The sequence below is a fragment of the Anolis carolinensis genome, chromosome 2, assembly GCF_035594765.1.
Source record: "Anolis carolinensis isolate JA03-04 chromosome 2, rAnoCar3.1.pri, whole genome shotgun sequence".
NCBI classification, from domain to species: Eukaryota; Metazoa; Chordata; class Lepidosauria; order Squamata; family Dactyloidae; genus Anolis; species Anolis carolinensis.
Genome location: NC_085842.1, coordinates 30,091,296 through 30,161,285, shown reverse-complemented (window position 1 = coordinate 30,161,285; position 69,990 = coordinate 30,091,296). Strand labels below are relative to the sequence as shown.

At 40.4% G+C, this 69,990-nt stretch overlaps 3 protein-coding genes across 3 annotated transcripts; all 3 read right to left on the bottom strand.

Annotated features, from left to right (window-relative positions):
• Positions 1-16,702: 16,702 nt before the first annotated feature.
• LOC134295961 (lymphocyte antigen 6 complex locus protein G5b-like) lies at positions 16,703-24,460 on the bottom strand. The gene is made up of 3 exons (XM_062969568.1): positions 24,048-24,460; positions 21,366-21,485; positions 16,703-17,649 (listed from the first exon to the last, which is right to left on the bottom strand). Exons 1-3 carry the CDS (start codon positions 24,103-24,105, stop codon positions 17,507-17,509), a joined length of 321 nt encoding a protein of 106 aa, XP_062825638.1. The 5' UTR covers positions 24,106-24,460; the 3' UTR covers positions 16,703-17,506.
• A 12,763-nt stretch (positions 24,461-37,223) lies between these two features.
• On the bottom strand, positions 37,224-50,647 carry LOC100563136 (cholinesterase). Its single transcript, XM_003217955.4, has 5 exons — positions 50,500-50,647; positions 43,320-44,805; positions 41,295-41,446; positions 39,059-39,170; positions 37,224-37,357 (listed from the first exon to the last, which is right to left on the bottom strand). The coding sequence occupies exons 2-4, from the start codon at positions 44,795-44,797 to the stop codon at positions 39,103-39,105; spliced, it is 1,698 nt and encodes a 565-aa protein (XP_003218003.3). The 5' UTR covers positions 44,798-44,805; positions 50,500-50,647; the 3' UTR covers positions 37,224-37,357; positions 39,059-39,102.
• Positions 50,648-55,296: 4,649 nt separating this feature from the next.
• Positions 55,297-61,544, bottom strand: LOC100557679 (cholinesterase). Its single transcript, XM_003217928.4, has 3 exons — positions 59,867-61,544; positions 57,661-57,815; positions 55,297-57,324 (listed from the first exon to the last, which is right to left on the bottom strand). Exons 1-3 carry the CDS (start codon positions 61,354-61,356, stop codon positions 57,182-57,184), a joined length of 1,788 nt encoding a protein of 595 aa, XP_003217976.3. The 5' UTR covers positions 61,357-61,544; the 3' UTR covers positions 55,297-57,181.
• Positions 61,545-69,990: the final 8,446 nt, after the last annotated feature.

The window sequence follows — 69,990 nt, the reverse complement described above, 5'->3', positions numbered from 1 at the left end:
CATCAATCAGAGTCCAGTAACTGCTAACTACAGGAGTTTATTTACAAAAGGCAAATACAAAAGGGAAGAAAGGTATTTCCCAAAAGGCAGTCGAAAAGGCACAACTACTACTACTACTACTACTACTACTACTACTTTATTTTTATATCCTGCCTCCATCTCCCCGAAGGGACTCAGGGTGGCTCACATGGGGACAAGCAACATTCTTGTCAGTCAAAAATGCAAGCAACAATAATAGCACCTTTGCAGACATCAGCAAGTGATCTGAGGAAAGACACACCAACTCGCTTCCCCATGGCCAATCATGTCCTTCAGAAAGTTTGATAGAAATGTTTACTCCATTTGTCTTTCAGTTTGTATTGGGGCAAATGTGTCAAACTCAAGGGCTGCGGGCCAAACTCAGCCCTCTATGTCATTCTATGTGTCTCTCCAGCTGCTGGACTCCCAACTCCTATATTCCTCATCATTAGACATCATAACTAGAGCTGATCGGAATTGCAATTTAGGCCTCTTCAACATTGCCATATAAAATCCAGATTATCTGTTTTGAACTGGATTATGTGGCAGTGTAGGTTCATATAATACAGTTCTAAGAAGATAATGTGCATGATCTGCTTTGATAATCTGGATTATAGGACAGTGTAGAAGGGGCCACAGTCACATCTGGAAGGCTGCAGTTTGTTCTGTTTAGTTGAGAGAGTGGGGTTTGAATTTAGATAGAAGGCTTGTGGATAGGATGTCTGATTTTAAATGCCTTTTAACCTTTGCCCAACTTCAGAGCCATAAGTGCTGCTGGGTTTTAATTCCCATTATCATCAGTCTGCATGGCAGATAATAAAAATGGTGAGAGTTGTCATTCAATAACATCTGGGGATCCTAACTGGGTAAAAACTAAAAAGCACCTACCACTATGTAAAAAAATATAGTTGGCCTTGGTAGTATCCACGGATTCTCCATCCATGGGTTCAATAGCCCTTTGAAGGCAACCATAAGGCTGAGGTGGCTCTTGATGAAAGTGAGTTTGACACCTCTGACCTAGAGCAATGATTCCCACATTCTGGTCCTCTGGGTGTTTTGGACTTCAGCTCCCAGAATCTCTGACCATTAGTGAAAGTAGCTGAGGCTGCTGGAAGCTGAGTTCAAAAACACCTGAAGGCCCAGAGTTTGGAAACCACTGATTTAGGCCCCATCTACACAGCCAGATAAAATCCAGATTATCTGCTATGAACTGGATTATATGGCAGTGTAGACTCATACAATCCAATTCAAAGTAAATAATGTGGATTATCTGCTTTGATCATCTGCATTATATGACAGTGAAGAAAGGGCCATAGAGAATCTCTGGAACGAATAAAAGTCCTCTATCAACATGCGTGACATCGCACCCAACAGAATAATCAACTGTACTTATATAACAATGGCTCTCTCTTTTCTCCTTAATCCCAGAGAAACGTTTGGAGAAATTTCTGTTAGGTTGCACGGAAGCAGGTGTGAAGAAATGTGGAACAACATGGAATGACCCAAAAACTAAACTACAATACAAATATGACTGCTGTTCCAATCGAAACAGATGCAATATAAAGCCCTGGATACGCCCATGGTATACCCTCCCCATGTTATAATTGGTTCACTCACTTTTGATGGAGAATGCATTTGCCAACTACGTGATAACATACTAAGATTCTGTGTGTGCTTCTCTTGTGTTGTCATACCTCAGGTGTGGCCATAGACTGCACTTGTTGCCTTGCCAGTAGTTTGGTTTTTTATTTGGGAGTGGGGGGAAGGGGTGCTACTTTATTTTTAAACAAAAACTTCTTGTTTGAAGTTTCTGATTATCTTCCTTCTCTCTTTTCGTTGCAGCAGGGGAAATAATGATGAATTGGTTCTTTCTTCATCTTTTTTTTGTTTTGTTTTGGCCACAGTGCTAAACCTTTCTACATAGTAGTAAGCCACATGAAAATCCATACAGCTCATTTTTGAGAAGGCATTGTGCAGGCTTTTATTATAACAAAATAAATAAAAGGAGATGCAATGTGAAACAGTTAAATACAGTTTGCCAGACAGAAATAAACATGACTAGAAAAAAGCAATTACAGTAGAGTCTCACTTATCCAGCATAAATGGGCCGGCAGAACGTTGGATATGCAATAAAGTTGGGTAATGAGGGATTAAGGAAAAGCCTATTAAACATCAAATTACGTTATGATTGTACAAATTAAGCACCAAAACATCATGTTTATAACAAGTCTGCCACTTGTTTGGGAGTGTGGCTGCACTTATGTTGTTGTTGGACATGTTGGGCCGCTGCACGTTGCTTCCTAGAGAAACAGCTGTGGATCCAGGAAGGAGGCAAACTGCATTGGATAATACAGAACGTTGGATAAGTGAAGGCTGGATAAGTGAGAATGTACTGTAATGATAAACCACCTCTTATAACAGTGGTGTGTGCCAATCTGGATATAAGAGAAGCATTTTTGGTGGTTAATAGATGCATTAAAGAAAATTGCATGCAGAGTCCCTTCAACTGATAAAAGTCAATAATGTATTGAGTTATGTATTTCTGTCCCACAAACACAGGAATAACACCATTCCTTGAATCCTCAGGCTAGTCTTATCTAAGTTCCCAGTATTATTTTAAAATAAATGATGTTTTTCAAAAAATGCCTCTAGTGTTCATATTAGGTAAGAATGTTAGCCTTGTTGTTAGTCTTTACTAACAACCCAGTGGCACAATTAAATCCTTGTGCTGGCAGGACTGCTGCCCGAAAGGTCAGAGGTTTGAATCCTGGGAGTGGGGTGAGTTCCTGTCTGTCAGCTCCAGCTTCCCACAGAGAAGCCCCCCACAGGATGGTAAAACATCTGTGCGTCCACCGGGCAACGTCTTTGCAGACAGCCAATTCTCTCACACCAGAAGCGATTTGTAGTTTCTCAAGTCACTTCTGACATGAAAAAAGTCTTTGTTTTTTTATTTTTTAAAATAGCTTGTTAACATAACATATTTTTTCTTTAAATAGGAAGCAGTTCATAAACCCAGAAGAAAACGATCAGGGAAACAAGAACAGCTCAGATCCATCTGTGGAAAGATCAAATAATCTAATTCAAAATTTGGTTGATAACAATACCAACTGCAGTCTTGAAAGAGAGTTAACAAATGCAACAAAAGTGAACAAATAAGTACAGGCATACATCGATTAACCAAGCCTCCAATAAAGAAGCTTGTTTGTAAAGTTTTCTGGCTGCCCAGTGCTGTTTTTCTCCTCATTCTCTGTCTATTTGGAAGTTTTAGCAGTTTGGGAACTGGGAGAATGGCCAAGGAGGTCTAAAGAAACACAGACTTTCATTGTCAGTCTGCAGCAACGTGTGTGCAAAAAACCATGCAATATGGCTTGAATTGGCAAGGAATGAGATTTTTCCCCAACTGATACTACTGTTATCGGAAAATGGACCTCTCAAATAATAAACTCTAAATAATTATACATGAATGTATATTAAATATCTTCTCTGGACAATCTTGCAATACAAACAGATCATCTCCCTATGTTTCACCATTTTGATAAAGCCAAGTGGGCTGTGTTTCCTTTCTCCCCATGACTGTGTTAATCAAATCACCTTTGGAAAACTTTCTAAGCCCCTGGACACGTGTACTCAGTCTAACCAATCCTTTCACAATGAATCCGGGATAGGGAAAAGCTGGTTAATGTATTCATATAGTCCAAGCGTACTTCGGTCTGATTGTTTCAGTCTCTTCTGTATTCAAGAACTGAAACTTCTCTCCATTGATAAACTCTCATCCCATTGCGAAACTTCCTGCAGTCATTGGGCTTGTCCAGCTCCTATGGATAAAATTGGGATTTTTTCTCTTCTAGACATCAGTACATGGGTTACAGTTAAACCTAGCCCATTGAACTGTTGATTACTTCCAATCACCTTTTATGTTCTCTGGACTATCTCTTTCTGTTCACCTGGACTAGACATTAAGTCAATCATGAATTTATTTGCATTTGACATCAATACATTCCTGACATTTGTGCCTCTCCCAGAGATGGACCTTTAAATGGATCCATGCGTCATACCAGCAAACGACAGCTCCTTGAATTTCCCGCCACCAGGAGGACCAATCCTTGGAGCTACTGCACAGGGCTCCCAGCCAATGGGATCCTAGCCGGGTTTGCTTTCAGCCAATTGGTGTAGATATTCTGAATATCTGCCAAAGTAAATAAAAATGCCCTGTATTTTCCAATGCTTTATGTCAGCACTTTGAGTACTAGTTCTGCTGATTGAGATTAAAAGACTTCTGTTTTTGCCTTCACACCAGTCTGTGTCTCATTTGACCTTCTAGCTGCATGACAAGCAGGGCTCATGAACCCACGGCTTAGTGGTAGATGAAATCACTTAACACTACTATAATTGTCCATGCCTGACTACAACAGGCAAGGTAAACAGTATCTACCTCAAGTGTTCATTACAGATCATATATGAACTATATGAACAGAAAAGGAAGGAGGAAATCAGTTCCATGCCTGGATGGATTTTGAAGTATTCAGGTGGTATCTAGAGGGTTCAAAATGTTTTTGTTTAGTTATCCAAGACTTACCTGTCCCGTTGTTTTTTTTCATTTCAAATATTCAGTTAGTTCCAAATAGAAATAATATCTGGAACATATTGAACTAGTCTTCTTGTGTTGTAGTAACCTAAAACCCATTGCTAATTCAGCTTTTGGTATCATGTTGTTGTTGTTGTTGTTGTTGTTGTTGTTGTTGCTAAAGAAACAACATATTTACTTTAGTACTTGAAATATACCAAAGCAGTATTATTATTGTTCCACTTTTCTCAAAGCAGCTAACAAAGTTAAAAACTATGCAATTTTAAAACCTGCAACATATAAATATTAAAATAGGATTGTGATTATTAAACCAATTCAGTTAAAATCTCTTTAAAAGAAATAAGTAAAAACTGTTACAAACTGTTTAGCAATCTATCTCCAAAAGATGTCCTAGTATAGCTTATTAAATGAATAAACAAAACAGTAAGAGTAAAACTCTGCTGATGCATGGTTGAATTGCATTGGTTTCTGGTTTGCCCATTAAAGCTAATTCTTTCTAATCTACTCTAATTCTGTATGTAGTTGTGCTATACTGAGTTCAGCACCGAACTTGGATTTCAGATACCTTGAGTTAATTTTTGGATATAGCTGTCATTGAGTTATGCTTATCAGTTACTCTGTCTAAAGTTGTAATCTAATCCTAATCTAAAAATAGAGTTTTTCTGATGTTGATAAGAGAGGAAGATTTACATCTGCCCGAGTTTCTTAGAAGAAACGGGAGCAAAGATATAAAATAAACTCTATGTTGCAAGACCAATATTGATATGTGGCACAATAAGCATAAATAAACTCTATGTTGCAAGACCAATATTGATATGTGGCACAATAAGCATAAATAAACTCTATCTTGCAAGACCAATATTGATATGTGGCACAATAAGCTCTGATATATTTTGGGCCTCCATTAAACATCCCAAATAGGATGCCTTGGTAAATCTACACTAAAGTAATAATGCAGTCGACACCACTTTAACTGCAATGGCTGAATGCAATGGAATCTTGGGAGTTGTAATTTTACAAGTTCTTAGCCTCTGCCAAAGAGTACTCTTGTGTCACCAAGATGCAAATCTTATGATTCCATAGCATTGAGCCATGATAGTTAAAGTTTCAAATTGCATTAAATCTACAGTGTAAAAGCAACTGTAGTTCTGTCAGTTCACTAGCTTGATCTCATGCATCTTAGAGGAAAAGGCCATTTTGTCCAAAGAGCACTGTTTTAAAACACTATGTCCCACATTTTGCTGTAAGTGGTAGATAATGATCTTTTTTGCAGAAGAGTTATTTGGAAAAAAATGGGACATTTTTGGTCCTGCAGAACATTTTTGGAAGAACATGTAAAAATAGAGAATGCTGTGTTCTGCATGCTCAGGGGAACATCATTAGTCAAAGACACAAAATAATCACATTACAAGAGAACATATAGGTATATTGTTGTTCTCTTTTCAAGAGTTTGAGCTTATCTAATAGAGGTGACATTGTATTTATGGGAGGGAAAGTGCAACCCTGGAATCTCCTTAAGGCCTTCATCCTCAACAGAAGTCTCCTAGACCACTGCTTCTTAAACTGATGGGAACCAAAGCAACTTGCAGCAATTTAAAACAAAGTTCCTCTATTTTATAAAAGTTTTAAAAATTAAATAAGCTATTTTTTTTTTAAAAAAAGTGTGTATTTTAGACAGAACACAGGACCAAAGTATGTCATTACTAAAGCTCTTCAGGCTGATAAAAGCTCAAACTGATGAGTGATTTTACCGTAAAAAAGTGGATTTGCTTCCAAAAGGCAAATTACTTTCATGACCTGAAAAGATGTTAGATACAGGGTCTGTGCCCTCAAATGATCGAACAAAAAGCATTCAGCAAAGTACAGAACATTGTATTTGCTTTGACAGCCATTCAAAATACCCGCACCTTCCCCCTGATTGGCTGAAAAGCTGGCCCAGCTAAGAACTGGGCATTTGTTGGCTGGGGATTCCTCCTGATGTCACCGGTGGATGGGGTTATTTATGGATTTGAAGTTTAAGTCATTTGGAAGGTCTGTCCTGAGAAAGATGTAGACTGGTAGAACATGGAGGGGCAATATGCAAAACAGTTCATGATGAGATTAATTGCCCAGTTCAGTTTACACAAAGGGTGTGCTCCAGAGAGCACAATGGGGTTTTATGTAAAAACAAACAATTCAATGAAAAGTATGTAGAGTTAATCTATGCACTGATGTCTGGCAGCAACTCATTTCCAGATCCCCTTGAGGAGCTGGAAAACAATTTTACATGATGGCATTACATCCACATGGTGGTATTGTCCTTTCCTGATAGCTCCAACCTCACAGTAGGTGGGAAGTCTGAAAAACACTGCAGCTATACACATAAAGGTAAAAATTTTCCCTTGACATTAAGTCTAGTCGTGTCCGACTCTGGGGGCTGGTGCTCATCTCCATTTCTAAGCCAAAGAGCCGGCGTTGCCCGAAGACACCTCCAAGGCCATGTGGCCGGCATGACTGCATGGAGCGCCGTTACCTTTCTGCCGTTACCTTGTGGGAGTTGAAGTCCAAAACACTTGGAGGATCGACGTTTGCCTGTGCCTGAACCACACTTCGAATTAATACAGTTTAAGACCACTTAGATCGTGGTTTTACAAGGTCTTTGGCCTTCTTTGCCAAAGACTGCTGGTGCCTTACCAAACTACAAACCCCAGGATTCCATAACATGGCAGTTAAAGCATGAACTGCATTTGTTCTACAGTGCATATGCACCCTCTGACAAAACTAAGGATGGATGAGAATTGTTCTTCTGCTTTGTTTTGTTTTATTGTGTTTATTATTTATTTTATTTTATTTTATTATTTGCTGAAATTGACAAATTCCTTCATGCTTCAGAGGGAAATACACTGAAATATTTAAAACTCAAATCAGGAGAACTCAAAACAGAAAGATTAATCTATTCAAGCCTTGGGCTTTGAGAATTTAACCTTGAGATGTCTGAAGCAGGTTTTAGTACCATGGTCTGTGGCATAAAAACGCGCCCAGGACTCAGAGTTTGCTTCAGGACCATGGAGAGCATCCCTGTAGTTTAGGACTCATTCAGAAGGGGGAAAGACCTAGAAGTGTCAAGACCTCAGAATTCTTTTTCTCTCCAAACTTTCTTGGAAGATCTTAGATTCCTCTTTCTCCCTCTTCCACATCTAGCCTTCAACATTTCATAAATTGTTCTTCAGCAATTCTCACTGATAGAAATGGGAAAATATTGGGTTGGTCCCTTGATTTGTCCTCTTCACAAGCATGACCTATATTTTTAAGGCAGAATTTCTGTCCCATTGGATAGCCTTTTAACAATATGAGGTTTGAAATATGGGAACAATTGGGCTGGCAGTTCAAGGAGGCTTAGGCAAAGCTTCTAGGAGAGTTGTAGTATCTTACTCTCCAGTAAGCAACATCAAACAAGAGTTCAGTTGCAATCTACACTTAAAGAAGGACTGGTTGGCCACTTTGTGGAGAGAATGGAGGACTATTTAGGACTTTGATCTAATCCAGCATGACTTTTTTGTTTTTAGGTAGGAGTGTATTGGGTCTTCTGGTATAGCTGGCATAACTTCTGACAATATGCATGGATAGCTCTGAAGAGCCACAGAAAGCTCACTGTCAATTCGTCTCCAGTGATCAGAGAAGTAACATAACAATTAGTTCCAGTGGTCTGAGTGGCCAGCTAAATGTTGTTCAGAAAGTTTCAGGTTGCTCCTTGTTCCTGATATAAACCTGTTTAGAAGGACTTCTTGTTCTGTTTACAAGCTTCTCTTTTTTGAATGTCTTATCTGCTTGACTGGATGCTTGTGTGAACAAAACAGGGATTCCAGAAAAAATCCAATGACACTCTGATTTATGAGTTACCAGCCCAATCAAGCAAACCAAGAAGGTAACTTTCATTGGTCTGTGTAAACATGATCAGATCTCAGATAGAACAGAAGGTTGAACCGGCGCCTGCTTAATCTGCAAAGGCTGCATTTACACCACCATATAATGCAGTTTGAAGTTGCATTATGATCAGTGTAGGCTCATATAATTCAGTTCAATGCATTTAAACTGTATTATATGAGTCTACGCTGCATTATGTGGGCAGTGTATCTGGGGGTCAATGTTTATTTTATTCTAAGGATCTCTGCCTGTCAGATTATCAGAAAATATGTCTTGATTTTTAGTAGCTGTTTGAGGTTCAGATTTGCTCTTGGAATTGATCCCCAATAGGGCATTTGGCCATTCAGAGGGTAAATAATCCATCACAATTTTGGATTGCTGTAAAATCAGACCAGGATTATTCTGCTTCAGGACTTTTTTTCTCTGGACCTCCTGAACTGAGACAAATGACCGGCTTTCTATTTATATTGTCTATAATATATGTTCCTCCTGGAGAAAACAGCAGTGATGTTTCCAGGGCATGTTGGTCAGGAGGCTTCTGTAAGAGACTGAATGCCAACAGGATCATGACCCAAGAAGCCCCAACAGAGCTGATCTCCATTTCCCATTTTGAGCATTCATTGGCCACTGGAAATCAGATGGAATACATGGAGACCTGCCCCTCCAGCTCGCAGAAGATATAAAGGGAACACACTGACTGAGAAGGACTCCCTTTCCGTTTCTTCACACCCAAAGGCTATAAAATGGATCACAGAGTCCTGGGGATTTGGGGGTTACAAACTGTTTCAGTGTGGCTCCTAGTAGTTTGTATTTTCCTCTACCTGAGCCAAGGAGGTAAGTTCCAGTTACCAGTGGTAAGATGTAGGCCACAAATGTCTGTGATCTTTTATGCATTATCCTCCTCTTCCATATTTACTGATTTCATTTGGGGTGGTAGGAAAGGTGATGATTAGGTTTCTATTGATATACAGTAGAGCCTCACTTATCCAACATAAACGGGCCGGCAGAACATTGGATAAGTGAAAATGTTGGATAATAAGGAGGGATTAAGGGAAAGCCTATTAAATGTCAAATTACATGATGATTTTACAAATTAAGCACCAAAACATCATGTTTTACAACAAATTGACAGAAAAAGCAGTTCAATACATAGTAATGTTATGTAGTAATTACAGTATATATGAATTTAGCACCAAATCATTGCAATGTATTGAAAACATTGACTAGAAAAACATTGGCTATTAACAAATAGACTACAAATAAAGATAGGTAAAGGTAAAGGTGTCCCCTGACGTTAAGCCCAGTCGTGACCGACTCTGGGGGTTGGTGCTCATCTCCATTTCTAAGCTGAAGAGCCGGAGTTGTCCATAGACATCTCCAAGGTCATGTGGCCGGCATGACTGCATGGAGCGCCGTTACCTTCCCGCCGGAGCGGTACCTATTGATCTACTCACATTGATATGTTTTCAAACTGCTAGGTTGGCAGGAGCTCCTGGGGTTTGAACCTGGGACCTTTCAGTCTCCAGCTCAGTGCTTTAACGCACTTCGCCACCAGGGCTGCATAAAATGCAGATAGAAGTGCATAAAATGAACTTACAGTAACAACATTGTTGGAAATAAAATGCATTAAAAAATCAGTCCTTGCTGCCTAGAGAAACAGCTGTGGATCCGGGAGGGAGGCAGAGTGCGTTTGATAATTCAGAATGCTGGATAAGCGAATGTTGGATAAGTAAGACTACTCTACTGTATAAGGAACATCAACTTGAAAATATATGCTATTAGGGGAGAAGGGGAGCATAATGATATCCTTTAAAAATAACTCTTGAATTTTGTTGCTGTTGTTGTTGTTATTATTATTATTATTATTATTATTATTATTATTATTATTATTGTTATTAGTTTTATTGCTATTTGCTTGACTCTCCTTACAGTTTTAAACATACGGTGTGCCAAATTTCACTTAAGAAAAATGGTAAACCTTGGATTCTTTTACTGAAGAAGGAAGTATCCCTTTACAAAGGCTTTTAAACAATTGATTGGGAGTGAGTCCAACTGAAAGACTTATGACCGCATCAGATGGGGCTTACTAGATGCTTCCTCTTGTGAGATGGTGAGTTGGGCGAAGTGGGGCATGAGGCAGTGGGTTCCCCACGCCCCCTGACAGACACTGCTGGATTCACCCCGATCCGTGGCAATTCCGGTGACCTTTATGATAAGGTCCATAGATCTGTTTAGACAACTGATGTTTGCAAGGACCTCAAAATATATCATGCCTTCCTTTTCTCAGCAGATGCCATCAAATGCGTGAGGTGCACTGCTAAAGCTACAGAAAAGACGTGTCTCCCTCTTAAAAGCACATGCAAGATTGATAGTAATGAGGCTTTCTGCGTGACCAAGAAAGAAAGTCTATTAGGTATCTTTATTCTGCAACCATATACACTTATATCTGAATATATCCCACTTGGGAAAGGTGGACTTTCCCCTGAATAGACATATGCCTTGTACTGTAGGGCTTCTTGTATGCTCTCTTTGGGTGACTTTCCCTAAACTGGTCTTTGAATCACAGAATTTGAACAAGTACAGTAGAGTCTTGCTTATCCAACATAAACGGGCTGGCAGAATGTTGGATAAGCGAAAATGGTGAATAATTAGGAGGGATTAAGGAAACGCCTATTAAATGTAAAATTGCGTTATGATTTTACAAATTAAGCACCAATATCATGTTTTACAACAAATCAACAGAAAAAGCAGTTCAGTACATGGTAATGTTATGTAGTAATTATTGTATTTATGAATTAAGCACCAAAACATTGCAACGTATTGAAAGCATTGACTATAAAAACATTGACTACTAAAAGGCAGACTGCGTTGGATAATACAGAATGTTGGATAAGCGTAGGTTGGATAAGTGAGACTCTACTGTACAGTTTTCCTTGCCCTTGATGATATACTGCAATGGAGACATTCTGTAGTGTCCAAGACACTGGGGACTAAGGATACAATGTGACTGAAATTAAAATAGATGAAATCTCTTAAATCTACAGACAGGTTTTTAGCATATCCCTTTCTAAGTAAAGGTATAATTAATAAATAAACTATGGTCTTTTATACATATTTCAATGATCAATTTATACATATTTCAATGAGCAATTGCTTCTTTACCACCAAATCCAAAGTATAAGCCCGTAAGGCACAGGTTTAATTTGACTGTCCTTCCACATACCCAAGGGAAGTACTCAATTTCACCATATAATCTTTAATTCACTTCTTTCCAGGAAAACCTCACACTTTCAAACTCACTTTTCTCCAGGGAAAGGCCATGCTTTTAATCTCACTTCTCTCCAGGGAAGCATGTGCAGCCGGCAAATCCAGCTGGGGACATAGGAAAGGGATGGGCAAGGGAGACAGCAACGCCACTATCCACAGAAGGGAGCTCTGCCTCTGACCATTCTGTGCAAGCAAACTCCAGCCAAGCAAACTCCCCCCGAAACAACTAAAGTCACCATTTTTTCATGTCAGGAGCTACTTGAGAAAATGCAAGTAGCTTCTGGTGTGAGAGAATTGGCCATCTGCAAGGACGTTGCCCAGGGACGCCCAGAAGTTTTGATGTTTTACTGTCCTTGTGGGAGGCTTCTCTCATGTCCCTGCATGGAGGTGGAGCTGACAGAGGGAGCTCATCCATGATCTCCCTGTGTTGGATTCAAATTGGCAACCTTCAGGTCAGCAACCCAACCTTCAAGTCAGCAGTCTGCCGGCATAAGGGTTTAACCCATAGCACCACTTATATGTGCACTGTGCATAGGAATTCATTCATGTTTCTTTTTAAAACTATACTTTGGTCCCCCAACAATCTGAGGGACCATGAAATGGCCATCAGCTTAAAAGGTTTGAGGAACCCTGATCTAGAGAGCCCCAGAGATAACATTTTATCATATCCATAAATAATCAAATTCTCAGAAGTCAATCCTGTAAATATGGAGGGCTCGCTGTGCAATGTTTTTGCTATAGAATAAGATTTTCATGCTGTTTTGTGGTGTGTTCATGACATCTTCCTTCTCCTCCATTCCAAGTATGGACTCCAAATCCAATAATCTCCAGCATCCATGTGAAATGGAGGTGAATGGTGTTGTAATCTTGTAGTCAAGTGCAGGCGTAAATTACATTAGGTGTAATTCCTTTTTTGTGTCATAACAGGAAGCATAGCAGACTGCCTACTGAATTCTACCCACACCCACAAAGAAAGAGGGAGAGAGAGCCAAAGCTTGTGATCTAATCTCTTTTTTTGATAGCGTTACAAGCTGAGTAGATGGAGGAAATACCATGGATGTAGCGTATCTGGATTTCAGTAAGGCCTTCAACAAGGTCCTCCAAGACCTTCTGGCAAACAAACTAGTCAAATGTGAGCTAGGCAAAACTATAGTTGGCTGGATCTGTGATTGGCTAAGCGAACGAACCCAAAGGGTGCTCCCCAATGCTTCCTCTTCATCCTGGAAAGAGGTGACGAGTGGAGTGCCTCAAGCAGGGTTCCCTCCTGGGTCCAGTTCTGTTCAACATCTTTATTAATGACTTAGATGAAGGGCTAGAAGGCATGATCATCAAGTTTGCAGATGACACCAAATTGGAAGGGATAGCTAAAACTCTAGAAGACAGGAGCAGAATTCAAAACGATCTTAACAGATTATAGAGATGGGCCAAAACTAACAAAATGAAGTTCAATAGGGACAAATCCAAGATATTCCACTTAGGCAGAAAAAATGAAATGCAAAGATACAGAATGGGGGATGCCTGGCTCGACAGCAGTACGTGTGAAAAAGATCTTGGAGTCCTCGTGGACAACAAGTTAAATATGAGCCAACAATGTCATGTGGCGACAAAAAAGCCAATGGGATTTTAGCCTGCATAAATACCCCGTTTCCCTGAAAATAAGACAGTATCTTATATTAATTTTTGCTCCCAAAGATGTGCTAGGTCTTATTTTCAGGGGATGTCTTATTTTTCCATGAAGAATAATTCACATTCATTGTTGAACAAAAAAAAGAAAAAGAAAATTTATTATATACTGTACAGTAGTCATCACAAACCAGCATAACCAGACAAATTGTGAATCCTATCAAGAATTTCTTGTTACTACCCTTATTTCCATGTACAACAATCTATAGTACGTACATTTACCAATCCTACATGCTCTGGTGTTCTGTTTGGCAGACATGCTTCCAAACAAAAACTTTGCTAGGTCTTACTTTCAGGGGAGGCCTTATATTTAGCAATTCAGCAAAACCTCTACTAGGTCTTATTTTCAGGGGATGTCTTATTTTCAGAGAAATAGGGTAGGAGTCTAGTGTCTAGATCCAGGGAAGTCATGCCACCCCTCTATCTTGCCTTAGTCAGGCCACATCTGGAATCACACTGTGTCCAATTCTGGGCACCACAATTGAAGGTAGATGTTGATAAGCTGGAATGTGTCCAGAGGAGGGCGACTAAAATGATCAATCGTCTGGAGAACAAGCCCTGTGAGGAGTGGCTTCAAGAGCTGGGCATGTTTAGCCTGCAAAGGAGAAGGCCAGGGCTGTAGCCAAGGGGGGGGGGGGGGGGTTAGGGGATCAAACCCCCCTCCCCCAAAAATTTTGAGGTTTTAAAAAAACTGAATTTTAACTGGTTAACCAAATCCCCATGAGTGTCCACTGAAGTTTATCTGTCTTTAGTGTCCACTGAAGTTTATCGATGGAGCCTGATTTCTAATTTATTTTACATTATGGAACTACTCTTCATGATTTGCTAAAAAAAAATAAAATTCAAACTGCCCCTGAAATTTTTTTCTGGCTTTACATGACCCTGATGAGGGCCATGTATAAAGATTGTTTTCTGCTGCCTTGGAGACTAGGAGGCGGTCAATGACTTCAAACTACAGGAAAGGAGATTCCACCTGAACATTAGAAAGAACTTCCTCACTGTGAGAGCTGTTCAGCAGTTGAACTCTCTGCCCCGGGCCGTGGTGGAGGCTAGATGGCCATCTGTCGGGGGTGCTTTGAATGCGATTTTCCTGATTCTTGGCAGGGGTAGGACTGGATGGCCCATGAGGTCTCTTCCAACTCTATGATTCTATGATTAATCAATAAAAGCCAAATGTTGCTTCCTCCAGGACTGATTGATTTAATGAAAAGCAAAAAGGGGAAAAGGACAGCACTTAAAGCTATGCCATTGCCAACAAATTCCATTCTACTCACAGCCTTTCTCATTGTTTCTGAACGAACGCTGGACCCAAGGAAAGAGGGAGAGAGCACCAAAGCTTGCGATCTAATCAATAAAAAAGCCAAGTGTTGCTTCCTACAGGACAAATGCTGGACCCAAGTTGAAAGGAAGGAACAAAATTCCTGCCTCCAGAATATGAAGATGGTCTTGTTAAGCATAACACTAGATATTATGGAGTCTCTGCAAGGAAAAATTTACATTTTTGCATAATGTTCAGGAAAGATACTGCCAAATAATCCAAGTCAGAGTCCTCAGAGCTACAAAAATACATTGAAAAACACTTCCCTTCTGCATCACATACTTCCATAGCAGCAGTTCTTCTGCAGTTTGGGAAAAATATTGATCAAAAGTAACGTAACATTATTGTCTTTCACCATATCAGAGAGCAGATAGGAAGGGATGCAACCCAATGTTGTGTGTGGGGGGTACATTGTCTATTCCAGATATAGATATTTATACTTAGGTTAATGCATACAATTTCTAATTTTCTTTCCAGGAGCCACCTGGGAAGTGTCACTGGATTGTAGTATCAACAAGGACATTTGTGGCCAAAATAAGAAGAAGGACTTAATTAGACAAATAGCATACAGCTGCTGTTCTGATCAAGACTTTTGCAGTCGTAAAATGTAAAATGTAAAATGAAAGTGAGAGTAGCTTGGGTATAACTATTATCATGGGACATGGGCATGACTTCTTTTTCCTGCCTTTGAAACTGGGATGACTGACAAACACATCATCCTGTCAGTAGGATCTAATTTACTTATGTTTTAATTTTTATAATGTATTTTAATGATGTATTTTTTATAGTTTTAATTGATTATATGTACTGTTTTTTGTTTTATTATTATGTTCTTGGCATTAAATGTTGCCAACTGTGTAAGCCGCCCTGAGTCCCCCCGGGTGAGAAGGGCGGGGTATAAATTCTGGAAATAAATAAAATAAATAATAGCTGGAACTGGCATTCCCTCATGGTTCAGGTCCCTATTAAGTGCTGGGCTGAGACAAGGAAGATCAAGCTCCTTTCCCCTAATTAGCCTTGAAACACTTTGAATAATTATGAGTCAATCACTGACATTCCTGAGAGGGTAACAGTCTGAGCATTGGTCATTGGGTGACCAGTTAGAAACAGCAACCTTCTTCAAGCCTCCGCTAGTTATTTGTTATGTATATAATTTGAATTGCTTATTGTACTGTATAGGTGCGTATTGTTATGCAGTTTTCCTTAACTCTATGTTGTGAGAAAGGTTGCAGGCCAGGTGATCATATCTGGGATTGTTCAGGACTCAGACTCCATTTTAGAAACAGTATGCTTTCAGATCACAATTCTCCAAAAACTTCAAGCAAGTAGAAACAGTGCAGTTTAGATGCCTGTAGAAACAGAATGCTTTAGAGTTCGGACTTCATGAAACTCTATTAGACTCTCAGAACAGAGAGATGCTTTGGACTTTGGATTGCTAAGATTCTAAGAAAGATGCTCTGTGTTATCTGCACGGAAAAACTACTTCAAATTCTATCTGTAACCGGACTGATGTGCAAAGTACCTGTATGCAGAATACATGAAGTTTGTGAGTAAACCAACTACGTCACTTTTAAAGACATCTACCTTATTTTTGTCTCTTGAGAGCATGATTTAAATAAAGATGTTTTAAGGGAGAGTAGATTTTTTTGGGCAACTGAAGGAACATTTCTGAAACTCTGCTATATATGTGTGTGTGTGTTTTTGTGCATTGGCATATCTTTGTCCTTAACAGTTCAATGGCTGCGGGACTGAGTATGTGTCTTCCAACAACATTTTCTGGGAATGGTCCTCCAGGAAGGACCAGAGCCACTGCAAAGCAGTGCCCCCAAGCCCCTTTCCCGTGAGGCATCCCAGAAAGATACTGTGGTCTACAGTATCGAAGGCCTCCGAGAGGTCCAAGAGAACCAACAGGGACACACTCCCCCTGCCCAGTTCCCGGCGTAGATCATCTACTAAGGCGACCAAGGCTGTTTCAGTTCTATGCCCAATCTGATTTTCTGTGAGATAAACACCACGTGTATTTATTTATTTATTTATTTACAGTATTTATACTCCTCCCTTCTCACCCCGAAGGGGTGATGTCAATGAAGTTCAACTCTAGTACTCCTTTCCACCTGCTGCCTATTCCAGAGAGTGACAGTCATCTCCCTCTTCCAGAGAGTGACCACAGCATCAGCTGAATCAATTACCGAGGGGGCGGGAGATTCCCCAAGAGCCGTCAGGAATCCTTTTGGAGCCGTAAGCTTCCTGGGGTGGACCATTTTAATTGGTCCTTCACCCCTGCAGAGGTTAGGGGTGCAATGAGTCAAAATTTAACCAAATGATGGTTGGTCCGTGGCAATGGAGCAATGGTCAGCTTCTCCACACCGTCACCTTCTTCCCATTCCTGATAGAAAACCAAGTCCAATATACGTCTCACTCTGTGTACAAACTGGAAAAGGCGTGTTCAAAATGTGTAAAATGCATGTCATTTGAGGGGGTGACTTTTCATAGGACAAACTTTATCATGTTCTCAAACTGATATTAATGTAGACCAAAACAAATGCACTATCGAAGAAATGAGAAATATGGCAAAAAGAAAACTTGTACATTCAATCATTCCTAACACAGAGATGCCCACACTCAGGAGCACATGCAGACCCCCCCACTTCTACTTCACTTCCAATCTTTTGAGCTTGCCACATTGCAGAGAACTGTGAGAGTCCTGATTTGCATCTTATTTTTCTTTTAAGTTAATGATCATTGTCCCAGTGGTTGCACATATCAGTTTGACAGCACATGACAGTCACCCGATAGCCAACCCTGTGTCTCATTTGTATAGTACAGTCAGCGAGGCTGTTGGTACAGCCTTCCATTCTGTACCTGAGCGTTTGTCCTGCAGAGAGAAAGGGAAGTGGGGAAATGAGAGCAAAAGAAAAAGAATGTAATGTAATGAGTGACACTTAGTATATGCCCACAATGGATGCCAATAATGCTTCTTCATCTGTGAACAAATGGCAGCCTCCTTTTTGTCATTCTTTTTTTTAAAACCCATATATACTCATGTATTAGTTGCTACATGTTGAATAAAGATTTGTGGATTTTGATATGACTCATAGATAAGTCGAGGGTCATTCAGCAGTGAGGGTCCTGTCACTCCTGGCCACCACTGTCAATTCCCCACCCAGATACTTTAAAAGGCCAGAAGTGGCACCAACACAGAGAAAGTAGATGGATTCAGTGTCTCTTTTAGATTCTCCTGGGATGAACTTAGCAATGTCCTTTTGTCACTCTACTTAGAGAAGGGGATGGTCCTTGTTTTTATAAGAGTTCAGGTACAGCACTCACATGGACCCATGGATAATTCATCCCAGATTTTTGGGTTCATTTTTCACTTCTACATGAGTACATATTGGGGGCTCCAATAATATATCACAATACTAGTGAATAGAGGAAGCAGGGCATCATCTACACTGCCCTATAATGCCTCATATGGCCACTGTTCAGACTCATACAATGCAGTTCAATACAGTTAAACTGCATTATATGAGCATAAACTGCATTATAGGGCAGTGTATCTCAAAGCCAGCAAAAAACATGGAAAAAATACTCTTGAAATTTGTGCTGTTCTACTACACATTTATTTTAAAAAATCATAGAATCCATTTAGATTGTAGAATCAATGCAGTATGACACAAATGTAATTGCTGTGTCTCAATGCAATGGAATTATGTGATCTGTAGTTTAGTGAGGCAGCAGCACAACTCCCAGGATTCCATAGCATAGCAATTATAGTGGTACCGTAACTGTTTTAAAGTATGTTTACATATTTCTATTTTAAATTGTTTTTATACTTTTTTGTTTTACATACTGTGTTTCCCCAAAAATAAGACAGTGTCTTATATTAATTTTTGCTCCCAAAGATGTGCTAGATCTTATTTTCAAGGGATGACTTATTTTTCTATGAAGAAGAATTCACATTTATTGTTGAACAAAAAAAAAGAGAACATTTATTATATACTGCACAGTAGTTTTTTTCACAAACCAGCATAACCAGACAAACTGAATCCTATCAAGAATTTCTTGTTACTACCATTATTTCCATGTACAACACTCTATGGTACGTACATTTCCTGATCCTGCATGCTCTGGTGTTCTGTTCAGCGGGCATGCTTCCAAATAAAAACTTGTCTAGGTCTTACTTTCGGGGGAGGCCTTATATTTAGCAATTCAGCAAAACCTCTACTAGGTCTTATTTTCTGGGGATGCCTTATTTTAGGGGAAACAGGGTATGTATGTAGTCTTGTATTGTTTTTAAATATTATTGGTGGGAGCCACTTTGGGTTCCGTTTAGGGAGAAAAGCAGAATACAAATAAAGATTTATTATTATTACTATATTATAGAGCAGCATTTCTCAACCTGGGGGTTGGGACTCCTGGGGGGTTCGCAAGGGTGTGTCAGAGGGGTTGCCAAAAAACCATCAGAAAACACTTATTTCTGGTGATCTTAGGAAACCCTTTGGCAGAGAAGGCTGAAGATCTCTGCTTGTCCTTCTCTTCCTTTTTGAAAACAGATGTTGAATCCTCCCACCAAAAGCCCTCCTCCTGCTGTGATTGGCTGGCCAAGGGGGGGGCTGTTTCTGAGACTCCAAGTGGGGAGGGGAGAGCAGGCATGCTCGGCACATGGCAGCATGGTGTGCATGCATGGACGAGGGACAGCATGTGAGGCTGGTGGGATTGGAAGGATTGATTTTGTCATTTGGGAATTGTTGTTTCTGGGATTTATAGTTAACCTACAATCAAAGAGCACTCTGAATCCACAATGGATCTGCACCAAACTGCACCATGAACAACAGCAAATACTGGAAGGCTATTTGTGCCAAATTTGGTCTAGATCCATAGACGTTTAGGTTGACAGTACTCTCCGGAGGTAGGTGAACTACATTTCCCCTAAATCACTGTCAATATCTCCCAAATCCCTCCAGTATTTTCTGTTGGTCATGAGGGTTATGTGTGGGAATTTTGGCCCAATTCTATCATTGGTGAGGTTCAAGGGGCTCTTTGATTGTAGTTTAACTACAAATCCTAGCAACTACAACTCCCAAATGACAAAATCAACCTTCTCCCCAACCCCGCCAATGCTCTAATTTGGGCATATCAGTTTTAGTGCCAAATTTGGTCCAGTGAATGAAAATCCATCCTTCATATCAGATATTTACATTACAATTAATAAAAGTAGCAAAATCACAGTTATGGAGTAGCAATGAAAATAATTTTATGGTTGGGGATCACCACAACATGAGGAACTTTATTAAGGGGTCACGGCATTAGGAAGATTGAGAACCACAGCTATGGAGTGTTGCTAGAAGACCTAGAAATACCTACGACCTCATGAGACAGGCTACTTTGCCCATTGTACACCCCTTCACCACAGAGCCCATTACACGACACACATGTACTTCTGGCCAGGCTCCGTGGCGAAAGGGCAGAGCAAGTGGTGTGCACTGCCACTGCGGCACTGCCTTTAAAACAACAGGGGGAAGCCGGGTGGCAGACACTTCACCCCATAGGATGGGGTCCCAGATAATTTGGGCAATGCGGGGCATGGGGCAACAGGTTCCCCACGTCCCCCGACAAGACCCTATGGATTTGCCATAATACGTGGCGAATCCCAAAGATAACGTGATAAGGTCCCAAGAGAGGTGTTATCTCAGGTAAAAGAAAATGTATTTTTATTTGTGGGCTTTCACTTTCACAGGCTCCCTTGCTCTTAACCTCAGTGAACATAGAGGGCTGAATTCTCCTAACTAATGTAATATTTCTCTAAAATAAGCCTGTTTCTTGTTTCACATAATCATCCTTAAAAACATACACGTGGGAATTTGGAGGTTTCTTATTTCTTTTGAGGAGTTGCCTGCTACACCTTCCCTGGGGATCCTGGGACAGGAAATTATCTCCACAAATACATCTGGAGTCATGGAATCTTTTTACTACAGGTTGAGCATCCAGAAATGTCAAAATCTGATTACTCCAAAATTCAAAATTGTCTACCAGACTGACTGAGATAGTGACACTTTTGTTTTCAGAAAGTTCACTGTATATAAAATTAGTTAAAAGATTGTATAAAATCAACTTCAGATTATGTATAAGGTATGTAGAAAACAAACAAATGTCATATTTAGACTTCATTATATACACACATTATGTGACATAGATACAGATATACACTTATTCCAAAATCTGGAAAAATGAAATAAAAAGTACTTATGGACCCAGCATTTCAAATAAAATGTGCTCAACCTGTGCCACGATCTAAGTTTTGAATGGGATTTAAGGATCAAGCTATGCACTGTCAATTGAGGCCACACACAGACTGGGAGCCAATGTATTGGGTGGCAAATTAGTGTCATATGGTCATAACTCAATCTCAGCAAGCAATTGTCAATATGTGCGCTGAATGCTGAATGATTCAGATCATTTTTAAACACAGAGAGATAAGATCTCTGCTGGATCACAACAGAGTCCTGTTAAATAAAACTGAAGAGAAAAAATATATAAAAAGTAAAGCACAGTAGTAGTTGCCACAATCATTCCACATAAATGTCAGCTCACCATGGAGGACAGTGATTGCAATGCATACTTGGTTCTCTCTTGGGAAACATACATTCACTCTGCATTGACAGCCTTGAGTTGGAGTCTCCCGTAGACAGTAATGGCACTTCAGGGCTTGTGCTGCATTAGGGGAAAAAGAGATCTGAAACCCAAAAGACCATGATCACTGGCAAAGCGCTGCTAATTGGCTTCACAGAATTGACTTGGGACATAGCTACATGGACAGTTTAACCCAAAGCAGGCCAGAATTGTCTCTGTGGCTTTTACAAGACACACGGAGTTACCTAAAACTGTGGAGCAGCCCTATACTTTGGGGTAATGTGAAAAAGCTTGACCGGTTCTGATTCGGAAATGACCCCGCTGTTCACGTTGGCTAGTTCTGCCACCCTGGTTTCCCCACACTTGGTGGTGCAGGAAAACAAGGGTGGCACTAACCTAAATTACATTACAGTACTTTATTTGTGTAAGGAATAATGTTTTCCAGTTACTTTTCCAAGTTGATTCTTAAGGATATTTTAATGCACTTTTAATGGAATTTGTACCAAAAAAAAAAATCTACATTTCACTCTGTTCTCTTTTCAATCTTATGTACAAGGAACACACAACCACCCTGTTACATCAGCTCTACTGGCTGCTAGTCTGCTACCGAGCACAATTCAAAGTGCTGGCTTTAGCTTATAAAGCCTAAATTGTTCTGGCCCAGCTTACCTGTCCGAACGTATCTCCCTCTATGATCCACCTCAGAGGTTAAGATCATAGGCGGAAACCCTGCTCTCGGTCCATCCACCTTCACAAGCGTGATTGGTGGGGATGAGACAGGGCCTTCTCAGTGGTGGCCCCTCGTCTGTGGAACTCCCTCCCCAATGAAATCAGAAGAGTCCCCTCCATCCAGTCTTCCAGGAAAAAACTTAAGACATGGTTGCAGGACCAAGCATTCCAGCAGTAACTGTAGCAGTGCAATAATGAGAATAATTTAACATGTTTGACTAATGGACAGACCTTTGAGTATGATTTTGAACTTGCATGATCATAATTGATATTTCTAGTAACTGATGTTTTAATACTTGTTTTGAATTATAACTGTTATTTTTGTAATTGTATGTTTGGCATCGAATTGCTGTCCGTTGTGAGGCTGCCCTGAGTCCCCTTTGGAGTGAGAAAGGCAGGATATAAGTGTGGGAAATAAATAATAAATAATATTTTAAGAAATTACGTGCAATTAAAACATAATTATCTTATACAGTAAGTAATCAAATTACTTAAAAATTTCATATTGCCTAACAGCACTGGGGTTTTTTTTAAAGAAAGAAACATAAAAAATAGTGGACTCTTGATGTCCCCTGGAATTTAGTTCCAGGACCTCCTGGAAACCCAAATCCATAAGTCCGAATACATACCATGATGTAAAATTTTGTCTCTTGTATAAAATGGTTTTTGTTTTTTTAAATGTAGTACAACCCCTACACGTGCAGAAACAATCTTTGTGGTTTCACTTATTCATGGTTTCATGTTTTCACTTAGGCTTTCCTGTACAAGCTATACTTTGTTGTTTGTCCTATTGAAGTTAAAAGGATTCGCTATTACAGTAGAGTCTCACTTATCCAACATAAACTGGCCAGCAGAATTTTGGATAAGCGAATATGTTGGATAATGAGGGATTAAGGAAAAGCCTATTAAACATCAAATTATTTATGATTTTAAAAATTAAGTACCAAAACATCATGTTATACAACAAATTTGACAGAAAAAGTAGTTCAATATGCAGTAATGCTATGTAGTAATTACTGCATTTATGAATTTAGCACCAAAATATCATGATGTATTGAAAACATTGACTACAAAAATGCATTGGATAATCCAGAATGTTGGATAAACGAGTATTGGATAAGTAAGACTCTATTGTATCTGTCACACGAGAAGCAACTTGCAGTTTCTCAAGTTGCTCCTGACACAAAAAAATCTACACAAAATCTGGGAGCATATCCTACTGTATCTCCAAACTACGGTTTGTGAATATGGAAGGCTGGTTGAATTTTTTAAAAGCAATGATTCAAGTTCTGTTAAGCTCTATAATGGGGAGTGGGAAGAAAGAAGGACAGAGAGGAGACATGAATGAAGGGAAGAGAAATTCCATCCAAATATCTCTTGCTTTTGAAATAAAATTCATCTCATGTGTTGTGTGTGCGTGTGTGTGTGTGTATGGACAGTGATGCCAGTGTGGTTGGTGTCACTCAGCGCAGTAACCACGATGTCACCACTATTATCCCATGCCAAACCATACTACAATATTATAGCTGAAATGCTGGAAAATTTGTCAAAATCAGGAACGATAAAAAAATGAGACGTAATGAAAACAACAGTGTGCGCTTGTAGCACTTGCGGACAAAACCAAGTGGTTTGAAGCATCATTGGAAAGGGGTAGTAATGACAGCTCTGGCTGGAGTACAGGTGGACCAAAAGGTTCAAAAGTAAATTAGTGTCGAATTTTAACCTCATAGGTATATTGATACAGTATATGTAAACTGGGCTTCTGAATAATGTTTGTGTGCTACTGTTTTTTTAACTAAGGGGTAATTTTATACAAAATAATAAATTTCTGCTAAAATACTGCACAAAATAACAATAATATTGACATCACCCAATGTAGTTCACACCCCGCTGTGATCTGAACAGAAGACATACCTGTAAGGACAAAAGAAAAGAAAGCCCAGAATCTGAGGTCGACAACTCTCGTTGGCATGTTGAATTTTTGGTGCAATAGCTGAAGGATGATGGCTCCCAGGGGCCCCGGGGTTTAGGAAAATCCTTCCCGCAAACTGGCTCTGAGCAATGGGCTGTTGGGCGAAATTGATCCCTCTTCTCTTCTCCCAGTAGACTTGGTTGAGGTCCTAGTTGCCTTCTTTGGGAGTTGTGGGTATAATCTGGAAAAAGCAGACGACTGCAATCTAGATGCCCAGGTGTGTAGCTAAACATTAAACAAACACCTTCTTCTGGAACATTGTGCCTACAAGACTTTGTGTGGGCCCCAAGCAGAGATATGTGGGTTGCTTTGTCCTACCTCTGGAGAGATGCACTGCTCAAATCCGACAGTCTTAAAATGTTTTTTCCAAGCAGTAGGTTAGATAGTAGGCACAATCTAATTTTTTTTTGGGGGGGGGGGAGTCATCCAAACTTCTGCTTTTTGTCTTCTTCTGTTGCAATTAAATATTTCAAAAATAAGACTTGACCGGATCTGAGAATCTAAAATTGTCATATCTCAGAAAAAACGACAAAAGGACACATATTTGTTTACTTATTTATTATTTGCGGTATTTATATACCGACCTTCTCAAAACCGAAGGGGACTCAGGGTGGTTCAGTTCTTTTGCCAAAATACTAGGTCTTACCTTGCCCTAGTCAATCTGAAATATCATGTACAAAAATCATAGAATCTTAGAGTTGGAAGAGATGACATGGGACATCTAATCCAACCCCCTGCCATGCAGGAAAAGCACAAAGTACCCCTGGCAGATGGCCATCCAGCCTCTGCTAGAATACCGGCAAGGAAGCAGCGTCTCCACACACCGAGCCAGAGAGTTCCACTGCTGAACAGCTCTTACGGTCATGAGGTTCTTCCTAATGTTCAGGTGGCATCTCCTCTCCTGTAATTTTAACCCATTGCTCTGAGAAGCAGAAATCAGGTTTCCAGAAGAATAGAGAGGAATATTAATAAAATATATTATTTTTGTTATTATTATGAATTCGGTTTTACCGGAGGCGTCGTTTGGACACCTTCGGTAAAATTGAGTCAGCTCCCGGTTTTTGAGCCTGTCTGGATGGGCCCTAAGAAGAGGCAATCAGGCTGTTTGGAATTTATATGCCATTGAAACTGAGCTTCAAACAAAGGCTCCTTCTACACTGCTGTATAATCCAGATTACCAAAGCAGATACTTCACATTGCCATATAATCCAATTCAAAGCAAATAATCTGGGTTTTATATGGCAGTATAGAAGGGGCCAAAGTTATCTGTATTCAAATTGATAGCCATGAACTGCCCACAAAAACATGCTTTCCTCAGAACATAGTCATGGTAGAATTTCTTTGCTGATTAATAACCTGAGCCGGTCCAAATATGAGGCCAATTAAGCGGTCGCTTGGGGAGCAAAACATACGGGGGCACAGTTGAGACTGCTTTTTTGTTGATTTGTTGTAAAACATGATGTTTTGGTGCTTAATTTGTAAAATCTTAATGTAATTTGATGTTTAATAGGCTTTTCCTTAATCCCTCCTTATTATCCAACATTTTCACTTATCCAATGTTTTTATTTTTCAATGATTGGTTTTTTTTGGGGGGGGGCACCAAAATTCTGTTCGCCTACACTTGAAAAATACCTAGGGCCGGCTCTGTTAATAACCATAGCCATAAACAAACCATTTGATGTCCATCTCCTTCAATAAGTGGGTGAAAAGCACATGCTGTGAGAATAGCTTAATAAGAGGTGTAATTTTCTATTCTAGATCTGGCATTTTCAAATAATGCAATATACCTTCAGTAGGACAAAGGGTCTCCCAGACTTTGTAACCTTCCTCAGATGCACCATGGGACAGAGATGGATGAAAATTCTTGTTTTTGTGAGAAGGATGGACTAATTTTTTAACGTAAGAACGACACACTCAGAAATAAAACGTTTGGCCTACTGAAAAGTTGAATAGACTAATTCAAGTAATTTTGTCAGGTCTAATGAACTTGATTCAGCTTTACAAAACAATAATGCCCGCTGTTCAAAACTGTGCCATCCATTTTGCAACTTAAATACTTTATCTCAAAGTACAGGTATTAAAGAGAAATCCAGCTCTTAAATTGTCACAGGAATACGTTATATTCAGGAAATGCTTGCAGAGAGTATACAAACTAGAAAAAGTGTGTGCAACATGTGTAATTGTAAAGACACATAACACACATAACAAAATGCATGTCATTTGAGGGGGTGACATTTCATAAGACAAACTTTATCATGTTCTCAAACTGATATTAATTTAGGCCAAAACCAATGTACCATTGAAGAAAAGACAAATATGACAAAAAGAAAACTTGTACAGTCAATCATTCCTAACACAGAGATGCACACACTCACGAACACGTGCAGACCCGCACACTACTACTTCACTTCCATTCTTTTGAGCTTGCCAAATTGCAAAGAACCATGAGAGTCTTGATTTGCACCTGTTTTTTTCTTTTACGTTAATGGTCGTGGTCCCAGTGGTTGCACATATCCGTTTCACAGCAGATGACAGTCACCCGATAGCCAACCCTGTGTGCACTTTGTCTAGTACAGTCAGCGAGGCTGTTGGTACAGCCTTCCATCCTGTACCTGAGCCTTTGTCCTGCAGAGAGAAAGGGAAGTGGGGAAATGAGAGCAAAAGAGAAAGAATGTAATGTCATGACATTTTGTATAGGTTGTGCATTTGTATGAAAATATTTACCGTTTTTGTTTGTTCCATTTGTATAGCCCCATTTCCGTTTCCGTCCTCCACTGACAGAAATGGGCGCCTATATGAATGGGTTTTTCATCCAAGGTCCAAAAAAACCAAAAAAAAAAATCAGGCCTTGGGCTACAAAGTGGCAGGCCCTGTGAGCCTGGCCTACGAGCATCGAGTGCTCAATGGCTCCTAGGCCTATGAGTATCAAACATTCAGTGCTTGACTGTAGGCCCTGCGAGCCGGGCACAGAAGCCATCAAATGCTCAATGGCTCATAGGCTTGGCTTGCAGGGCCTACAATTGAGCGTTCGGCACTCGACTGTAGGCCCTGCATGCCAGGCCTACAAGACATTAAGTGCTCGATGCTCATCGGCCACGCAGGCAGAGCCTACAAGCATCGAGCGCCCGGTGCTTGGCTGAAGGCCCTGTGAGCCAGGGCCTACAACCAAGCGACGAAAATCAGCCGACCAAATGGCTACATTTTACAAAAGTCGTTTAACTGTTTCTTTTGTTCCTGTGGGGTTGTACCGTTCTGTGCAATCTGAATAGATGAAACGGTACAAAACCACAAATGAAACAGATGAAACAGGATTCGAGCCCAACCCTAATGCTCACAATGGATCCCAAGAATGCTTCTTCATCTGTGAACAAATGGCAGCCTCCTTTTTGCCATTCTTTAAAAACAAAAGAAAACAAAACCATATATACTCATGTATTAGTCGCTACATGTTGAAGAAGGTTTTGTGGATTTTGATATGACCCATGGGTAAGTCAAGGTTCATTCAGCAGAGAGGGTCCACTCACTCCTGGTCACCACTGTCAATTCTCCACCCAAATACTTTAAAAGGCAAGAAGTGGAACCAGCACAGAGAGAGTAGATGGATGCAGTGTTTCTTTTAGATCAGTGGTTCTCAACCTTTTTCTGACCAGGGACCACTTTGACCAGGGACCACTCTCCAACATCAATACCAAAAGGGTTATGAAAAAAAGGAGTTTTGGTCAACTTTAGATTTGGTTTGGTTATTTGGGGTTCTGATTCAGAAAATTGCATTGGATAGACCACATCAGCTATAGTTTCTGATACAGAACATATGCCATCTAGTAGTCGCCATCTTCTCACCCACAAAAAAGCATATTTTCTCATCTAGAGCTGAATGTGGTCTATCTGATGCAATTTTCCAAATCAGTATCCCAAATAACCCCAGGAACAGGCCTAAAAACAAAGAAACCAAGAAAAAAATTTGGTTGGGCTGTGGTATTAACTGTAGATTTTGCTAACGCTTGTGTAAAAAAAGAAGAAGGGGAGGGGGCTGAGGATGAAAAAAAATACAAAAAGCAGAGTACAATACCCAAGAAACTGTCCCTAACGGCTTTAATAATAATAATGTGATGATGATGATGATGAGATAATGATGATGTTACTTTGAGGGACTAAACAGAATTCAGAAAAGGACTGCTTTTCTTTTACAACTGATGTGTGCCAAGGGGAGCTTATTATTATTATTATTATTATTATTATTATTATTATTATTATTATTATTATTAAATTTATTATTAAAATTAAAAGAAAATATTTATGGACTCAGCATTTCAAATAAAATATACTCAACCTGTACCATGATCTAAGTTTTGGATGGGATTTAAGGATCAAGTTATGCACTGTCAATTGGGGCCACACACAGATTGGGAGCCAATGCCTTGGGTGGCAAATCAGTGTCATATGGTCATAACTCAATCTCAGCAAGCAATTGTCAATCTGTGTGCTGAACCATCTGTATGATTCAGATCATTTTAAACACAGAGAGATAGTTCTCTGCTGGGTCACAACAGAGCCCTGTTCAGTAAAATTGAAGAGGCTTCACAGAATTGATTTTGGGCATATCTACACAGCACTTTAACCCAAAGCAGGCCAGAATTGTCTGCATGGCATTTACAAGGCACACAGAGCTATCTGAAGCTGTGGAGCAGCCCTGTACTTTGGGGCAATGAACAGCCGGGCTGGTTCTGATTTGGAAATGACCCGGCTGTTGACATAGACCAGTTCTGCCATCCTGGTTACCCCACACTTGGTGGTGCAGGAAAACAAGGGTAGCACTAACCTAAATTACATTACAGTATTTTATTTGTGTAAGAACAGAGAAGAGAGATGAATGAAGGGAAGGAAAGAGAGAGAAATTCCATCCAAACTTCCCTTGCTTTTGAAATAAAGTACTTCCCAGGTGTTTTTGTGTATATGTATAAGGACAGTGATGCTATTGTGGTTGGTATCACTCAGCGCAGTAACTATGTTGTCACCACTATTATCCAGTGCCAAGCCATGCTACAATATTATAGCTGAAATGTTGGAAAATTTGACAAAATCAACAACTATAAAAATGAGAAGCAATGAAAACAACAGTGTGTGCTTGTAGAACTTGCAGATAAAACCATGTGATTCGAAGCATCATTGGAAAGGGGTAGTAATGACAGCTCTGGCTGAAGAATATGTGCACCAGAATAATAGTAATATAATTACAGTAGAATCTCGCTTATCTAACATTGGCTTATCCAACGTTCTGGATTATCCAATGCATTTTTGTAGTCAATGTTTTCAATGCATCATATTTTGGTGCTAAATTCATAAATACAGTAATTACTACATTGCATTACTGAGTATTGAACTACTTTTTCAGTCAGATTTGTTGTATAACATGATGTTTTGGTGCTTAATTTGTAAAATCATAACCTAATTTGACATTTAATAGCCTTTTCCTTAATCCCTCCTTATTATCCAACATATTTGCTTATTCAACATTCTGCCGGCCCGTTTATGTTGGATAAGTGAGACTCTACTGTATAACTTTATTTTTGTACCCCGCCTCCATCTCCCCAAGGGGACTCAGAACGGCTTACATGGGGACGAGCCCTAGAAACTTCAAAAGTAAATTAGGGTAGAATTTTAGCCTCATAGGTATATTGATACAGTATATGTAAACTAGGTTTCTGAATAATATTTGTGTATTACTGTTTATTTAACTAAGCGATAATTTTATACAAAATAATAAATTTCTGCTAAAATACTGCACAAAAAAATAACAGTAATCTTGACATCACCCAATGTAGTTCACACCCCGCTGTGATCTGAACAGAAGACATACCTGTAAGGACAAAAGAAAAGAAAGCCCAGAATCTGAGGTCGACAACTCTCATTGGCATGTTGAATTTTTGGTGCAATAGCTGAAGGATGATGGCTCCCAGGGGCCCCGGGGTTTAGGAAAATCCTTCCCCCAAACTGGCTCTGAACAGTGGGCTGTGGGGGGAAATTGATCCCTCTTCTCTTCTCCCAGCAGACTTGGCCGAGGTCCTGGTGGCCTTCTTTGGGAGTTGTGGGTATAATCTGGAAGAACCAGACAACTGCAATCTAAATGCTGAGGTATGTAGCTAAACAGTAAACAAACATCTTGTTCTGGAACACTGTGCCTACAAGACTTTGTGTGGGCCCCAAGCAGAGTTTGTGGATTGTTTGACCTACCTCTAGAGAGATGCACTCCTCAAATCCAACAGTCTTAAAATGTTGGGTTTTTTCCCCCAAGCAGTAGGTTAGAAATGTGGCACAATCTAATTTTGGAAGGGGATGAGGCAGTCATCCAACCTTCTGGTTGCTGTCTTCTTCTGTTGCAATTCAATATTTGAAAAATAAGACTTGAACGGATCTGAGAATCCATAATTGTCATATCTCAGGAAAAACCACAACAGAAGGACATTGAATCCAATGCTTGTGCCAAAAGACCAGGTCTTTCTTGCCCTGGTGTATCTGAAATATCATGTACAAGAATCATAGAATCATAGAGTTGGAAGAGATCACATGGGCCATCTAGTCCAACCCCCTGCCACACAGGAAAAGTACCCCTGACAAATGGCCATCCAGCCTCTGTTCAAAAGCCTTCGAGGAAGAGCCTCCTCCACACAACGAGGCAGAGAGTTCCACTGCTGAACAGCTCTTACGGTCATGAGGTTCTTCCTAATGTTCAGGTGGAATGTCCACTCCTTTAATTTGAACCCATTGCTCCGAGACAGAGAAATCCAGTTTCCAGGAGAACCCTGGTTTTAATCCGGTTTTACCGGAGGCATCGTTTGGACACTTTTGGTAAAACTGAGACAGGTCCCAGTTTTTGGGGCAGTCTGGATGGGCCGTAAGAGGCAAACAGGCTGCTTGGAATTTATATGCCATTGAAATTGAGCAAAGGCTCCTTCTACACTGCCATATACACCAGATTACCAAAGCAGATAATCCACATTATCTGCTTTGAACTGGATTATGTGAGTCTACACTGCCATATAATCCAGTTCAAAGCAGCTAATCTGGGTTTTATATGGCAGTGTAGAAGGGGCCAAAGTTATCTGAATACAAATGGATAGCCATAAACTGCCCATAAAAACGTGCCTTCCTCAGAACATAGTCATAGTGGAATTTCTTTGCCGCTTAATAACCATAACCATAAATAAACCATTTGATGTCCACCTCCATCAGTACGTGGGTGAAAAGCACACGCTGTGAAAATAGTTTTATAAGAAGCATCAGCCTCCTCCTAGAAAACTTAAATCAAGGAAAAGTTTCATGAGAACCACCACCCCTTTTAATGTTCCTCCAGCAACAGCAACAATATCCCTGTGGGAAGAAAAATCAGGCAATTCCAACTGTCTGGCCCCCTGCGAGGGTCTTCTCCGAGGGAAAACCAAGACTGGCCAACTTGGAAGTCCCTGGACAGATGCAGAAGTGGAGTTGGCAGATCAAAAGACAACAGTCTAATCCAGCATATTTTAAAATACAGAGTTTGCTCCTGATTTGACTGCAGTGCATGAGTGTCGGTCTCATGGAAAGTAAGATCTGACTGGGACAGATGGTGGGTTTTTGTGGTGCTCTGCTTCTTCCATAGGCATATGGACAATCCTCTAGCTTCCATGTCAAAGGTTTTTTGTGTGTGTGTCAGGAGTGACTTGAGAAACTGCAAGTCACTTCTGGTGTGAGAGAATTGGCCATCTGCAAATGGGCCCCTGGTGGCACAGTGCATTAAAGCGCTGAGCTTCTGAACTTGCGGACCAAAAGGTCCCAGGTTCAAATCCTGGAAGCGGAATGAGCGCCTGCTGTTAGCCCCAGCTCCTGCCAACCTAGCAGTTTGAAAACATGCAAATGTGAGTAGATCAATAGGTACTGCTCTGGCAGGAAGGTAACGGCGCTCCATGCAGTCATGCCGGCCACATGACCTTGGAGGTGTCTATGGACAACACCGGCTCTTCGGCTTAGAAATGGAGATGAGCACCAACCCCCAGATTCAGTCACGACTGGACTTAACGTCAGGGGAAACCTTTACTTTTACCTTTAAGGACGTTGACCAGGGAATGCCTGGATGTTTTGATGGCTTTAACCATCCTTGTGGGAGGCTTCTCTCATGTCATCGCATGGATCTGGAGATGATAGAGGGAGCTCATCCGTGCTCTCCCCGGGTTGGATTGGAACCTGGCAGCCTTCAGGTCAGCAACCCTGCCTTCAAGTCACAAGGCTTTAACCCACTACGCCATCGGGGACTCCTAGTCAAAGGTGTAATGTTGGGAGAGCCAGTATAGCCCCTAATCTCGAACAGTTACCTACTCCTGAGCCCTAACATCCAAAGTCATCAACCGGATACTTTATCACATAAAGGCAATATATTATTTATTTATTTGCAGTATTTATATTCCGCCCTTCTCACCCTGAAGGGGACTCTGGGCAGATCACAATCTATATATATAAAAGAGTGATGGCATCACGGCAATTCACAAAACAACAAAAGTACAGGCCCCCCAACCTTAAAATTTGACAACACAACCCATCATCCACGCCTCAGGGTTGATACAACAAAAAGAAAAGAAAAATAAAGTCCTAATTACAGGGAGAGCAATAATTGTTTTTATCCAATTGCTGCCAGTTTAGAGGGCTAATCTCTGCCCACTTGGTTGCCTAGCAACCAGCCAAGGGACAGCCAGGTTTCAGTTAGGGGACAGGCAGACTTAGGCTTCACTTAGATTTCTTCCACAGATTATCTAATTTGCACTGGATTATATGGCAGTGTAGACTCAAGTCCCTTCCACACAGCTATATAACCCATTTATAATCTTATATTATCTGCTTTGCACTGGATTATCTTGACTCCACACTGCCATATAATCCACTTCAGTGGGCATTTTATACAGCTGTGAAGAAGGGGCCTCATATCATCCAGTTCTAAGCAGAGAATATAAGATTATCAATATAGAGTAGAGTCTCACTTATCCAACGTAAACAGGCCGGCAGGATAAGTGAATATGTTAGATAATAAGAAGGGATTCAGGAAAAGCCAATTAAACATCAAATTAGGTAATGGTTATACAAATTAAGCACCAAAACATCATATTATACAACAAATTTGACAGAAAACGTAGTTCCATGCGCAGTAATGCTATGTAGTATTTACAGTAGAGTCTCACTTATCCAACACTTGCTTATCCAATGTTCTGGATTATCCAACGCATTTTTGTAGTCAATGCTTTCAATATATCGTGATATTTTGGTGCTAAATTCATAAATACAGTAATTTCTACATAGAATTACTGTGTATTGAACTACTTTTTCTTCCAAATTTGTTGTCTAACATGATGTTTTGGTCCTTAATTTTTGAAATCATAACCTAATTTGATGTTTAATAGGCTTATCCTTAATCCCTCCTTATTATCCAACATATTCGCTTATCCAACATTCTGCCGGCCCGTTTATGTTGGATAAGTGAGACTCTACTGTACTGTATTTACAAATTTACCACTAAAATATCACAATGAATTTAAAACACTAAAATATCGCAAACAACACCACTCTGAAAACAAGGGAATTCCAAACAGGAAACAATCAGGGCCAGCTAACACCTCCCAACAAAAAATTCACTCAGGGAGGAAACAGCCAGGCTTTAAAGCTGCACGGCCATTACATCCTAATCATTTTTCCTAATTGCAGCATTCATACTTGCCTCCAACAAACAAAAAAAACCTTTCAGAAATATTGTTTATTCACAACCTTTAGGAAATAATATCCCCTGATGGCGCAGCATGTTAAAGCGCTGAGCTGCTGAACTTCTGGACTGAAAGGCCGCAGGTTTGAATTGGGGGAGCGGAGAGAGCCCCCACTGTTAGCTCCAGCTTCTGCCAACCCAGAAGTTCAAAAACATGCAAATGTGAGTGCATCAATAGGTACTGCTCCGGCGGGAAGGTAACGCCGCTCCATGCAGTCATCCCACATGACCTTGGAGGAGTCTACGGACAACGCCGGCTCTTCGGCTTAGAAATGGAGATGAGCACCAACCCCCAGAGTCAGACATGACTGTACTTAATGTCAGGGGAAAACCTTTACCCTTTACCTTAACGACCACCAATTCCTCAATACTTTATTTCCCACACCACCAGACTTCGCCACAGCAACGCGTGGCCGGGCACAGCTAGTGCACATATACATGGCAAACATTCAATGCCATTAGACATACAACATATATAGACAGACACATATAGACACAGACACAGAGGCAATTTAACATTCCAGTTTCTGGCTTCATGAGGGTATGCATGATTCCGGGGGAGCTGCCGCCACTTGTGACACCGAGTCCTTGATGGAGTACTTCCTCATTCTTCCACACGCTGCTGGAGATTTTATGGTGTCATAAATTAGTGAAATTAGCTTCCCCACATAAAGCAGTACCTACATTTCCTACTCAGCAAATACCACTGTCTTTTGGCTGCATAGGTCAACAGCAAGCTAGACTATTAATGGTAGGGAGCTTACTCCGACCCGGGTTGGCTCGAACTCATAACCTCTCAGTCAGTAGTGATTTCTTGCAGCTGGCTACTAGCCAGCAGTGCCACAGTCCGGTCCTAGCATTGAATATGGATCGTCGCCTTTGTCAAAGGTACCTATAATGGATACTTGAGTCCACTGTTGAAGTGATGATAAGGAAAAACACTGGAGGGAATTCCAGGGTCAAGAGGTGCTGGTGACATGTTACTGGAGTCTTTCTGTATGGCTTTATATCTCCAAAAGTTTATAAGACATAAAATATTATACATACTGCACACAAAAGGGGTCCCGTGGATATCGAGGTACCCAATCGTGGAAGCCGGAGTACCCATGGGGGTGAGAGTTGACTCGGGGTTAGTTTTAGGGTACAGGAAGTTCTGATTTTTGGGGAGGAGAGGAGAGGAATCCCTGCTCTTAGGGCTATGGGGGCTGTGATAGCCAGGCGGTTTCTGGGGCAAGCAGCAAGAGGTAAAAAGGAGAGGAAGAGGCACAGGTGGCAGAAAGGATACAAAGAATCAAATGTAAGGGTAACACACAGAAGTGTACATTTATTATTATTACTTTGTAATAAAGGGGGAAAGGGTTAAATATAGAAAGTATCCAGGGCGCTGATAGCTGCTACATGGCTTCTCCACTCCTTTGAACCTTTGATCAACCGATCAGCTGGACTCTGGGCTCCTGCTCTCCGCGGGTCTTTTCTGCCACAGAGCCAGTCTCACAACAAGGGTGGGGTTGGGGTCAGTGCTCGACATCATTATGATTTCATGGAGGTTTTCTGTGAGTGTTAGGATTTCACATTTTCTTTCAACTAAGGGGGAGGTTATGTACTGAGCTTGGAAAGGTAGCTTTTTTGGACGCCAACAGCCAGAATCCCCCAGTCAGTGACCATGCGGACTAACAGACTCTGAACGCTATGGTGTAAAGAAAGCACTTTCCCCAAATGTTAAGCATGCTCTTGTAGCCATGTGTTTAGCTGTGTTGAAAAATAAATTAGCACACATCTTTGTAACTGTATTTGAATTAAGTTTCTTTACCAGATGCAGGAAGCATGGCTAGCATGCACTCAAACACAGGGGCCCCTGGAACCTTCCAAGATGGCACCTCCACCCATCACCAAGAAACCTGCTGCCTCCATTGAGACCACCAATAATCCTCCCACCTTCCAAGGTTTCTGACATCTTTAAGCAATTCTGATGGGAAATATAATGTAGTGGAAATTTGTGCACCTTGTTTTCTATTAGAAAGACATGCTTAAAAGCCTATGAGCTTATTCTGCTAGAAAACATAACATGCACACTCGCCTCATAGCAGACATGGAATGGGACCCAAGAGGAGAATCTCCATAGGCCAGATGAAGAAACTTCATGGGCTGGTTTAATTCAGAGACTGCCACTCCATAGTGGCAGTCATTGACTGCCACTCCCATCCTTAATTTATAATGGCCAGTGTTAGATGGTTACCATAATGTGCCACTGGAAAACAGACTTTGCATCTGTAGCCAGTGTCAGATGGAAGACATTGTGCACTACATGCTAAACTGCCCTTTTTATAGTGCCCAAGAGAAAGATATTTGAAACCCCTGCTGATAAAAGACAATGGCAACTCTCTTGTAAGAACTGAACAGTTTTTCCTAAGTGACTCAAATGATTATGTAATATATGACATGGCGCTCTTTGCTTTGTCTGCAAAAACGATCAGAAAGAAAGAGCTCGATAAAATTGTCATCTGCTACGGAGAGTGAAAGGAATAATTTGACACACACACACCTAGTTACTATCGATAATTCATATTAATTTTTGCTCTTTGTGTAAGCATAAAGCTCACTTAGGTTTGTTATCTTTTGTTTCCTGTTTGCTTCAAGGGCACAATTCTTTGCATACTGCACCTGTACCTTTTTGTCATGGCCTTGAGCTGGTACAACAATCTATTTGATACATCATAGTGGTCCAAAAGAGCCACTTTTAAAAATGAAAATGGTTAAACAGCAGGGAAAACCAAGAAAAGTGACAGATTGGCAACAAGTAGAGAATTATATAAATAGAAAGGAGAAAAATAAAAATAAAAAATATGAAAAAAGATAATACACCAAATAAAATACTAGTTAGATATACTCCCTAGTGAATATAAGTGAATGAAGACTGAGAAAGAAGAAACAACAAATGAAACACACCTCGCTGGAAGAAGCTGGGAAGACCCAGACCTTTTTATTATTTTATTTTTACTTCTAAATTTTTCTTTTTTTCTTTTTCTTTTTTAATTTCTTGACTCTCCCCACAATATCCCCATTTCCCAATTTCTCCCTTTTCTTTTCTTTTTTTTACCAAAATGTATGGAAAACCCACAATAAAGATTTTTTTTTAAAGTTGACTTTCTGGTCATTTTTGGTTTTAGGTAAATGGATGAGCTCAGCTGTGTAATTTGCCACAACTTCTTCCTTCCTGCACAAAAAATATGATACAATGGATACAGCGGAAGGTCCTGGGATAAAGATATTGTCTGGACGGGCCCCAAGGGTCACCCTATGTTGGAAAAGACTTGAAGGTATACGACAAAAACAGCAACAGTTTATTTGCATACTACTTTTTATTTCATAAATTGCAGATCAATGAACTTTAAAATTTCAGGCAGCTATCTTCATGGATGACTTTAGGCTTAGCTTCAGAGACAGAACCATTATGAAAGCCATTAGAACATTCACCTATAATTTTAAAGAAGATAACATAACATTAAATAGTATATAGGAATTGCCGCATTTACTCGAATCTAGTGATCTGGTAAATCGAATCAAATGTAATGCGCTCCTCAATTTTCAAAAGCCCAAAACAAAAAAACAAAAACAAAAAAACAACAACCACATTTGCTGATGAATGTCACAGTGGCAAAAAGTGCACTCTTTGTAATTTGGCCAAAAAAGGTATGCATTACAGGTGCTGCATGCTTAGAATTGCTTCTTTAAAAACCAAATCTGGAGTCCAGTAACACCAAATCTTCCAGCAATTGAAAGGAAAACCAGAGAAACAGGTAATCCTTCCCTCAAAGAGCTCCTCCTGCTTAGTCTGCCTCAGCTTCCCTGGGTGAATTTATGCTATTGGAAGAACACAGCTTGATACAAGTTTAATTGCCCTGGCTCAATGCTATGGAATCCTGGGAGTTGTAGTTCTATGAGCTCTTTAGCTTTCTCTGCCAAAGAGGACTGGTGCCTTCTCAAACTACAAATCCCAGGATTCCTTACACTGAATAATGACATTCATAGGGCCCTTCCACACAGCCCTGTATACCAGAATATCAAGGCAGATAATCCATAATATCTGCTTTGAACTGGGTTATCTGAGTCCACACTGCCACATATTCCAGTTCAATGTGGATTTTATACAGCTGTATGGAAGAGGCCTAAGTGTTATCAAACAGCATACATTCTTACAGTATAGGTGCATCCTAGGTGATTCCAAAGTCAGTCCTTGGGTGAATCTACACTGGGATTAATGCAATCTGACACCACTTTCACTGCTATGGCCCAATGCTATGGAATCATGGGAGCAGGGAGGCAGAAAATGTTTTAAAAGCAAGTAACTTCCTTCTCTGTGTCTTTTCCTTCTTTTCCTCATGGCTGTTCTGTATCTGCAAGCCTAATGGCGCTTCAGAAGCAACTTCTCCTTTTCCTTTGGCTGGGCACTTAGGTTATCGTAATACAGTAGAATCTCGCTTATCCAATCTTCACTTATCCAATGTTCTGTATTATCCAATATAGTCTGCTAAATTTGTAAATGCAGTAATTACTACATAACGTTACAGTGTATTAAACTGCTTTTTCTTTTGATTTGTTGTAAAACATGATGTTTTGGTGCTTAATTTGTAAAATCATAACTTAATTTGATATTTAATAGGCTTTTCCTTAATCCCTCCTTATTATCCAACATTTTCGCTTATCCAACATTCTGCCGGCCCGTTTATGTTGGATAAGTGAGACTCTACTGTACTCAAAACGAAGTCGCAGCCTAATTTTGGCAATGTGTTTTAGCCAAAAAAGATGTGCATTAGACTTGAGTAAATACATTTCAAGAGAGCCCTTGGAAACTGATCTAATTTTCTGGAAAATATCATATAAGAACGGATCTGATTTTATGTTTGAAATGTTTATTTTTAATTCATAATGTATTTGAATAGTTTTAACTGTTTTATGTGCTGTTTTATATTGGTTTGTATGGGCATCTAATTGTTGCCACTGTTGTAAGCCGCCCTGAGTCCCTTCGGGTAAGAAGGGCGGGATATAAATGTGAGAAATAAATAATAATTAATATAACTGGATGTATGTTTTTTTAATGTATGTATTTCCTTTGCTCATATTTCTTTGTTCACCTTCTGCCCTTTCCACCCTTCTCTTTTCATTTCTTCCTTTTACCTTATTCAACCTCATTTGCTAGAACTGCATGCAAATTCCTTTGGTTATGCTGAAGCCCCATTTGCTACGTCCTTCTCATGGTCTGATGAAATGCAGTGTCCTTTAAGTTGTTCTGCAAAAGAAAAGCAAAAAAATTAAAGCTGATAGAGTCAACTGAATATTTTACTACATTCTACTTATTATAATTGCAATTGCTGCTTTTGATTAGAAAGTCCAGAGGCTGTGGATGTCTGTTCTTAATTCTTGCAACAGTTTAATGTGACTTTAACTGTTATGACTCATATTTAAACATTTCATAAATTATTTTGATGCTTTAAAAAGGAAAGGGGAGAGAGTGAATCTAGTAGCACTTTTATTATGATTTGATTTATTTTAACCTGAGATCTTATGTTTTCAGATGCACTGAAAGACTATAAGGCAGTGGTTCTCAACCTTCCTAATGCTGCGACCGCTCAACACAGCTCCTCATGTTGTGGTGACCCCCAAACATAAAATTGTTTTTGTTGCTACTTCATAACTGTAATTTTGCTACTGTTATTAATCGTAATGTAAATATCTGATATGCAGGATGTATTTTCATTCACTGGACCAAATTTGGCACAAATTCCCAATATGCCCAAATTTGAATACTGGTGGGGTTGGACGGGGGATGATTTTGTCATTTGAGAGTTGTAGTTGCTGGGATTTATAGTTCATGTACAGTCAAAGAGCATTCTGGACATCATCAGCGATGAAATTGAACCAAACTTGGCACACAGAATTCCCATGACCAACAGAAAATACTGGAAGGGTTTGTTGGGCATTTTCCTTGAGTTTTGGAGTTGTAGTTCACCTACATCCAGAGAGCACTGTGGACTAAAAAAATAAGATCTAGACCAAACTTAGCACGAATTTACAATATGTCCAAATGTGAACACTGGTGGAGCTTGGGGAAAATAGACCTTGATATTTGGGAGTTGTAGTTGCTGGGGTTTATAATTCACCTACAATCAAAGAGCCCCTTGAACCCCACCATCGACAGAATTGGGCCAAACTTCCCACACAGAACCCAATGACCAACTGAAAGTATTGGAGGGATTTGGGAGGAATTGACAGTGATTTAGGGGAGATGTAGTTCACCTACCTCTAGAGAGCACTGTGAACCCAAACAACAATGAATCTGTACCAAATTTTGCACAAATACCTATGTGTTTTCTGATGGTCTTTGGCAACCTCTCTGACACCCAGCTTGCGAACCCCCCAGAGGTCCCAACCCCCAAGTTGAGAAATGCTGCTCTAAGGAAATTGATCCAAATCACAAAAAAACAGGCTAGCTATAGCTAAACGAGCTGCTGGATTTCTTCTTCCTCCCATTCCAATAACATGCCTATATTTTTCAACACTGCTGCAGTTTAATGCTTAATAAATTATTAGGATGTATTTGCAGAGTTAATGCAGTTTGATACCACTTTTGCTGCCATGGCTCAATGCTATGGAATCATGGGGTTGGCAGCTTGGTAAGGCACCAATGCTCTTTGGCAGAGAGGGTAAAACCTTGCAAAATTGCAACTTCCATGCTGCCATAGCATTTTGCCATGGAAGTTTAAAGTGGTGTCAGACTGCATTAACTCTACAGTTTAGATGCGCAGCGTAGAGGCATCCAGCCCTCTTCTAACAATGTAGTGCCTTGCAACAGTCAACCACAGCAGCTGGCCATCACAAGTTCCTCACTGCCAAGAAAGAGCTGGGTGCTTCTTCAGAAATTGGTGTGGCTTCCTGACTTCAAAGGTACGCCTAGGAGGGCCCTTTCGGTCATTGCAATGATGCAACATCCATATATGTTAATCTCAACATTTATAATGTCCTAAATCCAGCTTACAGTATCATAACTATGAAACAGAATACCAACCCAAGTCTTACAATCCTATAGAACCAGCGAATATCAACCAAAACAGCCCAGGTTGGGGTATGTGCTGGCGTTGTTACCAGGGTGTTTAAAAATATTCAATGACAACCAAAATCCTGCATCAGAGGCTATGATTCATAACTCTCAGTTTTGCAGCTGTGTCCCTGGCAGGAGAAAGCATATTGTGGGGAATCCTGCTTGATGCCCTGTTGCTCAGCAGGAATCCCATTGTGCAATGAGTCTCATGGCATTCTGGTGGGCACTATGATTATGGCAAAAATAATAGCCAGCATAAAATTATTTTTATAGTGGTGGGAAATATGTGGTGGGGAATTTTGGCTCACTTCTTACTTGCATATGACTGGTGGGTTGCCGGAAAATTGCATTGGACAGGTGCTATTGGCATGGTCCGAGGTGCTTCTATGTCGATGTGGAAGACATTCTGCTCTGTAGCATTGTAGAGTGGCCATTGTACCACGCTGGGTTTAGATCCAGTGGGATTCCTATCAAAAGAAATTAAAAAATCAATAGGCATTTTTTTAAAAAAAAAGCCAATGCAATTCTAGGCTGCATCAATAGGAGTGCCGTGTCTTGACTGAGGGGAGTAATGGTGCTCCTCTATTCTGCTTTGGTCACATCTCACCTGGAATACTGTGTCCAGTTCTGGGCACCACAATTAAAGGAGGATATTAACAATCTGGAAGGTGTCCAGTGAAGACTGATCAAAATAAGGAAAGGCCTGGAACCCAAGCCCTGTGAGGACCAGCTTAGAGAGCTGGATATATGTAGCTTGGAAAAGAAAAGGATAAGAGGGGACATAACAGTGATATTTGAAAAGATGTCATAAGGAAGTTTGTTTTCTGCTGCTCTAAGGTGCTTCCAGACAGCACCAAATCACAGGTTTTAGTGAGGGGCAAAAAGTCCCAGGACTTCAGAAGAGGTCCATATACAGACCTGTTGGTCCCGGGATTTCTGTCTCCGTCATCCACACTTTCTGCTTTGTTATGAGATTTAGAGGCTTCCAAGATGGCCACCACAGGATGTTCAATGAAAATTTCAGCTTTTTAAAAAAAATCCAAGATGCAAATATGTGGAAATGCGAATAGCTGCAAAAGTTTGTTCTTTGTCCTGGCCAGAGAAACTGTGCCCTCCAGACATTTCATAAAGTATCTGCCACACAAACAAACCTAATGGGGTAGAATCACTTCTGCCCAAGTCAGCACTACACAATCAAACAGGAACACACATTCTAAAGCCAGGAACAAAACTTTGTCATTATTACTATCATTATTTAGAGCCTGGCTGCCTGGCCATATGTCCAGACAGATTTGGTTGTGTACTTGTGGCATGGAACAACAGGATGATGTTTCTGGGTTATACATGTCTGTTCCTATTAGCCACCTGCATGACCTTGGCTCTACATATTTGCATTCCTCTCCACATGGCGATGTTCCAAGAGCCAGTAGTAAGTTTTTGCCATTTACTAAACTGTACCCATATTGTCAGCATACATCCAATGAGGAACCGACATGCATAATCCGGCAACATCATCCTGTTGTTCCCTGGCACCAGCACACCACGAAACCTGTCTGCACAGATGGCCATACAATAAGGTCTGAGTAATTATAGTAATGACAACATACTGTTCCTGGTTTGAAAGTGTCTGTTCCTGTTTATTGTGTACTACTTACTGTGAAAGGACTTGTTGCACCCCAGGAACTTTGTTTTTCTGCCACAAATTTAATTAAACAGGTGAAGAACAAAGTTCCTCTTTCCAGGACAAAGTTTTTGCCTTCTACTCAAGTGTCACCTTCTTTTTAGGAACCAATCGATCAGGAACAAACATGTAAAACCCAGGAACAAACCCAGATTTTTAAAAATCCAATGTTTTCCAATTGCAGGGACATAGAGACATGCGAAGATATGCACATTCCTCTAAAACCAGGATGTTCTCATGCCTGGAAATCTCGCTGGTTTTGCCTATTGTAGCGATTGCTTCCATATATACAGGGAATAGTGTCTGGCCACCCTCCATTTTGCTGTGGAAGCTCCTAGGATAAACGTACTGTCTGGTTGGGCCCCTAGAGACTAGGACATTGAACAACATTGGGCTGGATGACCGTGATCTCTTCCAACATTATGATTCTATGAAACTCAGAAAGGATGGAACCAGCCTGATTTCCCTTGTAAAGGAATTCCACAATTAGGCTATGGAAAAAATCCCAAAATTTATGCCTACTAGCTTAATGCCATGGGGTGGTGGGATAGGTAATAGGGTCTTCACTAGAGATCATAAATGTAGCAAGCATGTGGGATGTGAAGTGTGTCCAAAATACAGGATTAAGGGACATATAACAGAAACAGTTCATGTCTTACCCACTTCTGGCAAACTCTGCCCAGTACCACATTAACCTCCGGCTCAGTGCAACATCAGCTTTTGTAATTGTCTCATTGTTCGTTAGTACGGATGAAAATGTCCCAAACAGGTAAGGCACCTCAACTCCATGCGGTGCACCCATCCACTCGGGCCAAAGAGGGCCAAAGATGGGGTGATTAAAAGAATAAACATAGACAGGACTTCCAGAGGTTCCCATTTTTGAAGTGACTTCAACTAGTGGACACAAAAAATAATAATCTCGGTATAAATGAGACAAAGCACTGTGGTACTGTCCTGGCCCATGTGTGTCTTCACTGTACTTCTTTGCTAAAGCTTTGACAATACTATCTTCAACCTTCTGATGGAACACCATATTTATCGCTTGCACAAGCTCCTCCCAGGTCAGTATTCCCCCATTGTTAAGGATGTTAGAATTAGCAAATACAGTAAAGATGGACCCTTCATCTCTGGTGATGCCTAGGAGTAGTGGTTTGTCATGACTGAGCCCTGTCTCTTTAAGCTTTTCTGCCTCTTTAGGTAGAAAGTCTCCATCTAAAGTGGGTCCTTGGAATTTCTCCACAAGATAAAACTCATCCTTCTCAGGATTTGCCTTCCGTAAGCAATTCATCACATTATGTAGACAGCTCTCCATGTCACTGTGATTTCCTTGTTCACAATTCAGAATCTCAGATAACTTCATGGCTGCCCACATGGATTCATTAGGATGCCTCCAAGCCCAGGGGGCATTGGGAAGTCCACTCTGAATGACTGCATGGGTAAAGAGAGGTTGGCTTGCTGGTGAAAGGAGATGGAAACCTACAGATGCCGCTCCAGCACTATGTCCAAGGAGTGTCAAGTGAGCAGGATCACCCCCAAAAGCAGCTGCATTCTCCTTTATCCATTTCATGGCCAAATTCTGGTCCCACAGTCCCATGTTCCCTGGGGCTTCTGGTGGGAGGAAGAGAAAGCCCAGAACCCCAAGGCGATAATTCATGGAAGCCACAATGACATTCTCAGCAGCAGCTAGAAAGGCTCCATTGTATAAGTCCAGAGAGCTGGCACCAGCAACAAAGCCCCCACCATGGATCCAAAGAAGCACAGGAACTGGTGTGGAGGGCCGTGGGTCAGGCACCCAGATGTTGAGGAAAAGGCAGTCCTCTGAGTGAGGCTTCTTCGCAACCCACATATCTGCAAATGTAAAGTTGAAATGATTTTTTTGGTGGCAAGGGCTTCCATAACTAGTGGCCTCCAAGACTTGACTCCATGGCTGATGGGGAAGGGGCTTCTGAAAACGCAACTTCCCCAATGGAGGCTCAGCATAAGGAATGCCCAGGTAGGCTGTCACAGTTCCAGAATTGGTCGGGACTTTTTTCCCTTTAATGGGCCCACTGCTGGTGTTGACAAGGGTGTCGTCCTCTTCAGAAGCAGAACTGGAAATGAGGAGGAAGAGGAAGATTGCAGGGAGGAGAGTGGGCATTGCAGCAGCTGGAAGACATAACCAAGGAGTAGAAGATACATTTTGATTTTGATTTAACACACATACTTCAACTGGAATCCTATTTATTAATCCATTTAAACAGGCTCATTGAAAAATGTGTCAACAATATAAGTAAATCCCACTGCTTCAAATTGGGACCACCAAAAAGATTTATGCCATGACCTCTTTTTAAAAATATAAAATCTTGGCCATTAGCTATAGAGGACAGAGGAGAGATCTATTACACTGTCATATAATGCAGTTTGAAAATGCATTATATGGTCAGTGTAGACTCATAAAACACAAGTTCAACTGTGATGAATTACATTATATGAGCTTACACATCTACTGATGTTTTTAAAATTGTATTATTTTGACTTTTATGCTATACTAGCTTGGGTACCCGGCAAGGTTATTTGAAAAGGGCCTTGTTAGTTTTTGGATATCAGGTAATATCAGTTTGGTCATATGTTACGCTATTTCTAAGGGAAAAAACACCATTGTTCCTGTTGTTGTTTTTTTTAATTAATGCTCCCATTAGAAAATACAGAAGGATGTGGGTGAACTACAGTTCCCAAAAATCTTGGGTCAATTCCCGGCCCCGTCAAACTCCGCCAGTATACACACTTGGCCACGTTGGGTCTGTGTGCCAAATGTGGTCAAGATCCGACGTCAGCTGGGTTTGTATACTCTGGGTCTGTGTGCCAAGTTTGGTCCAGATCTGTCATTGGTGGGGTTCAGAGGGCTCACAGAATACAGGTGAACTATAACTCCCAGAGTTAAAGATCTTACCCCAAAGTATTCCCAGTTGGCCATGTTCAATTTGGGTGCCAAGTTCGGTCCAGATCTGTCATCAGATAGGTTCAGTGTTCTCTGAATACGGGTGAACTATAACTCCTGGATGTCAAGGTCAGCCACCCCCAAACCACACCAGTTGTTGGTCGTGTTGGGTGTTTGTGCCAAGTTAGGTCCAGGTCCATCATTGGTGGGGTTCAGAGGGCTCTTAGATTGCAGGTGAACTATCTATCCCAGTCCCTACAACTCCTATTAAGGAAGAGGCAGTGGTCATGCATATTCCATACAAATGGAGAGAGAAAGGGACACTGGGATGTGGCACTCGCTATAGCCTGCAATGTTCTGGAGGGAGGGTTCTGGTGCCTCCCAAGCACTGTGGGTTAAAGCTGTTTATGGAAGTCAGAAGCTTCCTCTGCCACATACGCACATACACTTTTTCACTTTTATTATGTTTATAGATGTGTTACAGGGGTTGTTATTATAATTTTATGTTACTTGCTTATACTTATGTACTTGTTCATACTTATGTGCCATATTTTACTTGCTGTATGTTATATGTGGGAACCTCTGGTGGCGCAGCAGGTTAAACCACTGAGCTGCTGAACTTGCTGGCCGAAAGGTCAGCGGTTTGAATGCAGAGAGCGGGATGCGTTCCTGCTCTTAGCCCCAGCTTCTGCCAACCTAGCAGTTTGAAAACATGCAGATATGAGTAGATCAATAGGTACCACCTTGGCGGGAAGGTAACAGCGCTCCATGCAGTCATGCCGGCCACATGACCATGGAGGTATCTATGGACAATGTTGGCTCTTCAGCTTAGAAATGGAGATGAGCACCAACCCCCAGAGTCAGACACAACTAGACCATGTCAGGGGGAAACCTTTACCTTACCTATGTTATATGTACACCTTGGAGTACCTTTGTAAGCCATCCTGAGTCCCTTCGGGGAGATGGTAATGGGATATAAATAAAGTTTATTATTTTATTATTACACTGACCACATAATGCAAATTGCATTATATGGCAGTATAGATCCAGCCTTAGTCTTTCCTCCATTTCCTCCCCCACCCTGAATATCAGGGGATTATATTTTATACTTCATTTATAGAGACCTGGGAATTAGCAAGGGATACACAACTCAGTTATGGGACTGAGGAAGGAGTACTGGCATTTTTGGGTGCAATTTCTACTATATCAAGAAATGCAAACCACTCCACTTGTATCAAGGCTATCAGGCACTTCTTCAGGAACAATTGTTCTAAGATAACTGCGCCATAACTCAACAAAACACATGTTTGTCTTATTCTGTGTTGCAGCAAATCATACCAAGAATCTTAGGATTTTATAGGATTCAGAGAGTTGTAATCTAAAAAGTAATCTGTCTGCACTCTGGCAAAATATGCTGTTCTGGAATACATAGGTAATCCCGATCCTTCTGTAGATAGTTGAGGCTGTTAATATCATTTAATTGCTTCTGTAACAATCTTTTCCATACTTTCTTGATATTGCAGTCCCATGTAATCCTCTGCTGCCCACTTTTTCAGCTGCTTAAAAATGTTCCAGTTTCTCTCTCCTCTCATGTTCTTTTTTGACCACAATGTATTTCAATTGCTGCAAAGTGATTTGAAGTACAAAAGTAGCTTGTACATGTTTAATTTGGGGGGGGGGGGGGGAGAGAGAGATAAGAAGATCTGACTTCCTCAGTAGGTTCAGGCAAAAAAAAAAAAACATCTGCTGTGGTCTGTTTTAGCTTATGTGTTCTTTCTCTGTAACATTTTCCATCTTGACCACACTGACATTGCTCAGTCACATCTGTTCTGAAATGTTGGACAGAATGCTTTTCCTCAAACAATCCACAAAAGTGTGTTGAATTCTCAATTAACAAACTTTCAATAGCTGCCACAAGATCCCAGGGTGACCTTTTCAAAAATTAAAATAGTCTGCTGCTAATACTACTACTACTACTACTACTACTACTACTACTACTACTACTATGAATAATAATAATAATAATAATAATAATAATAACAACAACAACAACAACAACAACAACAACAGACATCACAGTTGTGGAAAAGAAAAAGGTTTGGATCATTGATGTCACCATCCCAGGTGACAGTCGCATTGACGAAAAACAACAGGAAAAACTCAGCCGCTATCAGGACCTCAAGATTGAACTTCAAAGACTCTGGCAGAAACCAGTGCAGGTGGTCCCGGTGGTGATGGACACACTGGGTGCCATCCCAAAAGATCTCAGTTGGCATTTGGAAACAATAGACATTGACAAAATTACAATCTGCCAACTGCAAAAGGCCACCTTACTGGGATCTGCGCGCATCATCCGAAAATACATCACACAATTCTAAACACTTGGGAAGTGTTCAACTTGTGATTTTGTGATACGAAATCCAGCATATCTATCTTGTTTGCTGTGTCATACAACGTCGTTGTGTCAATAATAATAATAATAATAATAATAATAATAATAATAATAGGATATTAAGAAATATATTGCAGTCAATCCTCCACACTTTCAAGTTCAACTTCACAGATTTGATTCTTTGCAGATTTTATTAATAGGTTTTCTCTCAGAATCTCCAGGTCCTTCCACTGAAAATTGACCATAGACTTGTGCTGAAGGAACAAACAATTCCCAGGGCTCATCTGCACAGGCTCAATGGTTTAGCTCTGAATTAAAGAAAGTCAGAGGATGATGCTCTAGAGTTTGGTCAGTCTCCCCTCCTCCTTCCTGGTTGCATGTGCTATAGTCAGTGTGGGATGCAAGCAATGGCAGATTTCATGAAGCTCTGCGGTGACAGCAATAGGGATGGTAAGGTGACAGCCTTGCGGGGCCAAACCAATGTTTGGCCCTTCCACAAGTTGGGGACAGAGTGTGTGGACACCTCTGGGGTCAGTCCAGATGTGCCTTTAGGTGACCTGTCAGGTAAAAAAAAGTGGGATTTATTATTTGTAGGGTTTTTTTGACTTTTGCAGAAATTCTTCACCCTAACCCCTGAAAGTGGATGATCTACCATGTTTATTCATTAACTGAACTATTTCTAGCTTGACCTATATCAGTTGTGAGAATAGATTTGCACATATGAGGGATGATCTCAGTTGGTGCCCAGATATGGGGATAGTGGGCTTTACTTCTTTGTTGGTTCTGATCCAAATTACAGTATGCTCCTACTACTAACATTTGGATTACCCAACACGAATGGCTAGCAAGGGAGACATGTTCCAAACTGCAACCACAGTATGGGTTACAAAGGATTAAAGTTGCAATTTTCTTTTAAGAAAATTTATCCAACTGCTATTGGTTTTTTCTAGTCCAGGCCTCAAAGCCTTACATTTCAACCCCAAGGAAAAGTGTTCAGCACCAGACAGCAAAGGAAAGTCCATCCATTCAGGGATGCATAGAGCATGATAACACTAACTGCATGGTTCATGTATCTTCTTCCAACTGCTAAGATTTCTCCTTCTACTCACTACTGAAGAGACAGGAGATCTGTCCCTAATTTCACTGGCCAACCCTATGTTCAGAGATATTCCTTTATCATTTCAAACTCTCCATAACAATCTCTCTTCTCAGGTTATATACAAAGGTGTGTGTAGGTCAAGTGTACATACATTCCAAATGTTTTGGGGTGTGGGCACACCTTCAACTCAATGTGGTCCTTTATTTTTAAATATTGCCAGACTGCCAAAGATCTCTGAGCCAAACAACAACTATTTGAAATAATTTCAGATATTCTAAAAACAATATAAACTGTCCAAAACAATGTAAAGCATTATACATAATAAGGCAACGTTTAAATTCCATGAAATTATTTAAAATTGGAGGGGTTTCCTGTCATAGAAGGAATTCCTAAAAAGGTTGCTTGTTTGGTTTGGTAAGTAGCAATACCTACTGAAATTCTGGCAATCCTAGAACTAGAGTAACCATTCAAAATCAGTTGGCCAGCAAGGCAAGCAATACACATGTATGTGTCCTGAAATACATGTACACATCAATGCAAAAACACATACTACAGACTACAGAAGAGTAGCCATGCCCTGAGATCAGGAAGATTGTTTCCCCCATGTCTCTGCATATTTATTTATTTATTTATTTACAGCATTTATATTCCACCCTTCTCACCCCGAAGAGGATTCAGGGCGGATCAGATTACACATATAGGCAAACATTCAATGCCTATTAACATAGAACAAAGACAAGACAAACATAGGCTCCGAGCCGGGCCTCGAACTCATGACCTCCTGGTCAGAGTGATTCATTGCAGTGATTGATTGCAGCTGCTCTCCAGCCTGCACCACAGCCCGAGCCCGGGCTATATGCATAACATATTCCTCCCATGGTGAGGGTGCAGAGAAGAGTTCTTACAGTGGATGCCAGAATGTGTGTGTGTGTGTGTGTGTGTGTGTGTGTGTGTGTGTGTGTGTGTATGCCCCATCTACACTGCCATACAATTTGAATTTTCACTACATGGCAGTGTAGATGAACCCATAGAGCAGTGGTTCTCAACCTGTGGGTTCCCAGATGTTTTGGTCTTCAACTCCCAGAAATCCTGACAGCTGGTAAACTGTCTAGGATTTCTGGGAGTTGTAGGCCAAAACACCTGGGAACCCACAGGTTGAGAACCACTGGCATAGAGATTGATGCTCCTCCAAATATCCAGTTTTGGTTAGCCAGTGCCATTCTTTTAGCACCGGCACTGTGGTGCCCATGCTAGGATGAGAATAATGTTTCCTTCCAGAGTATCTTGAAATGCAGCTCACAGCATTCTTCACCCTTGGCTATACTGACTAGGATTGCTGTAGACTGTTGTCTAATTACATATCTGGAAGACTGTGATAAGCCCGAGGCTTGCTGTAAGTATTGATCAGCCTTTTACACCTGATGGACTCACCTCCCCGAGGGTTTGATTATCTTGCTAGTCCTTGCTGTCCCCTGTAGCTCAATCCAAATAGAACAGTTGGATGGAGAGGCTTCAGCTGTGCTTTTTAAATCTTGCAAATATCACCCAGGGAGAAGGCAGCTCCTACATGTATGTTTACAAAGGGCAATGACCATTTGGTCTCAGCCTGCTTTGTGGAAGCTTGGGTAAGAGGACATTGTGTGAGAGGTAGTTCGAGGAAAACAGTACAACAGTTACTTAACTTTCCCCACATTTCAGCCAGAGTATCCCTGAACAGCATAAAAACAAGACTCAGGGCCTACAGTAGAGTCTAACGTATTCAACATAAACAGGCCGGCAGAATGTTGGATAAGCGAATATGTTGGATAATAAGGAGGGATTAAGGAAAAGCCTATTAAACATCAAAATAGGTTATGATTTTACAAATTAAGCATCAAAACATCATGTTATACAACAAAATTGACAGAAAAAGTACTTCAATACGCAGTAATGTTATGTTGTAATTACTGTATTTAGAAATTTAGCACCAAAATATCACAATGTATTGAAAACATTGACTACAAAAATGCATTGGATAATCCAAAACATTGGATAAGTGAGTGTTGGATAAGTGAGACTACTGTACACAGCACCTAAAACACAGCATCATGGCTACATAATGGTACCTGTAAATCTGTGCTGATTCACTGCAACAGACAAAAAACATCTGGAAAATGGAATCACTGTATCGCATCACTATATATCCCTGCACTTGCGAAAAACACATGATTTTCTTCCCACCCCATTTGAGACTGCGCTAGCACACGTTCACTTTTTAAAAGCCTGAAACAGCTTGTCAGCTGATTGGGCTGTGTAGCGGACACACAACTGATTTAAAAGAAACATGAATGGGGAGTAATTCAAACTCTGAAACTCTTTATTTTAAACTTTATATTATTAAAGAGAGCTTGAATAAACAATTGAGGGAAGGGAGAAATTGGTGGAAACCACTCTGTTATGTGCTGAACCTCATATGCACACCTGTGAATCTGCTTATATTTATACTCAGACATTCGCATGTGCGCATAACTCCATATACAGTCCAGTGCATAACTGATTACAAAACCTTCTGCCGGATGTCCCCCGGTGCCCTCCTACTTCTTCCAATACAGAAGAAGCCTGTGAGAACAGCAGGTCTGTGTGGGGACCCAGGATTTTTTAAACCCCATTTGAAACCCACATTTTTGTGGGGTCAGGAAGAAAGGGCGAGCTGGAATAGAGCTGTAGTTATCAAAGTTAAGAAGTGGTCTCTTTTTCCTTTGAAAGGGGGCATTAAGTTTTAATACAAATGTAACACTACTTCTGGATGGCCAGAAGAGTCTTTGCATCTACACTCTTTGGCAGGCCTGGGCAAACTTTTTTTGTCTTGGGGCTGGATTCTGAGGACCGGGTCGAGAGGCAATGCAGCCAGGCACATGCTGAGTGGACTAATTTCTTGCTTTTGTCATTCTACTCAAAAAGGGGATGGCTACTTAAAAAAAAAATTAATGCTGACCCATAGATACGTTGTCCCAGGTTTTGTGGGCTAATTTCCAGACTAACAGTAGGTTCAGGCCCATGAAAACTCTTTGGAAGTATAAATTAAAACCCAATGAGGTTCCTTACCTGACTGACATAAGCCCCTTCCACACAGCTGAATAAAACCCCACATTATCTGCTTTGAACTGGAATATATGGCAGTGTGGACTTAGCTAACCCAGTTCAAAGCAGATATTGTGGGATGTTCTGCCTTGATATTCTGGGTTATATGGCCAGGGAAGGGCCCACAGAAGCCAGCAACTGATAATGGTGAGATAATGTGGCTCAGCATGCATCCAGACTTTAGAATTATTACAATTTGATGCCACCTGAACTGCCACGACTCCATGCTATGAGAGTTGTAATTTTACACGGTCTTTAGCCTTCTCTGCTAAAGAATGCTGGTCCCATTCCAATCTACAGATTCCAGGATTCCACTGAGTCATGGCAGTTAAAGTGGTGTTAAACTGCATTAATTCTATTATGTAGGTGCACCCTAAGTCACATGTCTTCTCATGTGTGGACTCTTCAAATTATCTACAGGCATGGTGGTGTGTGGGTGTTTACGTACACATTTATCTCACCAAGGTCTCCATTTGTGTACAGGACTCCAAGTTATTTTGCAATATATGTTATATAGTGTTCAAAGTCTGCCCCAGCAATCGTTACTGACCTGTTGACAATTTTTAATCATTACAAAATATTATTTTGCATTTAATAAAAAGAAGAAAAAAACTAGGAAGCAGGAAGCATGCTTTTTTGTTGTAGCTTTTCTCTGGGTTTTGTTTAATGAAAAAGGAACTAACCAGCTTCACCCAGGACGGAGACAGTTCCACCTTTAACACAGAATTTTGGTCTCTAAAACAGAGGCTTAAAGCTTTTATATCTTCCTTGTTCTCAATGTTCATAGATGTTTGTGGCAGGTGACATTTTTAAAAAAATTATGTCACTTAGTACAGAAGTGGGAAATGAAGAGATTTCAGCTAGGACCATGAATAAGAAGGTTGATGCCCAGTGAGCTTCTGCTAAACCAAATCAGCCAGGACAGAAAACAAACACTCTGAGTTGAAGGCAAACTACAAAGGTTTGTTACAGTTTGGCCAAAAAGGATGGAAGCACTGGCCAACACTCAAAATGTACAAGCATAACTCTATAGAAAAATACAAAACATTTTATACACTTCTGACAGCTATTCAGATTTCTCATGCCTCCTCCTGTTTGACTGAGAAACGGGTCAGCTAGGATCCACATAGAACTTGACTGGAGGTTTCCCTGACCTCACAGACAGGAAGAGGGGATTCCCATAGGGGGAAGAAGAACACCTGGTTATTGATAGGTTCTAAGATCCAATCTGTTGCAGAGACATACCTGTGGAGGTTGTGAGACTGAAGGAGACGATGATGTGGATATTAGGCATGGGCAAATTCCTCGGAATCGTCATTAATCGTAATAAAATCATATCTATTTTGGGTTCTGAATGGGGTTCCAAGGTGATTTGGCGATTCAGACTTAACCTTCTAATTTGAAGTGTTGCAGCCCATTTATTTAATGGACTCAGGAAACCTTCAGATATACGAGAAAGCATTTTAATTCAACCAAACTTTGTTTGCAGGGAAGAGCAGCCTAGCCTGGGGTTGCCTCCTTGCCCAATCAGTGCTGAGTCTTGGCAAAAAGGGAAGAACCTTTTCATCCAGGCTTAATAAAAGCTCCATAGAAAGCAACCAAGTCCTGAGCGTTTTCTCTCCTGGCTGGGGCTAGCCATGGGCTTAATAGCAGCCCCATAGAAAGCAACCAAGTCCTAAGCATTTTCCCTCTTGGCTGAGGCTAGCTATGGGCTTAATGACAGCCCCATAGAAAGCAACCAAGTCCTGAGCGTTTTCCTTCCTGGCTGTGGCTAGCCACGGGCTTAATGGCAGCCCAATAGAAAGCAACAAAGTCCTGAGCATTTTCCCTCCTGGTTGGGGCTAGCAGCGGCCCGATTTTGAGACAGCATGGTATAGTGTAGTGATTTGAGAGTTGGACTACGATTGTGGCTTGATTCCCCACTCAGCCATGGAAACCCACTGGGCGATGTTGGGCAAGTCACATTTTCTCAGACCCAGAAAACCCAATGAAGCAGGAAATAACACTTTCAAACCAGGAACAAATTTTTGTTATTTTTAACAAGGTTTTTTATTTTAAAAAACTTTGAAAATTCGCCAAAAATCTGAGGATAAGTTAAACATTCTTAGATTTGGTGAGCTAACAGTGGTAAATGTGTTCTACCACTGTAGCAAGTTTCATTAGGATAGCTCAAAAAATGAGATGGAGAGCAGCCCCTCAAGTTTCCCCATTGACAATAATGTTTTCCTTTATGCGCATGCACATTCGCCAATAACAAGGTACATACGAAGATTCAGAAGTTTTGGAAAGTTTTGAACTTTTTGCTTCAAATTCGGAAATGACTTTAGAAACGAAGCGCCAGCGCCCCCTACTTTCAAAGAGAGTTTAGAACAATGTTTTCCTGGATTGCACATGCCTAATGGATATGTAGGTGATTTCTTGATTGATTTAAGTGCCCAGTTCCAAGATGACAAAGGTGCAAGACACAGGGCCCTTCCATACAGCCATATATCCCAGAATATCAAGGCAGAGAATCCCACAATATCTACTTTGAACTGGGTTATCTGAGTCCACACTCAGATAATATGAGATTTCCTGCCTTGATATTCTGGGATATAGGGCTGTGTGGAAGGGCCTCCAGAGAACCAAGGGTGATAATCATAAGTGGCCAGAGGCTTGACTGCCCTTTCAGAAGGCCAATATATTCATATTTTGGTGTAGCCTTTCCTTCCAGGAGACCATAAGTCTTCAGTCAGGTAAGCCCTGGCAATAAAGGGATTATCTGTCTCACACAGGGCAATAGACAGAAAAAAAATGGGCGGGGGGGGGGGGGTCGAAACTTTTTTTAGCGAATCATGAAGAATAATTCCATAACGCAAAATGATACAGAAATCAGATTCCATCGATAAACTTCAGTGGACACCCATGGGAATTTGGTTAACCAGTTAAAATTCATAAGTAAACCAGGTTTTTTAAAAAACCTGAAACATTTCAAGGGGGGGGGGGGGTTGAACCCCTTGGCTACAGCCCTGGTCTCACATACATACACACATGCACACGCACACACATAAAGGAACTGATATTATGTGATCTGGGAGACTGCAGGAGGGACATCCTTATTTATTCAGTCATCTCCGTTCCCAGGAGCTTATGTAAATAGGTGGCACTGGGAAAACGAATGCCTTCATATTACATTTGATACAAGTTTAGACTTTTAGGAATTGATACAGTATACAATCAATAAAAGTTACATCATTTTGTACATTTATTATATTTGGTTTCGGGTACAGTTACTGCTGGGTTCTTCCGGAGCCTCCAGTGGTTTCAGTATTGCAGAACTTTGAAAGAGCGGAGTTTGTGCAAAAAAAATAAAAATAAAGTCATATCTCTTACATGGAGTCTCTCTGAAAGTCCAGATCAATTTAGGGAGGGGGGGGGGGGGGTGCCATGGCTCGACAAGAGAATGATCTTGTCGGTGATGATTGATGTGAGGTGGTTAATTGAGACACCTACAGCTCTCCGTCTCAATTCTCCCCTTCCGTTCAGCAACTTAGCATCTGCTTAGAAGCACGAACAAATAAACATGCATAGCTGCCTGCCGATCCTGGCGGTAATAGGCTTTATTTACAACTATATACATAAGTGCAGCCGGAGCTGCTCGCAAACATGTCTCTTCAACAGCAGGATTAATGTTTGCAGAACTTTTACTTGTCATTTAATTTAGCCTTAGCTCAACTTAGATATTTTTCTAATTGCCAATATTGGTGCTTCTATTTTGGTTTGTGTGTTTTGCATAGTATTTCATAGTTATGTGTTTTTAACTGTTGTTCCCCACCTTGAGGAGGGTAAAAGAAGGACTACATATTGATCTCAGTGCTTAAGCAAATAGCATAGAGGCAGCAACCAAGGTATGATGCCATTGTTTTATAAATTTTCAGTATCTGATTTGAGATATTGCTTAACTAGATAGTGAGAGGATTCAGCTGTAAAGTCCAGGCCTATTTATCTGGACTTTAATCCACAGCATAGTTGTAGTTCAACAGTAAGTATCGTAACTCTCACACAGGAAATCTAAATACCTCTTGGGTCTACAAATGCCTACATTCCTTAGAACATGATAATTGTGTTTGAAATATATATACAATTACATATATATCTCTATACCTATAGCTATCAGCATTCATATGGAATTAAAAATCTTGTGACGGGTGACCTTTACAAAATTCATCTACCCCAGCTAGATATCTTTGACTTATTTGGACAACAACGAGATTCCCCCACCCAGTAGTGAATAGGAGGAAATGAGGTTATCCCCAGTTATGCTTACAGTAAACCTATGTATAAGTTTTTCTCATAAAGAGGCCTAGGTCCCTTTATGAGTACGTGCACTGGTTAGAGATTTTGATTTAAAAAAACAAACATGGCAATAGCTTGTAGAAAGAACTAAATGTAATGGTAGGAATTCAACTGTAAGATAAGATAGTAATTCTGTACTGATCTAGCCTAGTTATATCTTAAAAGATCCTGCGAGTACTCATGGGAAGAGGAAGAGATGGAGAAACACCCATAAGAGTCAGATTACATCAGAGAAGAGTCAGGATAGAAAGACCTACAAACTCATAAGATGGGGCTTACTTCGGGCGCATATGCCAGTTCTGCACCTAGTTGACCATGGAGCACACCGACTCCCAACTCATGATGCAAAGGAACTCCCTGTGGGGCTTCGTGGCTAAATTAGCACAGAACTATGTATGCCACCGTGGCATACACGGCAACAGAAGGAATAGGGGAAAGATGCAACCCCCCCCCCCCCCATGGAATTGGCTTAAAGGTAAGCCAGGCAATGTGGGGCATGGAACAATAGGTTTCCCACACCCTGTGACAGTGGTCGCCGGATTCACCATGATGTATGGCGATTCCGGTAGCCTGTGTGAAGAGGTCAACTATCTCACCATATTACTACTGTACATTCTTTTAGCACTCTTTCATTTTATTTAGTATTTGACTATTGAAATTAGTCAGTTGGACATTTAGAAAGATCTTTGTCACCATTCCTAACACGTGAAGAGTCACAGGTATCCAGGTTTTCCTGATGCTTTTTCATGACAGTCCCTGCTAGTGAGGACTGGTCTCCGGCATCATTATTTTCTGATTTCTCTGCAAAAAAAGGGGGGAAAGGAATGGATATTAATGAGAACTTCTCCAAGTATGGCTAAATAACTAAGAAGACTTTGAATGGAAGAGGAATCCGAAAGAAGACACAGATTCTGGAAAACAAGTGTAAGCAATATGTGGATGCATCCCAAATCAGCAGCATAGATAGTGATAGTTGATAAAATTCATGAATCCCCTCTCCTACTCATGAACATGGAACTGATGAACACATATGACAATTAGATTAAAGTGAAAGCTGATCCAACACAAACTAAACTTATTAGAAACACCATGACATTGCCCACAGAGGTATCCAACATAAGATAAAAAGTTACTCACTTGGACTTGCAGTATGTGTTTTAAAAAGATTGCAGTGTCGAGCAGGCGATACTGGCATAACTTGGGCTGGCTCAGTGCTAAGGTGGAAGAAGTTCTGCAGCGTAGCATTATAGAGTGGCCACTCCACTTCTTTCTTCTCTGATCCTGTGGGTTTCCTATGGAGGAAATAACAATATATTTATAACCAGCAGGCTGTGGTGTTGCATGTAAACTCTGGAAGAAATGATACAAGAGATTACGAAGTTTGGAGGTTCCTTTAGCTTTGAACAAGGAACAACAGGGAGTGCACAATTTAAGTCAATAAAGTTATTCTGGATGTAAACAAAACATGAGGGAGGGAATCAAGATAATTTTTTCTTCCTCTCATGACCCAATGCAGTCTGATTGCCTGCTGTGGCAACATGTAGTACATAGAAAAGATTGCCTTTGGCATGATCCAACATACTTCATTTTATGTTCTCACTAATATGCAATATGTCCTCAATCAAGTCAACACATTTGAATGTCATGTAACCTGATTGCTCAATATGCAAGTCAGGACATGAGTCATGGGAGGGTTTGATCAATGATGGCTATTAATCAATGTGGTTGGCTAGCCAACTCTTACGACCTCATCACATGGACAAAATTGCCTGTCCAATGACAGTTCAACCTCACTTCAGGCACGGAGCCCACCGGATCCTATTACACAATGTAGATCTATTTCCAGTGGGGATCCATGCCTGAAGTGAGGTTGAACTGTCATTCGAGGCAGCACCAGGACCACTGGAGGTTTCAATAGAGGAGAACTGAGAGAAGCCAGGTTGCAATGCTTCCCACCGTAGGATGAGGCAAGGGGCAATACTGAGCTATGGGTTCCTCACACCGGATTCATCATGATCCATGGTGAATCCAACCCCCCTATCGCTGGCTTACTGACCTCAATGTGATGCGATCATTATCATCACTAAAGTTAATCAGTTGAGCAACAGAATTGGAAAAGATCACAAGGGCTATCCAGTCCAACTCCAATCTGTCATTCAGGAACATAAAATCAGAGTCCTGACAGATGGCCATCCAGACTCCTCCTAAAAACCTTAAGAGAAGGAAATTCCACCACACTCCCAAGCAATATATTCCACTGTTGAACAGATCAGGAAGTTCTTCCTAATATTTAGGTGGAAACTCTTTTCCTGCAATTTGAATCTCCTACTTCATGTCCAATCTGAAGAGCAGGGAACAAGAAGCTTGTCCCCTCCTCAATGTGATGTCCTTTTAAATATTTAAAGATGACTTTTATATCCCTGCTCAGCCTTCATTTTACCAAGTTAAACCTTCACAGCTCCCTAACCCTTACATGTGATAATCCTCTGATATGGATCTAGAAATGCTCTGCTAACATCAGACTTTGCCTGCATGCAAATAGAACTTTTTTGCAGGTCCTTGCATGAGACAACCCCTACTATCACTACTTGTCATCATCATCAAAAATCATCTTGAACTCTGCCTCCCAGCAATTCAAACAAATCATGATGATTAGGAATTGCAATTCAACAACTGCATAGTTCGCATCCCCATAAATAAATGTGGGTGACAACCTGCAACAGATGGAGTCCATAAAAAACTGTTAAATACAACTTGAGTTTCCCTTATTTAGAAGGATTGACCCAAGAAGTTTTTTGATGTCATTTTTTTCCAGATTTTGGAATAACTGCATTTTAAAAAATAATTTTGAGCATGAAACAAAGTTTGTGTGCACTGAACCATCATCCAATGTGGACAATTTTCGCATATGGAATGTTTCTGATTTTGGAATTCCAAATAAGGGATAGACAACTTGTAAATTAAAATTCTGTTTCTTAAGATATCCTATGCAGGAAATAATGTCAGAGAAGAAAATAGAAATTGTTATTGGAATGACCCTTGACTTTGATTTTTAGATTATGTGATTTTGATGTTTAAATTAATATATTTTAACTCTATGTTTTAATGTTAATGTTATTGTATTTTTATGATTCAATTAATAGTTTATTTTATTATTGTTGTGTAGGCAATGAATTTTGCCATAATATGTTTGGGAACCACTTTGAGTCCCCTATCCGGGGTGATAAAAGCAGTATACAAGTGAAGTAAATAAATAAATAAAACAAAATAATGTGCATTCTGCTAGTCAGATTGAACTAACTTTCTGAATAAAACAGGATAATGAGAAAGTCAAATGTCTTACCCAGTTCTGGCGAACTCCGCCCAATATTGCATTATCCTACGGCTAAGTGCTGCCTCGGCCTCTGTGTAGGTTTTGTTGGCCTCCAATGCTGCCTTAAAACTTCCAAACACATAAATGAGTTCAGCTCCATGGGTTGCGTTTGCCCACTCAGGCCAGACAGTGCCAGAAGTGTGATGCGTAAAATAGTAAACATACACAGGACTCCCAGCTTTTCTGATCTTGGCAGCAAATTCAGTTGCAGGGCATACAAATAAATAATCACCCAAGGATTGCACCAAGGCTGAACGGTACTTTGCTGGCCCATGACTCTCTTCACTGTACTTGAGAGCCACGGCCTGAATTTCTTCTTCAGTTGCATTTTGCAATGCACTTCTTAATACTTTTAGAAATTGTTCATGATTGATTAGGCTGTGATTGCTTCCAGGAAAAATAAAAATCAACAAGGAAGCTGCTTCATCTGAGTTGACACCAGTCAGAATTGGCTTGGTCTGCACATGCTGGGAGTCTAAAAGACTCTGGGGATCATCAGTCAAAAATTCCCCATCTGTTGTTGGTATGAAGGGGAGACACATAAGAAACTTACTTTTCAGTACCAGCAATGTTTCATACGGAGGAAATTCCATTGCATTTTTCCCCCGAAGACAGTTTACTATCTCATTTTCATTACCTTCTCCACATCCCAGAAGTTGGCTAAGCTCAAGGGATTTATTCTTGGCCTGCTCAGGACTTGCCCAAGCCCAAATAGCATTGGGAGCGCCACTCTGAAGCACAGCTTGGGCAAAAAGGGACTCACTTTTGGGTGAGAGGAGGTGAAGACCCACAGAGGCTGCTCCAGAACTCTGACCAAAAATTATCACTCGCTTTGGATCTCCACCAAAGGCAGCTGCATTCTGCCTGATCCAGGTCAGGGCTAGGTGTTGGTCCCACAGACCCATGTTTCCTGGGACAGCTGGTGGCAAGGAAAGGAAGCCCAGAGCCCCCAGGCGGTAATTCATGGAGGCCACAATGACATTCTGAGTCACAGCTAAGGAAGACCCATTGTACAAGTCCAGGGAACTTGTACCTGAAATAAATCCCCCTCCGTGTATCCAGACAAGGATGGGAATTGGTACAGAGGGTTGCGGATGAGGCACCCAGATGTTGAGAAAGAGGCAATCTTCTGACAGGGGCCTATTAGGATTCACCATTTTTGCCTCAGGTGTTTGAGAAAGAACTGACTGAGGACAGGCATTTCCAAAGTCAGTGGCCTCAAAGATTTGACTCCATGGTTGATGTGGAAGAGGCTTCTGGAATCGCAGTCTCCCCAAGGGAGGCTCAGCATAGGGGATGCCAAGATAAGCTCTCACAGAGCCAGAGCCAACGGTGAGAGATTTGCCCTTGACAGGGCCACTGCTGGTGTCCACCACAAGGTCATCTTTGGAGGCAGTATTGGAGGTCAGTGAAAACAGGATGAAGAAGAAGCATGATATGGAAGAGGCAAGACCAAGCATTGCAGTCACTGGAAGGAAAAAGTCCTAAGTCAGTTAACAGGAAATACAAAGGAGGCCCTCTTCCATTTTCACTCAACGGCTGGCCATATTATATTCACGTCAACAACCCCAGTATATTTGTATCTTTTTAAAAAATAAGCTCTGCTCAATGGCATACTGCTCATGCTCTAGAACAGGGGTCCTCAAACTTTTAAAGTGGAGGGCCGGTTCATGGTCCCTCAGATTGTTGAGGGGCTGAATTATCATTTGAAAAAAAAAATGAACAAATTCCTATGCACACTGCACACGTCTTATTTGTAGTACAAAAAACCCCAACAACAATCATTTATTTATTTATTTATTTGCTAAATTTATACTCCACTCTCTCTCACCCCAAAGGGGACTCAGAACGGCTTACAAGTTGTATGTACATACAATATATTATATTATTAGCATAGCACAATATTAGCATTATATATTACTATATTGTACTATACCACTGTACCATATTATTATTAGTAATATTACATTTAATATATAATATATAATTAATATTATTATATTATACAATATTATTACATTGTATTAATATTATTATTAGCCACCCTGAGTCCCCTACTGGGTGGGAAGGGCGGGGTAGAAATACCGTAATAAATAAATATTATATTGTATTACATTATAATATTATTATCAATATTATATGTATACACAATATATTATATTATTACCATAGCACAATATTAGTAAATGAATGAACAATACAATATTTAAAAATAAAAACCATTTTAACCAATATAAACCTATCAGGATTTCAATGGGAAGTGTGGGCCTGCCTCTGCCCAATGAGATAGTCAAGTTAAGTAGGATTGTTGTTGTTGTGTGCCTTCAAGTCATTTCAGATTTTTGGCAAGCCTAAGTCTAAAACTTAGGGCGGGGGCCGAGTAAATGACCTTGGAGGGCCGCATCCGGCCCCCGGGCCTTAGTTTGGGGACCCCTGCTCTAGAAGGATGTTTCAATCCTTGAACTCTGAGCACTTTGGAAATATGCTCTGGTTCTGTGTTACAGTCCATACTTGTATACTTTCTAGACTGTTGCATTGAATATTACACTTAAATATCTATGCAAAGATCTATTGTTTTTTGGAGTCGATATATAGACACAGGAGGTGAAAAAAAAGAAGCAACAGGAGGAAGGGAAAGAGGTCAACTGCTCCTTGGGTGGCAAAATGAGATTGTTGCTCTTCCAAATGAGAATACTGCCCCCCTCCCCCCAAATTTTTTCCAAATTTTACAATAGCAGAGAACATATGAAAGTGGTTCAATAATGGGAACATGAAATAGCTGACACTCACAACAACAAATTGCACAATTCTTCTGGTTACATTTAAAAGGGGGGATGGTGATCAAAGTGCAATGCATGGGTTCAGAGGAGTTATCTATAAGATATTGTGCTAAACGGAAAACATGATCTGTATTTTGAGAGTGCTATTATGTGTATTGTGTGCAATAAGATATATGGCTATGTTGATGTGTTCTTGCTTTCTACTAGGATGGGATTGTGACCCCAGAAAACACTCTTAGACCATTGTGCAATAAAGTCCTCAGAGAAAGAAAGGAGCAAAATGCTCCCTGGAATGATGGATCAAATCAATCCAAACTTCTGCATCAATTCCTGTAGGGATGGCTGCTGTTGCCAAAAGCATTTCCTGGCCACATCCACTAAGCAGACACGTCCTGTCTGTACCATTTTATAAATCTGTCAAACCTTTTAGAAATTTTAGGATGAACTGGCTTTCACTCTAACACAGTCAGCACTCCATAATATCCTCACCTCCACCCCCTTTTGGAAACAAGCTCCACAAATGTTCCTTGAGAATAAACTCCACTGAACTCAAGAGGACTCAACTGGTTGGAAGCAAACATTCATGAATACACTTTCAAAATTACTGTGTAAAATTTAGATTCGATTGGTAGATTGTATGAGCCAGGGTTGGGCTCATGCAAAAAACAAAAAACAAAAAACACACACACACACAAAAAAACAACCAAAAAAACCCAATTACAGTAATCTGAAAGATGCTACCAAATTTCTTTTTTATGTAAAAAATCCCTCTTCCCTCTTTTTAACCAAGACAGGAGGGCTTTCATACCCAAATCCACAGAGTGGTGAGCCTGAGCTTATTGAGAAACCTTGCAAACATTGAATATTAGGCTGCAGTTCTGCTGTTCTGCAGTTCTCCACAATAGCTATGCCGCTTAACTAAACAATCAGGAATTAATGAAAGAAAATTGAAAAATACCTGCTTAAGCCCACTAATAACGATAAATCAGGAATTAATGGAAGGAAATTTGGATTTACCTGCTTACGCCCACAAACAGCCTGCTGGTTAATTGTCTTGTTCAAGAGATTGTGGCCAATTCCCACTCTTCTGAACATTTCCCCCTTTAAGTAGTATTGCCACATCGATATTTCTCATAACTGGTAAATGTCTTACTATGTCAATCAGTTCAGATATATATTGTTTTGGACCATTCTGAGGAAGGAAATGCAGCTTTAAAGCAGTTTAACTGTCATAATTGGCCTTCCTTAAAGGAATTGTGTGGGTTAAATTTTGCTGAGATTGCAGAAATAATATGTAATTTCTATCACCACAGTAACTCATGCAGTATAGTGGACCCTCTGGTTTAATTTTAGTATTCCCCATGGGTACCAAAAAGGCAATGCCTGGAACGTGGATCGTTCAGTATGTTTGCATTCATGTCATCACCATTTTATAATATGGGATATGACGATTGAAAGATAGATTGAATTCATAGATCTGGAGCCCACAGATCTAGAATGTCCACTATACACACGTTAGAGAAACAGGATTCTTTGGGAAGGAGTAATGAATTTCCATCTACACAATTTACTTTCACGGAGAGCCAGCTTATGTGGTGGTGGTGATGATGATGATGATGATGATGGTGATGATGATGATACTTTATTTATACCCTGCCACCATCTCTCGGGGCGGTTTACAAAGCACTCAAAGGTGCAACATACAAAATACAAAAATTGCAGAAACAATAACACAAAACAATAACAGCCAATATAAACATCTCACTTCATAAAACCTCTTGGTAAAAATAAAAAAAATACAGCAATAGCTGCAGATATAAAACAACAGTAGTTAATCTAGTAATGTAAAGTGCTTAGTGACAGCTATGGGTCTTCACATATTTATGAAAGGTATCTAAATATGGTCGAAGGCTTGTCGAAACAACCATGTCTTCAGTTGTGATGCCCGGGTTAGATTATTTGTAACGCTATTTATTAGGGAAAAGTTGTTGTTTGTTTTTGGATGTTATGCATGGTTCCATTAGATGTAAGGATATAGGTAAACCACCACTTCCATCATCCCAGCCCCCTCCCATCCACCCCAACACTGCCAACAGTTAAAGTTGGTCATGATGGTCATGTGTACCTAGTTTGGACCAGATCCATCATCGGTGGGGTATGCAGTGGTATCTGGATGAACTGCAGCTCCCATTATCCTGGTCTAAACACACACCCCCAACCCCAGCTGGACTTAGGGTTGGTCATGATGAGTGTGTGCACCAAGTTTGGTTCAGATCCATTGTCAGTATGGTTCACAGTGGTCTCCGGATGTGGGTGAACTGCAATTCCCATCACCCATGGTAACTCCCCAACCCCTCCAGTATTTTATGTTAATCATATTGGGTATGTCTGCCAAGTTTGGTCCAGATCCGTTGTTTGCAGGAGTTACAGGGCTTTCTGGGAGTGGGAGCCACCTTGGAAAATAGATAAGTTGTCAGACCTACTTCACTTATATATATTTTGATAGATATATGTGTCAGGGTAATTGATGCCAGATAGCATGTACGTACAACTTCCAGCACTAGTGGAATATCATTACTATATTTCTAAGACTCTCTCATAACAGAAGAATCCAACTGTATTGAAAAAAAAACTTAATAAAAGAGAAGCTAAACATTAGTCTTTATTGTAAAAAAAACTGATATTTTCATCTACAGTGGGCTATTCAGAGTCTTTGAGATGTCCTTTGTGGGAGCGTTAAAGATGATGATGACGATGATGATGATGATGATGATGATGATGATGATGATGACAATAAAGATTATTTGTTATCTACCTCTCCTCAAGGCTTGAGATATAAAACATAAAAACATAGAAGCCCATTCAAAATACTTGTATTGAAAGACATAAACATAAGAGGATGGGGTTTGTTTTTTTTTTGGCAGAAGTTAAACAGAAATGAGGTTCAGAGATTTGATTTCAGTTCAGTTCAGTTCAGTTCAGTTCAGTACTTGAGCAATTCCTGATTACTCAACCAGTTGCCCAAGTTTTTACTACACAAGACTTGAGATCAATGTGGGCATGTTGCCACAGGAAAACAAAATGAGGACATTGCCTCACGCAGTTAGAATGTTGCCCTGCCATGAAGGTTTCCTACAATTTACAACATTGCAGTAACTTAAATCTGCAGCTGAGCATTTAGAAATAGAGTTTGGGTATCCAAAGAAGAGAAGCAGGAAAAGTTACCAAAAGGAATGCAAACATACATAAAATGTTTTAGGTATGAATGATTCTGGGTTCTAGGTGTGAAAGATTTTTAATGTTTCAATCTCTGCGTTGCTATAAATTTAGTAATAGAAATAAAATGTCATGCTAGGAGGCAAAATTATTATTTGAAATGGCAATGCCTTATTTTATCTCCATCCCTAAGAACTCTGAGATTCTAGCATCAAACAGTGAACAACAACACTATCACAGGGCCCTTCCACACAGCCATATAAACCAGAATATCAAGGCAGATAATCCACAATATCTGCTTTGGACTGGATCATCTGAGTCCACACTGCCATATAATCCAGTTCAATGTGGATTTTATATTGCTGTGTGGAAGGGGCCCCAACTGCATGGATTTAGAACCAAGCTATCTAAATCTCATGCTGCCCGCTGTCTGGGATGGAGCTGATTGGAGCCACATACTGTTTGATGCTAGAGTCTCAGTGTTCTTAGGGATGGAGATAAAATAAGGCATTGCCATTTCAAATAATAATTTTGCCTCCTAGCATGACATTTTATTTCTATTACCAAATTTGTAGCAACGCAGAGAAATTTTGAATTACCAATGTTTCCGTATACGTATACAAAGATGGGAACAATGTAAATAACTTGTGTTTCATAATCTTATAATCTTAGCCTGAAGGTAATTGTATACAATATTTAATATTATGCATATAGAAGGTGTTTGTTTATTCATACAGTTTTACATGCCAAGAAGTGGTAAGGAATTAATTTCTGCACTCAGTTATGATTCCTCCTTCTCATCTGCTTGGCACTGTATACACCAGGGGTCCCCAAACTTTTGAAGCAGAGGGCCGGTCCACAAGCCTTCAGACTGTTGAGGGGCCGAATTATCATTTGAAAAAAACAAAACAAATTCCTATGCATACTGCACATGTCTTATTTGTAGTACAACAACAACAACAACAAAGCAATACAATATTTAAAAATGAAAACAATTTTAACCAACATAAACCTATCAGGATTTCAGTGGAAAGTGTGGGCCTGCTACTGGCCAATGAGATAGTCAAGTTAATTAGGATTGTTGTTGTTGTTGTTGTGTGCCTTCAAGTCATGTCAGACTTTGGCCGAACCTAAGTCTAAAATTAATTATTTATTTACTGCATTTATTTACTACATTTATATCCCACCCTTCTCATCCCGAAGGGGACTCAGAGCAGCTGTATGTACATACAATATATTATATTATTAGCATAACACAATATTAGCATTATATATTACTATATTGAACTATACCACTATACTATTATATAATATGTAACATATAACATATAATTAATATTATTATATGGTATTACTATTAGTATTATATTGCATAACATAATATTATTATCAATATTAAATGTATATACAATATATTATATTATTAAAACTGATGTAAAATATTATATTATAAAACTGAGAGCGGGGGCCAGGTAAATGACCTTGGAGGGCCGCATCCGGGCCCCGGGCCTAAGTTTGGGGACTCCTGGTATACACTATATGCAGATACGTTTATACTGTCATGTCACTCTTTATCTGTACAGGCTGGGTCACAAAGATCTCCCATATTTGAAGGGGGGAATGTGTCAGCTGTAGTGGATGTAGAGTGGTGGTGTAGGTCTAATTCAGTAGATTAGGCCCTGCTGTTTTCAGTTCCCATCATTAGTTGGACCAGTGAACATTGGTGCTTTGTTGTTCAAGCGTATTATGAAAACAACCATTCTGTGATAACAATGCAGAAAGCATTCCATACACGTTTTGCACTCGGCCAAAATGCAGCTCTACCATGATTTTGCTATGGATTTCTACTGAAAATAAAATCCCTGACAAATGTAGGACCATTAGAGCACCAGAAAATGGGAAAGCAGTAAGAGCATCCACTCAAGAATCATCAAGACATTCTGTTCATAAGTATACAATGGTACTGATGATATCAAGTTGGAATTTGAGGAGGATTCTGCATTTTAATTTAAATCTGCATCCTTACCAAATTAAAGTCCCCGGTGGTGCAGTGGGTTAAACCACTGAGCTGCTGAACTTGCTGACTGAAAGGTCGGCGGTTCAAATCCAGGGAGGAAAGAGGGCTTTTTACCACTTGAAGGTTTCAACAGACATTTCTCCATTTCATTAAGAGAACAGTTGTTTTCGTTTCCAACAATGCCAAATATGTTCACTTTCTATGCCGTTCTTACAGTGGATAACTCTGCTACTTTTATGGCCTTCTTTGGAAGCTTTTAAACAGAGACTGGATGGCCATCTGTTGGGGGGTGCTTTGATTGTGCTTTTCCAGCATGGCAAGGGGTTGGACTGGATGGCCCATGCATTCTCTTCCAACTTTATGATTCCATGATCTACATGTTTTTTCATCCTGTTAAGCTCTCTGAAAGTATGTATCCATTCTTGTTCCTGTATGATAAACTGTTAGTTAATCACTATGTTGAGATAGAGGAACATTGGACAGATTGGGGGGAGACATCCATCTCTCATATAATGAGTCAAAGAACATTATTTTATTAAGTACAGAAAGAAAGGAGGCTACTGAGGGCATTATGGGATTTGTATGTATTCTGTAAGGATCAAGTCTTCATCGTGCCATTTTGAATCACAGATACACTTACCTCAAAAAAGGTCACAACTTGTTTGCAAGATTCCAGATTATTTTGCAATGTATGTTTTGTAAACTTCAAAGTCTGCCTCAACAATCGTTACTGTCCTCTGTTAACCCCTTTGTGGTTATCCTATAACAGTGGTTCTCAACCTGTGGGTCTCCAGGTGCTTTGGCCTACAACTCCCAGAAATCCCAGCCAGTTTACCAGCTGTTAGGATTTCTGGGAGTTGAAGGCCAAAAACATCTGGGGACCCACAGGTTGAGAACCATTGTTATAGAATAGCATTTTGCATTTTATAAAAAAGAAAATCAGAACAGAGTATCAGTGATCAGTAAGCAGTAAGCATGCTGTTACTGGTGTAGCTTTTCATTTTTCAAAAGGAAAAATAAAGTAGCTGGCTTCACCCGGGAAAGAAACAGCTCTGCCTTTAACACAGAATTTTAGATTCCAAAACAAAGGCTAAAAGTTTTTATACCTTCTTTCTTCTCAACATTCAAAGGTTTTGTGGCAGGTCACTTTAAAAAATGGTATCACCTGGGAATGATGTGGCCCTCCCTATGGTGTTAGATTGCAGTGCCCAATAGCCATCAGTAACGCATGCTGGGAGTTATAGTCCAAGAACATCTGGACAGCACAACACTGGATTATATGGCAATGTAGACTCATCTCATTATATGGCAGAATCCAATCAACCAGAACTCATTCCAACCAGACAGATGTCAATGACAAGAGGTTTGCCACATGAACATTATTCACATTTGGACTGTTCAAAATCCAGGAAATTATCAGGACTGATTCAATGATGTCTCCATAAGGTAGAGTAAATTCTGCAATATTCTTCTGACTGGGAGAATGTTTTTGCAAATTGTGATGGCACGCCCGAGCCTTTAGGAAAACTATAGTGTCTGGCTTTACTCGAGGGCTATCTGTATACCTTCTTTTAAGATCGGGACTCTTACCATACAGAAGCACTTTAGGCAAGATGAAAGTTAACCAAAATGAGTTTACTGAAAACAGGAAGAACAAAGGGCTAACTCCAACCGGGACTATTGTAAGATAGCTTAAAACAATACATAACAAAAGGAGATTTTGCTGGTTGCAGTCATCTCTCTGGAATCCTTAAAAGTCCTTTGCCTCTGATGTAAAGTGATGGATTACAAGATGGTGTTTATAAGCTGTCTTGGTCTTCCACTTTGTGAAACCTGGGCTGACCACAAGCTTCTGTTGTCTCTGAGACTAATGGTATATGAATATTGCTAAATGCAGGTGCTAAGGATATCTGTTTGGATTGCTGGATCTAAAAATACCAAACAATGACCAGGCCTCTAATCACTGTAGCTCTGATGCAGAAAGAAAAAGGGAGCCTGGCAAGAAAGCTCTGGACAGGCAACTGGAACAGACCAACTAGGGAGATTTTATGCTCCACCCAAAACTAATACAAATGGAGATA

Bases quoted from the DNA above. Each gene is read 5' to 3' on its own strand.
- LOC100557679 (XM_003217928.4), bottom strand. From the start codon at position 61,356: ATGCTTGGTCTTGCCTCTTCCATATCATGCTTCTTCTTCATCCTGTTT. The intron at 57,816-59,866 runs GTAAGACATTTG...TTTCCTCCATAG, and splicing joins GCGGAGTTCGCCAGAACTGG to GAAACCCACAGGATCAGAGA. The intron at 57,325-57,660 runs GTGAGTAACTTT...CTTTTTTTGCAG, and splicing joins AACACATACTGCAAGTCCAA to AGAAATCAGAAAATAATGAT.
- LOC100563136 (XM_003217955.4), bottom strand. From the start codon at position 44,797: ATGCCCACTCTCCTCCCTGCAATCTTCCTCTTCCTCCTCATTTCCAGT. The intron at 41,447-43,319 runs GTAAGACATGAA...TTCTTTTGATAG, and splicing joins GCAGAGTTTGCCAGAAGTGG to GAATCCCACTGGATCTAAAC. The intron at 39,171-41,294 runs GTAAGAAGTGAG...TTTCTTTTGCAG, and splicing joins AACCCACCAGTCATATGCAA to AACAACTTAAAGGACACTGC.
- LOC134295961 (XM_062969568.1), bottom strand. From the start codon at position 24,105: ATGCCAACGAGAGTTGTCGACCTCAGATTCTGGGCTTTCTTTTCTTTT. The intron at 21,486-24,047 runs GTATGTCTTCTG...CCCCTAATGCAG, and splicing joins CTTTTCTTTTGTCCTTACAG to CACAAGCCCTGAAGTGCCAT. The intron at 17,650-21,365 runs GTGAGCTGACAT...TTCTCTCTGCAG, and splicing joins TGCAATCACTGTCCTCCATG to GACAAACGCTCAGGTACAGA.